The 72,089-nt window shown below is 26.6% G+C and overlaps 3 protein-coding genes across 6 annotated transcripts in view; 2 read left to right on the top strand and 1 right to left on the bottom strand.

Moving 5' to 3' along the window:
* Nucleotides 1–19,127: 19,127 nt before the first annotated feature.
* LOC132924069 (uncharacterized) lies at nucleotides 19,128–53,992 on the top strand. Of its 4 annotated transcripts, XM_060988150.1 has the most exons (6): nucleotides 19,128–19,588; nucleotides 33,413–33,983; nucleotides 48,614–49,793; nucleotides 49,945–50,172; nucleotides 50,234–50,413; nucleotides 50,671–53,992. In XM_060988150.1, exons 3-6 carry the CDS (start codon nucleotides 48,630–48,632, stop codon nucleotides 51,295–51,297), a joined length of 2,199 nt encoding a protein of 732 aa, XP_060844133.1. In that variant the 5' UTR covers nucleotides 19,128–19,588; nucleotides 33,413–33,983; nucleotides 48,614–48,629; the 3' UTR covers nucleotides 51,298–53,992. The 4 variants fall into 4 exon arrangements, with proteins under 4 accessions (XP_060844133.1, XP_060844132.1, XP_060844131.1 ...); XM_060988149.1 differs by lacking the exon at nucleotides 33,413–33,983; XM_060988148.1 differs by lacking the exons at nucleotides 19,128–19,588; nucleotides 33,413–33,983 and adding an exon at nucleotides 43,960–44,638.
* Nucleotides 53,993–63,987: 9,995 nt separating this feature from the next.
* On the bottom strand, nucleotides 63,988–64,578 carry LOC132925249 (jerky protein homolog-like). Its single transcript, XM_060989657.1, has one exon. The coding sequence runs from the start codon at nucleotides 64,576–64,578 to the stop codon at nucleotides 63,988–63,990; it is 591 nt and encodes a 196-aa protein (XP_060845640.1).
* A 6,780-nt stretch (nucleotides 64,579–71,358) lies between these two features.
* The window catches only part of LOC132924422 (CDK5 regulatory subunit-associated protein 2-like), a 2,327-nt gene continuing 1,596 nt past the window's right edge, over nucleotides 71,359–72,089 (top strand). The window contains exon 1 of the mRNA XM_060988731.1: nucleotides 71,359–71,817. Coding sequence (XP_060844714.1) covers nucleotides 71,359–71,817 — 459 coding nt within the window. The remainder of the gene's footprint in view (nucleotides 71,818–72,089) is intronic.

Genomic DNA, 72,089 nt, shown 5'->3' with positions numbered 1-72,089 from the left:
TTTTTAATCCTTAGAATATTGTATCTGATGAAGAAAAGCACTTGCCTATGACGTGTCAACTAAAATTGGGCAGTAATAAAAACATTACTCTAGGGTTACGAAAGTTTGCCCTTACGGCCTTACATTACATGAATACTCTTAATCTGCATATTTATACTTAAGAAGAATATTTTCAAAAATTCTTTTTCTACTATATTAGTACTATCAGAAAATGGTATACTACAATAAACGCATTCATTTTTTCAAAGAACGTAAATGTGAATGAGTTTTTTTTAAGCATTCATAACAATTAATAATAACTATTATATTTTGAAAAATTATTATAAATATATTATTAAATAACAAATGGAAATTACAAACTATTAACAAAACAATGAGTCAAAGCAGTACTTATATAGTTATATCACTAATTAATAAATATCAGCATTATTATAAATGTATTCATTAGTTTATATTTTTAAATTTTAATAATTTTGAGAAGTATAATAATTTATCTGGTTTATCAAATATGATTGACTCAGTAGTCAGTATGATCACTAGTAGGTAATAGATAATTATACATCAATATTTTCATTTGTTATTTTACTATTTATATTGTTACTACAATTGTTAACTAAATTATAAAAAAGATCAAATAATATTATTTACAATTGAGTGCAGAATGTATTATTATAATAACTAGGTAAATTTAAAAATAATAAACTATATAATTTTTAAGATTTTAAGTTTCAAAATAAAATAACTGTCTAGATTTTATAATAGCTATTTACCAGCATTATCTAAATTGTTTTTTACTAGAAACATATTAATGAACCTTTATTTATTTCTTCGGCTGTATACTAGTTGCGTCCCAAAGATATCTACGAAAAAATGTCTAATCTGAATTGCGCCCCAATTTTAGTTTCCTCAAGCTTCATTTTTTTTATGAACCATTAAAATATTTTAACATTTTTGGAAAAAATATTGTAAAAAAAAACTAATATTTCACGTTATAATTAACACGGGTTAAGATGGGTGTGAATTGGGAAGTTATTATTTTATGTTGAATGTAAACAAAAAAAAAAATAATGTTTTAATTCTACTTTTATAATTTATTTTGTGGTGTTATAATAATATAAGATACATTTAGAAGACAAACTGAAAGTATTCAGTGTAGCCAACCAGCCAAGCTCTTCAATGATTTTTCACTATTAATCTTTTATCACTTTTTTCTTGAAATGTATATTTTCAATTATATAATTATATTTTTGAAATCAGTAACTGATTGACACTAAGCGAAAAAATATCAGGAAGACAGAAGTAGACACGATCAGCGTTGTGAATGAACTCTAAAAAATACTTTAAAACCAACATACACATTACACATACATGTAAGTAAAAAACATTCGTGGTTATTGATAATGAAATAGAAAATAAATATACAACGACCACAGTAGGTACTAAATTCTTTGTTTAATTCTTAAATAAAAACATGCTTAAAAAACTTTAATAAATAATTAAAGGACAGTGTATTGACAAATATGCTATTCCGAAAAAAACCCAATAATAGTTATTAAAATTATAATATTATCGGTTTATTTTGATATTTTTATTGTTTTTTTCTAAATATTACTTGTACCTACACTATCGTATTATATAGGTCACAAATCTATATTTTATGTAGTTTTCATTTTATCGATTTACAAAACTAAACCACATATGTGTGTAAGTAAGTTTTCAGTAAATACAACAATAGAAATTAATATTAAAATTTAAAGAGATATTTATACACAAATGAGTGGCTTAAACGCTTAGTAAGAAATAACAGTAAAATTAAATTCTAGTCTAGCGCTGAAAGAATTATAAGTAAGGTAACTAACTGTGGCAACTGTCCGTTGCCTAACAACTGGCAATCACTAAGCAGTAAAAGTAAATGATAATGCATCATTGTAATGTGTAGATAATACAAGAAACTTTATCAATGTATAATGTAGGTGTGTTTTTTGATTAGTATTTTAATATATAAAAATTGAAACAGCCACAATTAATGATAATCGTAAACCTAACTAAAAAGTTGATGCTATGAATATAATTCGTGGGCCCTTGATTTTTAATATCTAATTAGGTAACTAATGTTTCCCTTTAGTTATTAGTTAATAGTTATTAATATAATAAATTAGTTTTTATATTTAATTAATATAAATACGAACTTCTGGAACAAATCTAGTTTAGCGCCCACGCGAATTTTTGAATTTTTTTTTAAAAACCTAGATTTATCTAGATAAAAATTGGCGGAAATCAATAGTTTTCAAGTTACAGCTGATTAAAATTTTCGGTTTACATTATAATACTTAAATACCCAGCATATAAAATATCGAGATATTTCAAGTGTTCATACCTTACGATTCTTGATGAGCAGGGTTGTTCGATTACCTCATACAAAAATTAATTTTTTTCCACTTTTTCTTATAACCTAGCACTTACGTGAATTTTTCATTTTTTTTTCGCTCTCGCTCGTACATTTAAAAATGAAAATATCCCTCGATTTGTATGCAACACCACCCCAAGTAAGCTTAGTCAACTTAGGTAAATCAACTTTTTAAGAATGATGGTCCAAAAACAAATTAGCGAAAATCATTTGTTTTTAAATTACTATCTCATGAAGTTCGCGATTATATGTATTTTACGCATTCGCACAATGCTTTATTTACCTATTATACACGGAGTATAATATTAAAAAATTAAAAAAAAAGAATAAATATCAATATACGATAATGTACTGATAACAGTGCCCTATTGAGTTATTTAACATATTTACAACATCAAAGTGTTATAATTCAAAAACTAAATTGGACTGCTCAATTCTGATTGCACTATCGTTCTCAGCGTAAAAAACTCCATTTATGTGGTAGAAAAAATTTAGAAAACTGCGTGGGCGCTAAACTAGATTTATACCGAAATTCTTTATTATAAATATAATATATTTATTTATTTTAATAATTTTTTCTAGATATACTCCGAATTATAATTATAAATGGCAAAAAACAAAATACTTTTCTGGATAATATGAAAATTAAAAATTAACAACTAGGAATATTAATACAATTTATAAGTTAATTTATGTTAACGTAGAGGTAAATGAGTTAAGTTAAAGTTAAGTCAATTACAACATCCAACTAAGTTATGTTAATAAGTTAAAATTACTAAGCTTTTACTTTATTAACTAGCTAATACTCAACCGTGATTGATAAAAAAAAAACTGTATATAAATCTTAAAATCAATTGACTGTAAGTTGCGTGAGGTATAAATATAATTATGGATTACCTACGATTTAACAGCTGTTTACACTTATGCTGACATACAGTCACGTGTCAAACTGTCAACTTGAATTTAGTACTTTACAGTACTCAAACGATACTGTATTGTCGTTGTTACAACTGATAATAATAAAATATGTTGCTTAGGACTTAGGTTATGTAAAACTGTGGATTACAATATTAGATTACGTTGCTGGTGCTGAAATGATTTGTTGGCTCAATAGCTCCGGTAAAATATGAGGTGGATAATAATTAAAAACATACTTTAATTATATCACGTCTGACGTCATAGTATACAATATATATAAAGCGGGATTACTCAAGTACCTACGACGAAAAAGTTTAGAAAACATTTTTGAAACACATTTATAGTAATTACTCATATTATGATTTTATCGCAGTTATCATAATATTTTACCGTAAACCTTGATAAATAACTACAAACAGTAGTTGATAATAACTCACTTTAGTAAATATTTACCATTTAAAATGTTATATGCATTATATAGTATATAATATATATATAGACACTATTGTATATTATATTATATGTATACTGCATATATTCTGACGCCTTTATGTTCACTGTTCAGTCAAATAATTTTGACGAGCAAACAGAGCAATGTCAACTTTTCACAATTGATTAAACTTACACTTGATAAACTAGGTTTTAGTAGAAGATAACACACACAATTAACTACTGATGAACTACGCGATTATGCCTACAATATAAACAATGTGAGTTGATTGCCCGTTCAGAATTAATATATCATATGCCGTCTGACGAGATTAAACTTAAACACCGCCTATTTGTACTTAAACGCTCAATTAAACAATTATCCATATCCCCTATGAAACGCGGTGTAATAAAATACAATTTTTTATGTTTTAATTTGTATTTTTAATTCCTAGTATTTTTTCAACACATGTATTTAATAGGTACGAAACAATGCTGGCAAGCTAAAATCGTTCACACCTATAATATGTTTATCTATTATATTGTGAACTATAATTATTCATATTGCATCACTGTACAACATAGATACCTATTATAATTTAATAATTATTCGTTTTTATTTAGTTAATACAATATATTATTTTTACACGTTATTATAAACATTTATAAATAGTACCTGCCCGTATAATTTAATGTTAAATATAACCTAGGTATGTTGTATTGCTAACAATAACTCTTACTTCTTAGTAACACGTATACAATATTATAATTTATAATAGTAACCATCGTGATTTTATGTTTTGAATCGTAGCATATAACAATTGAATACAATTCTATACAGTATAGAAATTTCAAAAAAAATATAATTTTTAATCTTGATTTAGATACTTACCGGATACAGTAGTGGCGCTTTCAAAATTAGTATAAAATGTAATTTGTATACCTAACAATAATTTTCAACTGTCCAATCTAAAATAGAATCTAAAATTTAAATAAATATTTTTTCAACTTTAAACTTGAAAAAATATTTGTTTGAAACGTATCTATCAGCATAATGATTTGAAATATTATATCATTCTATAAGAATGCAATATAAAAATAGGTCAATGAGCTTCTAAGTAAAAAAAATAATAAACAAATAAAAATGTGTGTTATTATTGAATTTAACACATATCAGTGGCATATTTATAGGGGGTGGCCGAGGGGGCAATGAAAAACACTATTCTTTAAAACAGTGTCTCCTCCCTCCTTTCCCCCCAAAAAAATCCAAATATATATTATAATAATTCGAAATTATTTTCGAGAGGGGTTGAACCCCAAAACCTCCTCTGTATACGTGCCTGCATATTTATATTGTATATATGACATATATTATAATACTAAATAGTTATTAGTTGGTAGCATAAAAAGTTGTCCTTGTATAATGTATAGAGTGAAACTTCCATATAACGAACTTCATTTTACGAAATTTTCTGTTTAACGAAATATTTTTAAGAACTATGACCTTCATTGTTAATGAATACGTAATTCTATTTAATGAATTCCTCCATATAACGTATTTTTTTTTTGTTGCTTATTCGACTTCGTTTTATGGAAGTTTCACTGTGTATTATACATTTTAGATTCTGAACAGAACGATGATTGTTTGATTTTATTAATTAATTATTTAATTTAGCCTGTTTTATGCTAAGTTGTTTTCTTTGTAAAACGGTGATGTTCGTCATCGCCTTATAGAACAGTAAAAATAATTCAATATTCCACATTGTTGAGAGTGGTTTCTGGTAGTGAATTTGATGTAGGTGATTCTTTTGTGCTTAAGATTTTTTTTTATAAAGTTTAACATACATTTTTATTATGTTGCTATAATTAAAACAAAAACATTAATTGCAGTAACTTGAAATATTTCATTAGAACTTAAATTATACCATTTTCTATACACAATGAAATTATCAAAATATTATGAATAATCAAAATTGACATTTTTTTTTTCTATAAATATTAATACAAATGTAATTCATATTTTTCATACGTTTTACTTAGAACAATTTAAAACATATCTAAAACACATAGGTAGTTGCCATTTTATATTTATAAACATTTGAAGATCAAATTTCTTTTGTTATCTCGAAGATTTGCAAATTATTTTTTAATTTAAACTTCATAAAACTCTAAATCGGCCTTGTAGAATTCTAAATCTGTCAAAAATACACAGTAAATTTTTTTATCATAAGAAGTTCTTATTTAAACGAAAAATTATGATTTTGGTTTTTATGTTATAATTTAATATAATATATTAATTGTAGGGGGAAACTTTTTGACATTCCATTTATTATTATTTTCTATATACGATAAATTTATCCAAAATCCACGATATGTATTATTGACTTAAAATGCAATAACAATAATGTATGATATATGTATTATTATAATAATTAAAAATACATATATTACATACGATGTATTTGGAAAAAATCAATTCATTATATTATACCGTACTTACTAATAGAAAAATAAATTATTAAACGTAAAGTTCCTTCTTTTTAAATTAATTATAAAATACCCTTAGATGCAGAGGCTGATACACCGTCGCCGCTTAGTTTTTGTATGGAATTATTTATTATTAATTTTAAATTTAACTATTAATATATGCATTACAATGACCTCCACAATGACTAGTAACCAAAACTTGTAACCTATAACTATACGGCAAAGTGACTACTTCACTGTTTTTAGTTTTAAATACCTTTTTTTGGTTTAACTGACATACGGGGCCTTGCAATTTAATTAATGAAAAGTTTCAAAACCTTATTATAAATGATTAAGCAATAGAGTGATATTACGAGTATAATTAATTAAAATTAATGTATAAAGCATACCTACTAGGTAGCAGTTACATAATAGTTGTATTTAAATAAATATGTAAATATTTAGACTTTTTTTATTACATTTAATATCTCATACGTGGATATGATACAAATTATTGAGTAATTCATTAATTGTAAATAGGTGCGAAACGAGAGATATCATAGATTCAATTTACATTTATTGTTAAAAACGTATATATTGGTTGATTAATAAGCAACAGTTAAGTGGGCGTGTTAAAAGTACTTAGCAAAAAGTATATCTTTTACTCAGACTTGACGTTGCATGCCTTTAGAACATATTATCCAAGTATACGATAACCAAATGTATTATTTGTTATCATTAGCCTTCTCAAGTAAATACTTTTAAACACGAATGCATTTTAAATAGAGAATTTAATAATATGTAACTAACATCTGGAAATAAATAAATCAAAAATGACTTATTTTGTTGGTTTTTATTAACTTACAAATAGTTTTTTAAAATCTAATTTCTTAATGATTACCCAAACTGTATACAGTCTATAGCTATTAGTTATATTGTAGATACCTATTAAGAAAAATACCTTAATAATAACTGAATGTGTACCCAATAAGTGTGTTTGTGTGTATCTATAAAGTAATTATTACTAGTTTATATAATATAAAAAATATAGGTAGGTATTTAATTGTAGTAAATTTTTTTAATTATGTGTAAATAATTTTAATTTCTTATCGAATATTAACTGTTTTTTATTAAGTGTTTGGCTTATATTTTAAGGATCTATGACATTTTAATAAATTTAAAGATTAAAAAAATTCCATATAGGTATATCACTGGATTCACATATTGCAGACAGACTATAATAATATAATATAATATGTATCGTGTATGTACTGTATACCTAATTAAGCATATTGTAAATTATATATATATTATATAATATATAAATTCCCATAATTATATTATAGTACCTATAGGTTGATACGTATAGGTAATAGTTGTATAATAGATAATTCTATAATGACGTATTGTTTCGAGAAAGCATTTAGACTGCATTTTATTGGTATGCGTCTGTTAATTTATGTTGTTGCATGCCTAGTGATAATATTGTTTCGATATTTTAAAACAATCTCTAGAAATACCTGTTATTAATTTATTCAATCATTATCGGTTTTTTAAGTGGTTCGTATCTTACGAAACTAGCAATTCGATGATCGGCAATGGGCAATTGATGGAATTAGCTATACATTATATAATATGTTATAATATTGGATGTCAGCAAAATTATTATTTTATATTTAGTTATTGGTAAATCGAGTTATCGAAGCAATAAAAGAACGAACACCACACGACCGATTGTTGTGTTTTTAGTTGTAGACATTTATGGTAGATTGGTAGAGCCATGTTAATGGACAGTGCATAGCCGTTCGGTGATAGGCTATACCCACTATTATTTGTAACCAACGTTGATGCAATATTCAGTATGAAGTTTCTTAAAAATCAATTTATGTATCATAATGAATTCAAATTTTAAGCTGTTTAACCGAGCCTAAACATTTTCCCTAATTTGTTTATTTTATCGATTATTAAGAAGAAATTATTATTTTTGATCCCCAAAGTACCTACTAAAATCAATTTTCTATAAAAACAAATATAAGTATGTATAAAGTTGAAAATTATTTTTTTTTTACTATGCAAAGTATCATTAGACACACACACACATTTAAAAATACCTTATTATGAAAAATCAATACAATCATCGCTCAACTTATTTGTATTTCATTTTAAAACTTTGAGTGTTAAATAAAATAGGTACCTTAAACATTATTAATTTTTATCTACCTACTACATTTTTTTTATTTTGATATGTTTTCTTTCACACATACACACATGCACAAAAATTACTAACTAAATTAATTTTTCTATCAGAAAAGATATATAAGTTAAAAAGCTTAAAAGTTTTAATTCTCCAAAAGGTGCTCCATACAAAAAAAAATACACATTGTAAAATCAATACTTCCACTGCTCCACTCAGAACCTAAAGTATAAATATTTTTTTAACTTGGACATTTCTTAATAATTTATGATATAGAATAATATAATAGGTACCTTTCTTCTATTTGATTTTGTTATTATTTTTTTGGTACATTATCAAGAGAAATCTCTGGTTAATCCTGAACGTCGTCTATACTATATAGTACTCACTACCTAAAAAATATTTTACTTTATTACTTCTCTGTGTTATACCTATTTTTAATACTTTAATCGGTGGTGATATTTCAGCATTTTAACGATATTCAACGACGTTTGCAGTTCATTCCATCTCAATTGCCCAACAAAACGCGTTATTAAGACCCGAAATTCAGTACACCAGACCTTGTAATACATAATATGATCGTTTGTTATGCCTACGTGCATAATTAATGTTTTGGAAAATAATCATTATCTATGGCTCGCAAATGATTCGTCGTTGACTCAATTTAAAAGATTTTATAATACGAGTAAATACTTCTAATAGAAATTTTAAAAGGGACTATTTTTTGCGGGACATTTCTATTGTATGTAAAGGTACATACAATAATAATAATTGAACAAAATCTACTTGTAAATGATACTATTACAAATTTTCTTTGGTCATAAATTTCGTTTCCAAATTGACCCAACGATTCAAAAATATGCTAGACATTACAGGAAAGTATTCAGTATAGTCCTTCATTTACCACTGGCAGTCATTGGATGGATTTGCAAATTTCCCTTAGGTACATTTTACTATTTAAAGAGCAACATTCAAAATATTCAACAAGTTCTGATTAAAAACTGATATAAAAATAAGTATCTATTTACTTTAAAAATATTCTCCATCATGATTAATGAACCAACCTGTCCATAACTGTAGCACGAGTTTTCTTTTCTAAAAACAAGTTAATACAAATTATTATTTAAGGATATAAATCAGTCCTAATCGACATGATAATATTGGTGATTGATTAATTAAATTATTATTCATATTAAGTACCTAAGTATTGAAACAATTTTAAATAAAATATTAAAGATGAGTTTCTTAATATAAATAACACTGCAGTGCACTTGTGCTTTCTAATATGTACCTAACAATGTATGGCTAGGTACTTGATAATTTAGTAATTAATTAATTATTTAATAACTATTAATTATATTTTATAATTTATTACATAAATAACTCAATTTATAATTTTATAACACAAAATTATGTATGTTAATTTTTTTTTTAAAGGTACCATTCAACATAATTTATTTTTACTTCTAAATCTTGGATGTTAAATAAAAATTGATTGTGAATTTACATTGTATATAATATAAATTGTTTTTAGTATCAATTAATGTACTTGCCTATTAATTGTATTCATTATGCACTATATATGCACACTATTAGTTTTATACGTATGCTACATACAGAATATTTAAATTGGCCTAAAATAAAAATAACATTCCGGTCCAATGAAGCTTAGTTATATCCGGGCCTTTCCCTTTTTTTAGTCATCAATCACTATACATAGTCAGCGCCGTGCTAACCAATTTGTCGTCAATAGAATAATTGTCTAATGACGCCATTCGATGAAAAATTAAATTTTAATAATTATCACATTCTTAACTTTTTTATTGTTAAACAAATCTAAATAATATTACGTCTACAACAAAATATCGTGTATTGTTCTATGTACTTAGTAAATATACAACAAATGATTAGATACTAGTTCTTCAGAAGTTTGAACTGAACACTAGTCTACTGATTAAATTATTCTAGGTCAAAATATAAGGATACAATAATATCTAAATTAAATAACGTATAAAAATCACAACTTATGTACATATTTTTTAATGTTAGTTATTATCCTCTATCAATGTTACATCAATTTTATTAAAATATTTAAGTTATTAATACTAATTATTATTTTTGAAAAAAATAATTTTGTTTGGATTATTTTACCTGATTACCGACAAAACTGTGACAAAGTGGATCACTTTGTATCTGCTAGATGTCTGGTTAAGTCTCGTGTTTTTTTTTACTTGAAAGTACAACGAAAAATCAGTTTTATGGTGTATAGTTCGTATATATTTATACTTAAAATCAGTATGAATAAAATAAATATGCGTTCACAATGAAAACATCATTAAACTATAACACCATAAGTGGGAAATCCTCGTGAGATTCGTATTTCTAGTTATCGCAGTGGTACGAAATTTAAAGTCAACAATAATAGTGTGTGTTCACTGTTCAGCCAACAGCTATCTTAATAGGATGATGTTAATCCCTTTATACGCAAAACTTTTTTTTTAATTTCAGTAAGCAATGCTTATGAGAAATCCTGTATTGAATTTTCAATTCTTAGGTATTAACATTTTTAATTACAAAATAGTTTCCATATTATCATAATTCATAGTATTGACGAATTTCATGAACATTTTTCAAACATTTATTAATATTGATAATATAATACTTTAGATATTATAATCGCTGGAAAAACAACCTAAGAGAAACCTATCACAATACATTTTCAATCTTTTACTGAACAGTATTGATCGTCAATATATATAGAAAAAATACTTGTCTACAATTTTAATCGTCTATGAATATCTCTCATAAATGAAATTAAATATTTTGAAAATTACATGTTTAGAAAAATCTATCTGTAAATATCAATGAATAATGATCAACTATTTTTACTGCTTAAAAATATGATGACTGATACAAAAATAGATATAAAATAACATACATACTATTATGTCCATACAATATATGATGTATAGGTATACCTACACGGCCACTCTGCACAATGCACACAATAGTTATAAATTGTATTCATGTAAAGCATATTCAACGTAAAATATTATACAGATGTCAGACATATTTTGACACCTCGTTGTACGATTTACAAAAATAAGTAGGTACTGTTACGTTACTACTATTACTATATAATAATGTTATATTGTGCCTCTTATATCTACATTTTAGAGTACCTACGATAGTTATTAAATCGTTTTAATATGCTACCATGTTTCATAGGTGGTATTAAAAAAAAACCATCACATTATTAATTCGTTTAATTGGCACAAACATATTAATCTACTTAAGTAGATACATAAATATACCAATGCTAGTATATGTGCTTTTATTGATGTTTAATATCGGATAATTTAGAATAGATAATCATTTTTATTTTTATTATTTTTTGAAAAATGATAATATGAAAAATAAATATCTTATTTCTAAACAATTGACTGCATTTTTATAATAATTAAAAAATATCGAAAAATGTAAATGAGCATAGTGATGTATTGATTTTATAACGATGGGTGTTTTTTTGTATTAAATTACTTAATGTAATGTATATACTTGGACCATAAAATCCAAATAATATAAAAGGACAATTATTTTTTATAGACATTTAAGTACAAATTCAAACGAAATTATTTGAATTATTTATTTTTCGGAATTTAAAACTTTTACTTAGTTTATATTATTCTAATTTTCACTACATGCAATGACATTTTTGATTTATTTTAAAATACTATCTTTTTATCTTTATACTATAAAACTACTTTTTTACTGATTTACGGTGTTTATAGAAATATGTTATTAAATTTTGAGTTATATAAGAGTTGATATAATATGGTGTAAATATATATTATTGTAATAACTATAAATACTAATAATATAATTCGCTATATTTTTGGAAAAAATTATATCAATCAACTGTATTATTAAAAGTAAAATAATTACATTGATAGATATATCAAAAAAACATATCATGAAATATACTTTATTTTACAGCCATAGTATCACATGTCTGTATTATTATTTGTTCACCATCATTGATCATTTGATCATTTTAGAATTGCATAAACAATGTTTTTAGCAAAAATAAATTCAACCTATCTATTGTTGCTAATTTCAATATTAATATTATATAAAATATCCTAGGACCTAGGCTGACAGATCATTTCCGCTCAGTATTGTTTTTTTCATTTACAATTATATATCATTGAAATCAAATTTAACACACTTGTTGTTATACCAGTTAGCAGTTGTTAGCAGTTGTGATACTTTTGAGATAAGTGTTTTTCAAAAAAAAATAATATTAATATTAATATAGAACAGTCCAGTAGATATTATCTCTTGAAATTATCATTTTCTATTTACAAGAATGCAATTTTCAAAACATTTTTACCAGTAATACGTGGTGAATAATTAACTAACTACATCATGTCCTTATTTGATATCCCATGCACCCAAAGCTTTTAATTAAATTAATTTTTTTACATAATAGTATAAATATTAATTTTAAAAACTGTTCACTGCACTTGATGTCTTGGTCTTAGACAATTATTAAATACTTCGGTAACATTTTTCATTCGGCCAAAAGACTGGACATTTTTATACAATATTTCACATTAGTATTGTTCTTACAAAAATTAAAAAATACCAAAAATACATTAAAATTTTTTTTTATTATAACCATTCAAAATTCAAATTTTAGTAAATTCGTTAATTATTTTATATAGCTAAATATATACAATTTTCAAATTAAATAGCTAAGCTTTTGTAATTTGGGTGATGCCGTTTTCCACCATACCAAATTTCAGTTTTTATATTTTGATATTATATTCTTCATAAGAGGACGTATTATAGTACCCGCATGTGTTGTCTCCGTCTTACACACGTACAACATAGCAAATTTTCGTTCACCAATTTCAATATTGTGCATTTGTGCTGTTAGTTTTGATATTAGTGTGAACTGACCTATTATAACATTTAAAGGTAAGATCCAGGGCTCTACGTAAGTCATATATTGATATTATTATTTTTAAGTAAACTATGATAATTTTAAAATGTACAGTTTCAAAAGGTCATAATTTATTTAAGAATAATAATATCAATAAAAGGCTTCCGTGGGGCCCTGGATAATCTTACCTTTAAATTTTATAATAAATCAGTTCACTCAAATATCAAAACTAACAGCGCAATATTGAAACTGGTGAACGAACATTTGCTACGTTGTACAATATGTCGGAGACAACACATGCGGGTACTACCTACATCCTATTATTATGAAAACATGTGAAGTTATTGATAATTTGGCAATGGTCTTTAAAATAAAAAATTAATTAGGTAATCAATTATTAATTAAATATATTTTTAAAAAAACATTAAATAAATACTCTTTTATTATGTACATAAATAAATAGGATATTGTAAAATCGAACCTATTCATACCATTATACGACAGGTAAGTCCATGTTTAATTATGAGTTAATATCAACTAATAATATTATTTGAAAAAAAATGATGGGCAAGTGAGTATCACTCTGCTGTATAGTAAAGATGGAGAATAGGTCAGTGTAATGGATGTGTTAAATTTGAATGCAATGACAGGTATCATTGTATACAAAAAATTATTCTGAACGGAGATGATTTGTCAGTCTAGGATATATTATATTATTACCTATATTTAAATTGTAATACATCGTTATTTTACGCGATTTCGTAAAAAATTAAATTTCATACGCTCATAAAATGTTTTCTATATTGACGCTTGAATTTTTTTTTACAGTTATATGAAGAAAAATTTATGGAGAACCTTGTATTGGGTTTTTTAAGCTTAGGTATAAATCATAACATTTTCGCGATTTTGACAATTTCATAAACATTTGAACTTTAAATGCTTCTAAACAAAAGTTGTGACTATCGATTTTTGATTTTTTTTTTATTACGATAAGTTTAACTTATTATAAACCTTGTATTAAATTTTAAAGATTTTTTGAATGGCAATTTTTTTTTATCGGCATTTCAAAAAAAAACTTAGAAAAACCGAAAATTTCGATTATCTATAAATAGCTTAAAAAGTCAAAATATTTCGAAATTTTAATTATAAATAGATAATGCTAATATAAAAATTTGTTGAAAATTTCAAATATTTATAATGATTCGTTTTTAAGTTACAGCAAAATAAAAAAAAATCGTTTTGTCTAAAACTGGTTATGCGTAAAAATTCCTGTTTTTTCGTTACTTTTTTAGGATTTTTCCTGACGCTTTTGAAAACTACTGGAAATTGTTTACTTTTGACCCGCCGAAGAACCAACTAGATTCATTTTCTTTTTCAAAGAGGTGGTAGAGTTAAAAATCAAAGCACTATTACTACTTCAAAACCTGATGACACACAAAAAAAAAATTTAAAAAACACACATCATTGTAAAATCAATACATTCATCATTCATCACTCATTTCAGAATCTAATATATTATAATAATTATCTACTATAATCTTTACAATAAATATGATTCTTTTGGACAAAAACCTAAACCACTATACTGCCAATGGAAAATAAATGATTATACAAATAATAATATAAATATATGATAAAATATCCTTAGAAATATAGGCTGATATACCTGTTTTTGCTGAGAATCGTTAATCGTATGCAATGATTTATCATTTAATTTAAATTTGATGCAACCATAATCCACTTACTAACGAGGTACAAAAGATGCATACAAAATATACAATACAGCAGAGCGAGTTTTAGATTCTGAGCGGAGTGATGAAAGTATTGATTTTACAATGATGTGTTTTTTTGTATTAGTACGTATATATATGATAGTAGTTGAAAAATTCTTCAATTTTAACCTTTAAATATAGTTTCTGATAGGAAATTGAATTGGATTGTTCAGTTATAAATTATTAAAGTGTATCAAAAATACAATTTTAAAATTTGTCAAAATCACGAAAACTTGCAGATTGTTTTGCAGTTGACATTTTATAAAATGTTAAATTTGTATAGCAAGACTTGAAAATAAAAATGTTCATAAATTATTATTCACACTGTAACCAAAAAATCTAAACACAATTTTTTTATAGACATTTTAAATTCAAATTTGGACGAAACTGCGAATTTAAAAAATGAATAATAATGTTCATTATTTTATTATAACTCAAAAATATTATTCATAAAACTTAAAATTTTTACGTTAAGTATGAATTTTACTAAACGCAAAATATGTAGATTAATTTTAAAATATTACTTATTCTTACCATGAAGCAATTTCACACTTTTTTAATAACAATTATTAACTATGATATAAATATATACTATTTTAATAATTAAATATTAATTATATAATAAATGATATGTTTTTGGTTAAAAATAAATCAGTTTACTGTAGTACTAACTACTAATAGTAAAATAAATAACTTTAATAAAAATATCAAAAAACATATTATCATTAAAGAGTTATGTCTGTTCAGAAATAGTTTTTCGTATACAATAATATTTATATCATCGAATTTAAATTTAACACATCCATTACAGTGACCCATTTTCCCACTTTTTTTTTTTTTTGTTTGTACCTTTTTGTTTAAGCCCTCTCTTCATAAGTGATCATTTAATTATTAAAGTGTCTTAGTAAAAAACTAAAGAACTCATTAATTTTATTATTTTGTCGAAGTCAATTAAATATAATATTCATGACCTGAAAATTAATTTGTATTAATTTTACCCATGTATTTGTTAATGTAAATGGAAACAATATAGCTAAACGAAACGACGATGATTATGCTTTTTAATTATTATAAAAATTGTACAGTTATATTTATTTTTTTCTTTAAATTTATTATTTTTGTAACATTCATATGTTTAAATAAGCTGTATAATTGTATAATGCAACGATACCGATTAACTAACTCATAGATAAATTGAAGATATGTATTTTATAAAATTATTTACTAAAAATTTAACTATTATATGATTAATAATTCAAAATTACATAAGTATGGTAGAGTTAATATTTGTGTTCACCTCGTATAGTATATAATTATTTGAAGTATTTAAACTTACATTTTTGCCTTATTTTATAAAGTTGATTGACAAAGTATAATAATATAACAAATTTTCTTGACCGAAGTACTGCAGTACTTAAATCTTATACTTTATCTCATGAGATAAACCAAAGATTTAAAATTCTTATTAAAATGTAAAAAGTGTGTTCCCTAAGTGTGTACTTATTTTAATTGTTAAATTATATACCTATATTGTACACGCATATTAATATAATTAAATATGAAATTTTTTTCTGGTCGGAGAGTGGAGACCCTCGATTGTGTTTCGAAGTCAGTTAAACGAATTGTTTCCCTTTTGTATTTTCTGATTAAATCCTATTGTAAATAAGTAGGTACCCTAAGAGCTAAATTTAAAATATAATGAAGAAGTATACAATAATAATGATAATAGATAGGAAGAATTAATTAGGCCAAAAATTGTACATAATAAAATTATACAATACATTTTTAATTATAAAATAATTTTCCAATTTTCTTAAATTTTATGAATTTCGTTAAAATGTGAACTACAAATAATAATAATAAAAAAAAATATTTTTTTTTATCTACGGTTATTTATTTTTAAATTAAAATTAAATTTTTTGATGAGAAATCGTCATTTTAAGCGTGAGTAGTAAATATCCAATTTCGTAAAAATTTAAACTTAAGACGTCCATGAAAAAAATAAAATAAAATTACTCTCAAATATGTTCGTTTTATCCGATGATAAAAACTTATAACTAAATTTGTGTTACATTTTCAAATCTTCTTAGGTATAAACTATAAATATTAAAAATATTATGAATTTAGTAAAAAAAAGTTGGGTGTTATTGATGAATTTTATAAACATTTCCACTTCCACTTAAACGCTTATAAAAAAATATCGTGTCTTTATATTTTCTATATTTTTTAATTGGTATATAAACAATATGTATTAAATTGTTATTAACATTTATAGAAAAATTAACATTAAAAATCGAGAATGCTTATATTCATCTATAGGCTATATAGCCCAAAAACCGTCAAAATATTTTAATATGTACTTATAGAAAATGTTAATAAAACTACTTGGTGAAAATTTCAAATAAGTATCTACGTTTATTTACTTTTGAATAACGCCGAAAAAATAAAATCGATTTTCGTAAGTCTAATTTTTCATTAACTAGTTTTTTCTAGTTATTTTGAAAAATATTTTCAATTTTTACCTCTTAAAAGTATTAAATACATTAAATTTTATATGAAAAACCAACCTCGATGTTGAAATTTAAAGCATTTTTTTACTATAAATTGTATATTTTTTTTTTGTTTTTTATTTAATTCTAAAAAATGATTTGAGTGTTGGATATAGATAACTATATATAATACAAATTGTAATATAGATTTTTACGTAGATAAAATATACCCCTGATCTGACTGATCATTATACGCAGATTTGATAATTGCATAATATGGAAGGGCAAAAATAAAGTGGGTATAAAATAAATATTCCCAATAATGGTACAAAAAATATAAAAAACAACAGCCTGACAAAGCAAATATATAATTATTATACTATGCTTCATAATGTTACTACTTATTAGTAACACGAGTTATTTTAAATATTTAAAACATTTTCCATATTTACATATATACAACCAATTATTTACAATTTTTTTCTTATATTTCTATATTATATAATAATTCATAGTATAATTATATTTTAGATTTCAGGCATAGTCTAAATGTAGGTATACACATAGGTTAACAAAACGGGCTTACATTTTTCGGGTAGAAACACTCAAAAGTTTGAGAAGAAATGCCCACTTTTTTGTGCACACCCAACTCATATACTAAACAGACCATGGTTCGAGAGATCCGTATATGAGAAAGAGTCGTCGGGCTCGTCGGACTGGTATGTATATTCACGTTGGTGGCATTACCTATACGCCCGTCGATTACATCTCCTAATGTATTGCCAATCTACACTATATTAAAATGCTATATATTATCATGTGCCGCGCCACACGCATAAAATTAGACAACCCCCCCCCCCTCCCGACAAGTTTCGAAATCCGTTCGTAAGAGCCGCCGCAAAAAATAAGCCCACCGTCACTAATTGTGTACAGGACGCGGGCGAAAAAACGTTGCAGGACTGTGTGATTTACGAGATCGGAGCCGCCGTGCACGCGTGCACGTGTACGTCCACAAACGTGTATACACGTTATAATATAATATATACATAATACATAACGCGGCGCGTGGTATCAAAAATATGCTAAGATCAATATTGCACGCACAAGTTGCTCCGCGCCCGAAGTTTGCCGAACGCGTGTAGCGGACCGCCGAGGTCTCGCGATTCCTGGAATTTGCCGATACGTTATACCGCGGCCGGCGGTTACTATCCGTACACTATACACACACACACACACACACACACACACATATATATACATACATTATATACATATATACGTATACCGTCGTCGTTATTACGCCCCGACCGGCGCGCACCACCGCGGAACGTCGCGAACCACCACCACCACCACCACCGCCGCCGCCGTCCCGCGGGCGTCGTGTCGCTCCGCGTCCGAAACGCCGACGGCCGACGACCCACACCCGCACCCGCCCGTCCGACTTTCAGGACCGATCCGATGGTCTTCTGCATTCCGGTGTAGTGGGCAGGAGGAAGAGGTGGAGGACGCGGAGGAAAGCCTCTACACGGTCCGTTCCCGCCGCTGACACTATCGTCTCACGTACCATGCCGGACGAACGCGAGTCCCGTCCCGTTCGTATAAAGCTATTATTATTGTCGCGGACGCTATCATCGCACGTGGTCGCGGCGGCGGCGGCGACGACGACGACGACGACGACGAAGGGATGATGTCTCGGCGACGACCGCGCCGCTAGACCTACCGACCACTAGCCCACCACTCCCCCTCGACCGACCGTCGTTCCCGTCGCCCGCCCACGGCTGACGTCTCCCCCCCCCACCATCCCTCCATTCCGTCGCGAATACCGCCGCCAGAGGTGGTTGATTTCTCGCCGGCGCGCGCGACCACGATGTGTTTCGAAAGAGCCAATGACGGTGAATCCGTCGAGTCCTATCCGTGCCACGGCGTCCGAATACCGTGCTTGTGCACACACCGCGAATGAAAACGGTAAGTGAAAACGATAAGTATACTGTTTACCTAATTCATCTGTGGGCGCAAATAGGAAATTAAATTGACGAGTAGGTACTATCATTTTTTTTTTCAATCAAAAACTGACGTTGTTGATCTCCTTCAACCCCCTCCTCCCCATCCCGCCACAACAATCAATTCAGAATAATAATAAAAACAACTCTAAATGATACTAGACATAATTAAAGTATAAAATTAATACATTCGTAGATTACGGGGATTTTATTTCCACTGTGGAGGGCTAAGATAACTATAATATAATTACCTATTTGCGCCTGTGCGCGGTACTATTGACAATAATAATTGTATGAGTTCGCCTGTGTATAATGTAATCGTTTTACTATATCTTCATAGGAAATGTAAAAATCCAAAAATTATCGACCAATATTAGTATAGGTGGATTGCTCAAATAATATTTAAGAATCTTTAAGTATATCCAGATCCATTGAAACTCTAAGCTCGATCTTTATTTTTCGTAAAACAGAATTTAAACATTCCTATCTTGGCTGAACTTAAGAATAATAAATAGTCTCATTTACAGTTTAACAAATTAATTAATTGTATGTGCCTTGTTTATTATTTACAACTGTTTAATTAGTTATTAATTGTAACAAATAACTTTTAAATATTTAGGTGTACATCATTATCAATTAGGTATACATTTAAATCAAAATTTTAATTTATCAATTTTTTGAAAACAGTCATTTTATTTTGAAATTATGCAAATTTAATAGGTAAATTCTGAAATCATCAAAGGACCTATTAGTCTGTTATTTGCAATAATTGCAGTTTTGGTGCCGGGACATCACAATATCACCGAGTTTTGAAGAAAATAAATACAAGAAATTGGAAAATACTAAATAATAATTTCAATAATTAGATTTTATCTTTTGAACATTTAAAAAATACTCTAATTAAGAACAGGTTTTTGTTTTATTTCTTTATTTCGTTATAATTCAAAAACCAACAACAATAGATACTTAAAATGTTCACGAAGTATTTATATTATTATGTTCTGTACATAGTATAGTATTCAAAATATACTTGATATTTATAAGTTATTTATGGACAATTATTGAATTTTTAAATTGTTTTAGTAATTTTAGATTCTGTATGGAGTGATGAATATTGTATATTGATTTTACAATGATGTGTGTTTTTTTATTTTTGTGTCTGTCATCACGTTTTTGAGTTGTAAAAGTGCTTTGATTTTTGACTCTACCACCTCTTTGAAAAGGAAAATTAATTTAGTTGGTTCTTCGGCGGATCAAAAGTACCTAAACAATTTCCAGTAGTTTTCAAAAGTGTCAGGAAAATACCCTGAAAAAGTAATGAAAAAACGGGAATTTTTAAGCATAATTAGTTTTCGACCAAATTGATTTTTTTATTTTTTTGCTGTAACTTAAAAACGAATTATTGTAAATACTTGACATTTTCACCAAATGTTTATACAGTAAAATCCCGTTACAACGAACTCCAGGAGACCGAATTTTTTTTCGTTATAACGGAAATTTTGTTGCAACGAAAATTCGAATAAGCTCTTTATAAGCCCTGCCTTTTGGGGGCAGGGGACTTCTATGACTTTCATTATAAGAGATTTTTCGTAGTATTGGTATTCGTTGTAATGGGAATTTACTGTATTAGCATTATCTATTTATGATTAAAATTTCAAAATATTTTGACTTTTAAGCTATTTATAGATAATCGAAATTTTCGGTTTTTCTAAGTTTTTTTTTGAAATACCGATAAATAAAAATTGACATTCCAAAAAATCTTTAAAATTTAATACAAGGTTTATAATAAGTTATACTTATCGTAGTAAAAAAAAAATCAAAAATCGATAGTCACAACATTTGTTTACAAGCATTTAAAGTTCAAATGTTTATGAAATTGTCAAAATCGCGAAAATTTGCAAAGAATTTTGAAGTTGAATATTTATAAGATTTTTTTGATTTATACCTAAGGTTAAAAAAACTAATACAAGGTTCTACATAACTTTTTCTCCAAATAACTCCAGAAATAAATTCAGCGTCAATATAGAAAAAAATGTATGAACGTATGAAATTAAATTTTTTACGAAATCACAATATATCCTAAAACGATTTAAAATATTTGTTGTTATTCAAAAAGTATAAGTCGTAGAAACTTGAAACTTTCACCAGTAGTTGATAAAAATAAATTACAATTTAAATATAGGTAATTATAATATATCCTAGACTAATAAACCATCTATGTTCAGAATCATTTTTCGTATACAATGATATCTTTCATTGCATTCAAATTTAACACATTCATTATAATAACCTACTCTCCACCTCTACTATACATACTCACTTGCCACTTGACCACTCTTTTTTTTTATTAATTACATTAAAATTGTTTTAAATTATCTAATTTAATATTATTTAAGTTTAAGCTTCATTGTGTAGTATTAGACGATAAGCTCTTCTCAATCACAAGCCTATCTATCCTAACTTAACCATGGTTCTTAAAATATTAAAATACATTGGCACAATAATTTCTTACTTGAATTTTAAGTTTAATTTAGTTTATGCTAGAACTAAAAATAAAAATAAATATAAATATATATAAATGTAATTATTTTTTATAGACATTATAAATTCAAATTTGGACAAAATTATATATTTAAGCGATGATTTCTTCAAAATCACGTACATTTACAAACTATACATACATTTTGTGATAAAAAAATTATAAAATCTTAGCTAAGATATGAAAATGTAATGTAATGTTCCTCATGAATATTTCATACTGAAACTAAAATATCTTAAAAATATACAAACACAATTACCTATATTTTATATAATTCATTTTCATTTTAAATTTGGACGAAATTACGTGTATTTTAATAATGAATAACGATGTTTATTATTTTCTTATGATTTAAAAAACTTTATTCATTAGTACTGTTATACGTATTATATATATATCATAAATTTTACTAAATGCAATGGCCTTTTTAGAATATGTAGATTAATTTTAAGATATTACCTTTTTATATCTTAAACCTATGTAAGTATAATACCTATCTACACTGTTTTACAGTTAAGTGGTGTTGACTTAAAAGTTAATAAAAATTATATTTATTATTATTATAAAAATTGATTTTTAATAAAATAATAAACGAAATTTTTTTGGAAAAAATTAAATTAATCTATCGTAATACCTTATACCACTAGTATAATAAATTAGCTATATCAAAAAACATATCATGAAATGTACGTCTAGTAATATTATAGCTGACGCCTGACAGATCGCCGTCTCTGCACCGCTCAGAATTGTTTTTTGTATACAATGATAGGAACATCATTGAATTCAAATTCAACACATTTATTAGAGTGATCCATTTGAAACCTATTATACAGCAGAGCGATATCCACTTGCCAACCTTTTTATAATGTTAACTAAATAATATGTATATATATATATATATATGTATATTATATTATTATTATGCATAAACAATTACAGTGCATACAAAATTAGATTTTATTTTTTAATAATATCGTTAGAATATACATTCAGTTAGTACTGCAGGTGAGTGGTAGGGTTTACATTTATTTTCGTGGCTATTTCCTCTAAAAATGATAGTGTTCTTCCACTGTTAAATTCCCACTTCCCCTTAAATTAAAATAACAACCATCAAGTAAGAAAATAATCTAATTTAAAAATCATAGAAATAAAATATAGTCAAACATTAATTTTATAATAATTTAGAACTATAATAACTACAAATTAAAATAAAATTATCGTTAATTTTGTAATCATTTGTGTATAATCAATATTATATGGAGTATTAAATAATAGTAATAATAATAATAATATTTATTTTAATAAATATTTTAACCAGAGGGTAAGAGTACAGTGAGTGTAAACTAAAAATATCGCTAAATTATCAATTAAGAATAAAAGTGAATACATATGGAGTATTATAATGAGTATATTATGGGGTATACATAAGACAAGTAAAAATATAAAATAAATACAAATAATATTTAAAAAATGTAAATATAATTTTAATATTTAGCAAAAGTAAACATGATTCTGGTTTAAAAAAAAATGTGTAGAGAAAAATTGAAAGTAGGTAATTTTGTATTTTTTGGAAGGAAATGAATAGTTGAAGAAAAAGTTGTCTAATGTTTAGCGGAAAATGGTACCATTTTTGTAAGTCAATGAACATTCTTACTTATTTCGGTACCAGTGGAATTTATATGTTATGAGTTCGACCTTAAAATCAACTACCTATACCTAAAAATCAGTAAAATTTGTATGTGTCTTACCCAGGTCTTTTCTAGTTGGTAGATGGTAATTATAAGGTATAACTAGACATAACTATGAATAAAGTTTATACATAAACTATGAAACTATTATATTAAGTTTAAGTATATTTGCAGTTTATGCGTTGCGTATACCTACGTATATATTACAATAATTAAGTATTCAGTTCACCGTTACCAGTTCGTTATTTTAAAAATTTTAGCAAATTGAAGCTTATCTCGATACAAAATAATGGCAATACCTAGATTTTAATTAAATTTTTATCATTTTTCATGGATACTAACTACTTGTTACATGTAATTATCTACTAAATAATGATATTATATGCAAACAATGTTTTATACAATTAAATTCATTGGAGGGATAATTATAACCAATTTATTGACAAAACAAAATAAGCACAAAAAATGAATAAAAAAAATAAGAAAAACAATTTTTAGATATAGGTACGCAATGTTACATTAATCTCATAAGAGTATCTGGTAAATTAAAATATAATAATAAATGGTAAATGGTAAAAACGTCCAAGAAAAAAAATATTTTATTATTTATTATTATTATAACTATATACCTAAGTTAATTTTCAATATCCTAATGAACAATTGGTTATTGAAAAAAAATATCAATTATAAACAAAAATTTTCCATCGCTTAACAGGACTTAATTCATCGTACATCCTTGACCCTTATTGTGATTTCTCATCCGTCAACAATGAAAATAGTTTCTGATTTCACAAAAAATATAATTTATATGGCATGAAACAGCCAACGATACCTACAGATAATTAAAGTAAAGAATATATTTTTCTATTCGCTTCAACAGAAAATTTTTTTTTTTTAATTACAAATTTTGTTTTTCGAGTATATTATTAAATTTAACTATATAATTATGATATTTTTTTTTAGTGTATTACTTTGTTTGAATTTTTATTTGGGGTCCTAAGATTTTATAGAGATGTTCTGATAAATTGTTTTATTTTCTTGCGTTTTTGTATTTGAGACAGTTTGTTAAAATATGTTTAATTGTAATTTGGGTTCTGCATGTGGCAGATGTAGGAGGGACATATTTTATCATTTAGAAGAAATCAAAAAATATTTTAGACAACAAAATTTATAGTATAGCTTTTCTGTATTTTTAAAATAAATGGTAGATACTAGGTAATAATAACTAATAACACAGTAAATTTATTACTTATCAATAGGTGTAAAACGATGAAAGGACTTCCGCAATATTCTGTTATTCTATAATATTATTGTGTAATTTGTAGAAACCTATACTATATAGACAAAATATATTTTTATTTAGTAAAGAATTCATTTTTTACATATTTTTAATAAATGTAAAGTTTATTTCTTCGAAACATTACGATCATTATATTATAATGGTACTCGACATATGATTATGATTTTTTTCTTAACATAATAATAGATATAAGTGTGTTAATGTATTGTTGTTTTACAAAATTATCATATCCTATAGCTCTGCTTTATTGTTATGATATCATTATTTATTCTAATAACTATAATGAAAATATAACATACCTATAGGTGCGTATATAGGAATATAGTTATAGAATAGATCCATGGTCATTGAAATTTGAAACACTCAATCATTTATGTGTAATTAAATTTCTAAAGACGGTAATCATTACTGCTGAGGTATTGATCATATTAGAACTTAGGAAATAAATAATATAATTACTAAAATAATTATGAAAACGTGTTTACTTAGTCTTCCGACCTATTATACACTCTCATTACGATATTTATATGGAACATAAAATTACGTTTAGGTATAAACTTTTTCCTTTCGTTAAACTGAAACTGATTTGTGTTTAATTGGATTATTCAATAATCATTATTGTACACGCTAGTCATAATAAATTACAATACATGTATTTAATTTACTGTTGAACTATGCATGCATAATTAATAGGAACAACGAGGATTTATTATATAATATAATATGCGTTTTGCATTCTAAATAACAAACATCCAATAATACGGTAAGATGTGAACATTTATATTTTGTAAAATTCAGATAAACAATAAACATACGAGTATACGTATTATTAAATGTCACACATTATAAAACACAAATAATATACTCTAAATAGAAGTATAAATTGAATGTGATATCCGTAGCTTAATATTGTGTAAAGCGCTGTAATACTATTATAACCAACTCTAACCGTATCACAAATTTAAAAAAAGTAGATAATACAAACAAAAGTACAAAACAATTAAGAATAATATAATATGTAGAGAATAAGTTAAAAAAATTACTTAACTACGTTTAGGATGCAAAAAAATAAATTTACAAAAAATGTGACAATTATTACATTGTTCTGGAGAATTTAATATTCATGATTAATGATTTTGTATTTTTGGAGGGGCTTTCACTTTGAATGGTCGGTGAAGGATATTATACGAATGAAATATTACCATGAGTAACGGAAAAGATACCTTTTAAATAAGATTTTAAATATTAATTTCCTAAACATACTTAGAAAAATTAGAAAATTTAAATCTTACAATAGAAAAGTTAGACTTAGTGTTTTTTAATTGCATTGTTAAGTGTTCATCATTTAAAAAATAATATTTAAATATGTAATAAACATAATTGGTACAGAAAATCAGAATCCTATTTCGGAGGTAAATTTTATAAATAGTTATAGAGTAAAGAATTCTTTTTTCGTTTTTAATTACTATTAAAATGTTAATTAAATACGTCATTAAAACGATCCCCTACCTTGCCGTTCAAATGTCATGGGTATATATATATATATATATATATATATATTTATGAAGCAACACATGAACCATAGACCTTCCACTATATAAACAGCTTTTATTGATCCGTTATTTTCTTTGAAAAAAGGCATTTTTGTTATTCATTGTGTGTTTATTCTTTGTAAAATAAAAATGACATTAACATAACCCATATATTAGTACGGTGGTACGTAATACACATTGGTCGCATGAGTACAATGCAATAATATAGTTTGGCGCTTTAATAATTAATTTACCAAATTGTATTATTGTTAATTAAAAATTGAAAAAAAATATAATAAATACTCGACATAGTGGTATATTATAAATATTTCTAAATGTATAATATTTGCAGTAGATAACAAATAAATAAATTAAAATATAAATATAATATAATATATACTCGTAAGTCGTAATCTCGTATATTTTACTAAATAAACAATAAATATTAATTTATTATATTATTATTTTTAGATTCTGAGCGGAGTGATAAATGTGTTGATTTTATAATAATGTATGGTTTTTTTTTGTTATCATCTTTTGGAATAGTAAAAATGCTTTAAGTTTCAAATAATTTTAGATGTTTAAAATTCTCAATAAATATTTATATTATCATTTTACACATGGTATAATTGAACTATTTATAGACATTTTCATTTATTTTTTAAAAAGATTTTTTTTCAAAAAATATCAATAAGTAATTATTTTCTAAATGGGTGAAAATTTAATACAAGGTTCCTTATAAGTTGTTCTTATATCTACCTACATAAATTTATTAGAAATAGGTACTAAAGCACAATTAAAAAAATAATAATAATAATAATTAATATTAATATTTATATTTTATCAATATAAAAAATATACATTTGTAGTTTAAATTTTTACAAAAATCGTCAAAATCGTGAAAATTACAGATTACAATTACCTATGTTGTAGTAGGAATGGTACATTCAAATTTAAATCTACTACTATTATAACCTTATTATTACCACCTATAAGTCTATTAGAATAAAAAAAAATAATGTTTGCAATCTAAAAATCATAAGTTGATGACATATCACCTAAAATAAGAAAGGAGATTTTTAATAATATTTATATATTTTGTGGTCTATAAAACACAATTTAGAAATACTCAATAGAGGAGAAGATGAACAATTACCATTTCCAAACTTTTTAAACATTGTATATATATATTTTCATGGTGGAATATAAGTATAAAACGTTACTGACTTTCAGTTATTATGACAGTCGACAGATCTATAATATATTCACCAGTGCATATAGATGAGTATACGACGGTAAACTACTATGATAAATGTTATATCCGTGGTATCCCATAATATCTATATTATTATTTGTTTACCATAATTGATAATTGTATATGCGACGTTTTAGCAAAAATAAATTCAATCTATCTAGTAATGCTAATAGCAATATTAATATTAGGCTGTCAGATGATCTCCACTCAGAATCCTTTTTGGTATATAATAATTTGTCATTGAATTCAAATATTTAACTCAACCATTACTTTGTCCACTAGATACCATATATTTCGGTAAACGGAAATAGGTCCCGACAACAATATATACGTAAGTTGCGGCCATGTTACTGTCATGTATACGTTAATACGTTAATTGAGTCCGACGGAAAATTCGTTATTATTTTTTACTATATTATTGTACTACAACCACAGAAATGAACAGCGAACATGTGTTAGTACACCGATAACACTTCTAACAAGTGCACGAATAAATTGGTGATTTTTTTTTTTTGAAATTAAAGTAACGAACTAATGAATGGTGAATTATACAATACAATGAAAAGTAATAAAGATAAAAACCAATATTTTTAACCGTACCTACCAATATTATAATTTATAACAGTAATATTAGCAGTCTTAAGTCTGATAAAATTGGAAAGAAAATATTGATTGTAAATAAGTAGCATACATTTTAAATTTTAATATAAAAATACCCGGGACGCAATTGCAATTTACATATACACAAGAAATATTCGGGACGAAATTTACATGTAAAAGGTTCACTGGAACGGAACTACAGTCACCCCTTTATTTACAACAGACCGGTAACCACTTATTTACGTTTTTTTATTAAAGACATTTAAGTAGGTATTAGGTACCTACACTAAAATCAAATGGGTATATCCATAGTTAAAAGTTTCACTTTAGATTAGGGATGGGTGATAAAAATAATGAATACCACAAGTTACAAGCACATTATAAACATATTTTTCGAGGTCAGAAAATGGCCACATTTCATAGGTATAGGTATACTAAAAAATCAATTGTAGTTAACTTAAATTTTTATGTTTGTATCATGAACACAGTAACATAACTTATTATTTTGTTTTGTCTTTGGATTATTAATAAAAAAAGAAAATGTTTAAGCCATTCACATGTAATATTATAAATGATAATGTACAAATTTAATATTCTTTAGGATGAAATGTTTATTAAATAAATTCTTTCGTCAAAGATCTTAGTTATCCAAATTAAAGTTAAACATAGCTTAAACTTATATTTTAAAAATCTTCGTATGTATTGCATTGAGTATAGCTGGAACCCCGTCACCATGCTCAAATCCCTCTATAAATAGATATGGTGTTGATTGAATTATTTAGTGTATCAATTACTACTTATTATATTTTATTTTAATACCCTACATCAGTTAATTTAATAAATATGTGTTATACGAACATGATATTTTTTACTATTAGGTCATTATAGTAATAATTATTTTTACCAATAACTTTAAAAAATTGAAATATAAGTCGATTTTATAATATCATAAACCAGATTAGGTTAAATAATTGTTTAACAGATAACAGATGACAATTTGCAAAAGTACTAATAGTGATGTAGAACTGAACTTATTCAAATATGATTTTAATAAATTGAATGTGCATATATATGCATATTGCATTTATGTGCTTGTGCTTATAGATTTTAATTTACTGCATCTATTTAATAATGCATTACTATTTAACATTTAACAGTAACTCTTAATAAATTGATTGGTGGGTATTGGTATATATTTAACCAGCCAATATTTATGGCTTTCTATACAATCCAATGTATTGAGCGTACTAGCGTAGTTACACATATAATTACAAGGATATTAAAGCAATGGAGTGGAAATTGGCTTGGATGGTCATTATTTTCCCTCTGGCTTAGAAATAACTGAAAAGATGCGACTTGCTTTAGACTTTTAGTAGGTTTTTCCACTTAATGACATTATTATTTACTATGAAGATCGTAAAATTATCCGTTAAAAGAAACATTTATTAAAAATATTTATGGCTCAATAATAGGCAACATAGTGTTACATGGAACTTATAAAACCTTTTTAAATACATAGTAAACTCTTCTAAATGTGAAATTAATTTAGATGTACATAAAAAGTACTTTTTATAGCCGGCTAATTGATCTAATATTATTTATATTAAATTTTATTGGACATTACTTAATTATGTCTAATATTGCAATGATATTTTACATTTACAATCTACTATAGTAGGTTTACTAAACTGTTCTATAGTTTTATTTATCACCATAGATAAACTTGTATTTTTATTTACAAAATATTATGTGCTCTCATTATAATAAAGTAATAAAATATTGTACAACCACACAGTATTATACCTTAAGTCAAGATTATTGGTTACCTATGTATAACTTAAACACAGTTGCGTGCAATGTTAAATTTTTGAAATAATTATTTTAATGGAAAAAATATTAAGTTGTGTAATACATACTTTTAAATAGAACCTAAAACCTTATACATTAAGTTATTTCTGTATTTTAAACAGTAGATATAGCCAATAGTATGATGAGCTTACATAAAATATTAACTAAATATTACAAATTGGAATTCATTATAATTGCATATTAAAATCTATTTATCATAAAAATTGACGACCTGGATTTATTTATTATTTTTATACAATATTTATTCCTCTGTCTTCGGGGGTATCTTCAATTATATTAAAAATGCTATTTTTAAGCCGTTTTATTTTCATAACATAGTTTTAATAGTAACTATTAAATTTTAACAATTATTTAATTTCAATCTGTAAAATAAAAGTCTAATAACCCAAAAAAGTTTTTAAAAAATTATTATTTAAATTAATTCACAATATACACGCATTTATAAGTATAAATTTATAATTGTAACGTTCACACATTAGGTATATTATGCCGCCGATCACCTAATTTATCTATAATCTATATGATAGATGGCATATAGATAGATATATTTTGTAAGTGTGAGGGACCCCCCATGGGATATTGGAACCAAGCAGTGGATCCAGAATTTATGTATAAATAATTATACATATAAAGATAAATAAATACGATATACAAATTATTAATAATAAATAATTATTATATACCTCCGATGTTTGCTATTAAACCAAAATTAAAAACAATTGAGATGATAGTGGAGGGCCACTTAATATTCGATGTCATAGTATTTTTTTAAATACTTTGACACCAATCATTAGGTACATTATTTAAAAACACATAGATTATTATGATATATAAAAATGAGGCATTTATATGGATTTGTTTTATACGTTAAAATTTAAGTTTAACAAAAAAATTATTTTATTTTAGAGAAGAAAGTTATAAGTATTTGATAATAAATCACATACATTTTTTTATTTTAAGTCAAATTTTTATCAACATTTTTATACAAATTTATGAAAATACGAGTACAATCTAACTTCTTACAGTGTTGTACGAGTATAATGACATGCTAATTATCAAATTCCCGTAGATGTATAAATATAGGTACTGCAAAAATACAAAACTAATAATTAATTTCTTAAATAATATTCTATTCTATTTATATTGTATAAAGATTAAATCCATTCCTAAAATATGAGTAAAACCTTTTATGTGATTATTTTTCCAAATACATTGTTACAACAGATAAATTAACAATTTTATGCTCAGCTAATTTATTTAGTTATTAGCAACCAGAAACGTATTAAGTATGATAAATTTTACGTAGGTATAACGATACACCATACACATAAAAAATATAAAAATTACCTACTTAAGAAAAAAAGTTTTATTATCTGTACAATTTTAATTAATTACCTATAACTAGGTACTGGTTAATATATTTTCATCCGTAATAGCCAACACAGTAAATCTTTTTTATTAATAATAAATTTAATCCTCGCAAGAAATTAGGTATTTGTGTAATTTTAAAAATGTTGAACGGATTAAATTACAATTTCTAAAAAAGTATATTATGCAGGCGTGTGTTTGTATGAAATAATTTATGGGTTCTATAACAGCCATAGAGTATAGGTATAAAATGTTAAGAATAGTTTGTATAATCTCCAACATGCAGTTATATATTATACTGTTATTATCTATATTATAATTATCACGAATTTCATACTATACCTATAATAATTATAAACTAAAATTATTTCTGTATCAAAAAAACGTAACTGGGTATGCTTATATATTTGCAAGACGGAGACTACACATGTAAAAATAGCGTCCTCTTAAGACCAAAAAAGGTGGGTAAATGCCAAGTGGGTACCGCTCTATATAGTAGGAGTCGAGTAGATCATTGTAAAAAATGTGTTAATTGAAGTCAAAATATTTTGAAAATTTATCATTTATAGAAAATGTTAATATATACATTTAGTGAAAATTTCAAGTAACCAAGGCAATTCATTTTTGAGTTACATCAAAATTGATTTATCAATTATTTCTTTTTTCTTTCTTTTTTTGTGATCTTTTATGATTACTTTGGAAAATACTTGAAATTTGTTACTTTTAATTCATCAAAGTATGATATCTAAGAAATTTAGGCATTTTTTCTACTCACAAAAAAAATACTCGTCACTCTAAGATTGCAAAATCGATGGTATTCATTGCTCAGAATATCATATTATATATAAATTATATCATTTTATTTATTTGAAATAAACTGTTTTTAAGTATTTTTAATTATAAGTACATTGTATGGATTATGATAGGATGGATCCAGAATCTGAATCATATTTCATATTGTGTAGCCGTGTAGGTAATTAGTTTATAATAATTAATAATAAATAGCTCGGTCCTAAGTATCTGGTAGGTAATAACATAATATCTGGTTCTGGTAATATTGTACACAGATATGATTTAATAATAAATTATTTTTTTTATTAATTATTAATAAACCATACTTATTGCGTTGTGGGATTATTTGAGGCTCGTGTCTATGTAATCCAAACTTTAGGCACTTAAGCAACAATCATACCGAAACATATTCGCGAGAATAACGACAACAGTTATAACGTTCAGATTACCTGTGCCTCCAGCCAAAATATAACACAATTATATCAAACACACCTGCGAATTATAATTACATTAAACCAAAATACACAAATGTGTCTTAATGTGCCAAACGTGGCTAAATTGCTTAAAAACGAATCGACGATAATTATTAATATTTTATAATATTATGTATAGTGTGTATAGTATTATACTGTAAAAATATTTACATGGGTGCAGGATATGTGGATATGTTACGTGATTATTTTACTAAGGCTTTCCTTGAATTTTTCTAATTTAAAACTACTCCATATTATAATACCAATAAATGTAAATACGAAATACAACAAATTCTAATTTGTGAATAACAGACATAGATGCATATAAAACTATTGAAACTGTATTTCTACAAGGAACTTGTGAATAATATAGGTGGCGTCCTACCTTAACGCGGCACTCAACGCGTAACCCTCGAGAAACGGGCGTGGCACGTGTCGGGTCTGGAGGAAATCAAGACTCGTTTCATCACTACACAACACTATATAATACGCAGTCGCGAACGGTGATACATCAAGATTCCCTATGAGAATTGCATTGCATTTCAAACATTATGCTACACACACGAGGACGCGAAAAACGAAGAAACAACGTGAAAACGACGTGATCGAAAATTTGTCGGCAGTGATGGGTGCGGAGAAAAACGGCCATGACTACTTGCAACTATTGCGTAAAACTACTGAAATCTACAGAAAATATTGCGTTTACCCGTTTGCCACGATTATAAGTACCGTAAACAATATGGTCAGCGGTTACTTCGGCCACACTTATTGCGTCGAACCGTGCAGACAAATTTTCACTAGATTTGGCGTAACTAACTATACTTAGATTTGATTGGACGCATCCGCAAACTCCGTAATGAAATTTTATAGATCCCGCAGGGTTCTTTGTAAATGCCATACGATAAATAGCCCATCTGAGGAGACCCCCGTTAACACGGTACACGGTGAGTAATTAACTGTGATATTTTTCATTGATCACATAGAAATATAAAATAACTAGATTTCCGACTGCCCATTATAATATATACCCATAGAAACGTTTAAATCGTGCGCCCATATGTCAACAAGACAATGTTTACCTAATCTAACCTCGATAGATAAAATGCCTATGTTAAACATATGTAAAATAATACTATTGTAAACATTACCTGTTGTCACGGTGCTAAGGTAGGTTTTAGAAAGTCATGTGTTAGAATAATGAGTTTTAGAATACATCTGTAAATATCATCCTTTAGATGATGTTTTTTAGAAATATATTTTTTTGTTTACTGCAAACTCGTATAATTTATTAATTTACAAAAAAAAAATTTAATAATAAAATAATAACATAATTATAATAATTTTTAATACTATTAAGATTAATAGCAATAGTTCTCATAAATTCATTTAAATCATAATTATAATTATCAACTATTCTTTTACAATTTTAAAACAAATTACTATTCTGTGTTTCGTTGTACTTTTTTCTTTTTATTAGTCTATTTAAAATAAACGATTCGATTATTACTTGAGTTTCGTGTTATTTTTTTATATTCTTGAAATAAATGAATGTATACCAGAGTGTGTTGATAATAAACGTTGTATATTGTTATGTCAACCATCTGTAGGATTGGAAGTCCTACTATGAAGTCATCACGTTTTAATTGGTTAACAGGGTTCGTAATTTTTTGCTTCGACTGTTGTAAATGTAAAAAAACCTCGCCGAATAAATTGCAAATGGAAAAACATTATCAATTGAATTAATCAATATCTGTTCAAAATTGGTTAGGTATTATTTACAAATTATAATAAATATGCAATTATACATGTATATTTTTCCCAAAAGTTTTATATTCTAAAACATAGGTTTTCTAAAACTTTGTATTCTAAAAAATTATTGTTTAAAATGTGCACCTAATTCATTTGCATATGGCTGCTGCCTGCTGACTTCAATAAGATTCAAATAGTCGTTTATCGAATTGTTTTGTATATTTGATGGATTTACCTACAGTAAATTTTGATCGAATCATTTTCGCGTCACCATCCGTGAGTGTGTATAATACGAGTATAATGTACAGTATTAACGTGATGACATTTTGGTGATATAAGTCTTAAACGAACTTTCATATCAACTCCAACCAAACGAATCCGTGGCAGCTCATAAAGAAAGATGCACCGAGCGACCGAAATCATCAGTCGCCGTTATTTATTCCTTGTAGGAATAGCAAGTTTACAACTCTATACGAAGCGTATTTAGAATGTAATATGTAATGTACTAATATACTTACATATTTATGTACAATGTTTTGTGTGTATAGGTTTGGTAAATCAAAGTAAAACCTTAGTAAATAGTCACGTACTCACGTGACTTATACATATTATTAAGTGTTACAGTGCATTATATTGTCTGCTTCGTTATGCGTTTACATTTTACACTATTTCGGTATATAGATCGCATATTCGCATATTCGTGTATATCTACTAAATATATAGATCTGAATTTTTTTTATTAAACAACTAAAGTTCATTCAAGAAGGTATTTAAAAATTGTAATTCACCTCAAAATATATAATATTATACCTACGTATCGAAAAAATATATCCACTCCTTTTACAGTCATACATAAACGCACAACACAGAAAGTTAACAATATTTTTTTCAATGACAGATTTAGCTTTTAATAATTTGATTTCTTAGGTAATAATAATAATAATAATAAAAAAACTTGAATAGTTATATAATAATAAAAATACTTTTAAGGAACAGAATTTTTAAAGTAATAATAGAGATATTTTTGTGGATCGATTTGTAACTGTATAATTGCTTGGACTTCAATATCATTATGTATATCGAATACAACACTGCGGCTTAATTAGTCAATGTTTAATAATATAATGATACTATTGATACTAATAACAATATTATTCATTAATTTTTAATATTATTATTTTTGTGTATAATCCTTGTTAACTAGCAGTGTTGTATACTCGTATTTGGTTATATTATGAGCAGAATAAATCATAAACGTCAATTTTATAAAATTAATTTAATTAATAAAAATAAAAGTTCATCAGCGTATTATCTTTTTCGTTGTTACGCACTAGCACTCAAAAATACCTATATTATTTTAAGATCGATCCCATGTCATAGATTTTTTCATAGCGGTGTTTTCATAAATTACTAATGAAAGTATTGATAATTCATTGTTATCAATGCTTTAAAAAGTAGTTGTAATAATATTTGCCATTTTATCTCATTATCCTATATAGCAGGTAATAATTAAATAATACGATATGCGTTAACCATTTAACCATAATACTGTAGTCAACTAGTAAGTACCTACTACTATTTAATTATTTATTATTATCTGACATAATGTATGTTATGTACCTACATTTTTTATGTTACGAATTCGTGATGACAATAATTGAAATGTATGTATATGGTTAATTTACAATATTATAATAACGATCAATTTTTGTATTAATAACTGGTTCAAACAGGCTGAAATTTTTCGTAATGATTTTTTCTAACTAGTCCATTTTTTTATTTTGGCAATATTGCATAAAACAATGAAAACATAAATAGTTGAACATAAAATAAAGGTAAAAAGTATTTTCAAAGTTTAAACAATAGCTACAAATAACCGTATAACATAAATAAACAAGGAGGTAGTTGTTTGCAATATTACATAATATAGGTAAGTAATATGAAATAATTAACGTATTACAAATTTGCATACAAATCGAACAAAGGATAATATAATATAAATTATGGTTTAATAATTATTTTCATGTTCGCCTATTATAGTTAGGTACCTGTTAATGACCGTCGACGATATAATGAACAATAATGACAGCTATTAGTAAAATTGTATAGAAATTGTCAGTTTTTAATTCTCGGTTGTTAAATTATGTATTGAAGGTGTAAAACACTAAAACGTATTATCTCATAATATCAAATTTAACTAGATTTTGTAGAAAAAGAAAAAATACCAGCCCCCGAGTGTGTGGACTTGTGTTACTTAATACTCAGCTCACCTCAGAACAGGTCAATAAAATAGGTACTGTTATTATAAAAAATGTATTTAAAAAAATTATATCATCACCTTCGATATATAAAACAATTATATATAGTTGACTGCCAATTACAATCCCATATAGGAACGTTGGTCCTGCGGCCATATGCTAACAGGACAATATGCTTACAAAATACCTCTATGGTAAAGATGCTTATACTGATAACTGATAAGAATATAAATTTAAATAGGTATATAATATACGTAACGTGATGTCCAACCTATTTTTCTTACTTTAGTTAACAATTATCTTCAAGCAGGCCACCAAGTATAAAAAATACTAATAAACACAATAACCTATATACAAAAATTATATTGGACTTATGTTTATTGACGATTAAGTTAACACATTGGGTATATTTTAATAAAAGTATACAATTTATATTTATAGTAATTTAGCATTATCAGTATGCTTGATTTTCTGACATTCAAGATTATTTATTATTATTTGATATTTTATTGATAGTGAATATTATGATGAGTGATGACTTATATCTTATGAAGTACTGACAGTACTGAATTATGAATTTATGAATAATATTGTTTAAAAATGTTAAGAGAACGTGTTGTCCAGTTTTATTGTCTCCATCTTAAAAGTGCATATAGGAAACAGCCAGGACCGGATTTACTTAAAAGGCGCCCCTAGGCTAATAAAAAACAAACGCCCCTACTTCTTGGAACATAATTTATTCAATAAGAGTTGAGAGTTCCCATCCTTATTAATTTACCAATTTTATGGTTATACAAAAATGTATAATGATTAAATTAAAATTTTTCAGTCAACAATACAAATGAATAACAATTGATATTTTCGACTAACCAGTCGAGTTTTTGTACTGTAAACGACACTATAGTTCCAAAGAAATAATTGGTTTAACCGCCAATACTTTTTTCACTGTATTTACTTTTCTCTCGCATAATGACTCGCAAAAATTTAAATATGACATTATTGTTTCTTTAGTTATATTTTTAAATTTTATATTTATTTCATATTCTATACGATTTCCACAAAAAATTGGAAATCAATATCTCTATATTAGTATATTGTATTCCTCACATAAATGTTTTAATTCATTTTTCCTACTACTATTTTTGATTTGTGGTGGACTTTGATATAAATTGACAATTTACGCTGTGGTATTTTTGTTTCTTTAACTACATTTTCTACACATATTTTCAAATTTTTGTAATTAACCTTAATCAATAATAAACTAATTGTATTGAATTCTTGAATTTTAGATCCTGAGCGAAACGATGAACGCATTATTTTACATTAATGTCTTTTTTGAGTATGAGTTAAGTCCGTAACCGAAAATTCAAATATTAGTAAATGGTGTATAAAACAATGATGGAATAATTTCTAAGTTTGGTTAATGCGAGAACTTTTCGGTGGGTGAGGGGTGAACCCTCAAAAACCCCCTTAGATACAACCTTGGTATGAGTACATGATAAGTAGTCGACAAGATGGTTTTAGATACCAAATTGGATCTAGTTTGTATTTTTAAGAGATCAAAATTGTCGATTAAAAACTATTCGTAGCATAGAAATTCTTGAAAATTTAATACATAACTCCTCATAAGTGAGTTACAGCTATGTAAAATATAATAACTTTAAAATGTTCATAACTCACTTTAAAATAATAATATCATTAAAAGCATATGTCATTGTCTAGATAACATTCTTAACTTTAAATTTGATAATACCTAGGTAAATTTACTCTAATATTAAAGTTAACACCACAAAATATATTCTACTGAACGAAATTTGTTATGATGTACGTTAGTAAGACAGAGACAACAAATGGGGATTGTGGGTATGGCGTCCTCTTAAATTTGAAAATTGATTGTTGCATCAATATCAAAATATTTATACGATTTTTTAAAAAATATGTAATAAACGGCTTATATAAAATGTATTACATACTATCATAAAACATATTTGTATCTAGTTAGATTTTAAATACATACACTATTTTTTATAATTATGGATCGCATAATATTCTTGGCTCTGGGCTAGTTATTATTACACACACACACACACACACACACACACACACACACACACATATAATATGTATGATATCACATGTATAGGTACATGATGAGCTTTGATTATTTTATATTATTATTGACATGTCAATATCGACGAATATTATTTATCTTTAAACATTTTTTGTTATTTGTTGTACTTCAAAAACGTGTAATTAAACATTTTTAACATTTTACCAAATGTTTTATATTATCCATTTTCTAGACATATATGGTATAATTTTCAAAATAATTTGATTTTTTTTTAAACTATTTATAGACATGAAAAATTTTTGATTTTTTTGTTTTTTAGTTTTTTTCCAAAACTGTCGATAAAAAGTTATTTTATGGATGGATAAAAATTCTTGAAAGTTTAATAAAAGATCCTACTTAAGTTATTTTTATATCTATATAAAAATTAGTTTTAAAATTCTATCTATTAGTATTATGAATCTATTTATACTATATATACATATATGATTTTGCTGCAGTAACTTAAAATTTAATAACAATAATATCATACAGTATAAGTATATTTTATTATTAAACTAATTAAATAGGTACTTATAATATAATAAATGCATTTTTTTCGGAAACAATTAAATTAAATTAATATATCATAATACTAAAAGTTAAATAAAAATTACTTTAATAACTATATCAAAAAACATAGTAGGATATGGTCTCCGCTCAGAATCATTTTTCGTACCTATACAATGACATATCATATATCATTGAATTTAAATTTAACACACCCATAATAGTAACCTATTCGCCCCTAATGTATAGTAGAGCTGAACTTAATTGCCCACCTTTTTTTAGTTTTTTTGATGCGCACTGCCAAGCACAAAATATACTTTGGCCAAATCAATATTTTATGATCGCAATTCTAGAGTATAATGAAGGTACGATACGTCAGTAAAAATTCAAATTTTATAAGTAATCAAATTTTCTAATTATTTAGTTATAATTTAGAATAAGTAATAACACTAATAACATACGGTAGTTACTAGTTAAACATAATAAGTTAATTCTTAATACACACTTGATATTAATAATTGGCCAATTGGGCGACTGGAGTTGGACGTAGTTCTAAAACAGTTTAATTATAATATTCATTGTATAAATATGTGTATATAGATTAACGTGCCTGCAATATAGTTACTACTTAATAGCTAGAATTGTATACTTAAATATATTATGCAAAGTATACTGACATATTGTATTACTATTTACTAGTATATTGTATAGGTACTTACGATTTGATATACAATTCTTTTAGTCTGAAAGTAATATGTATATACTTATTGACTTACTTGTGGTCTGTGGTGAATAGTAAACTGAACGCAATCATAATGATAGTATTAAAATTAAATTTAAAATTATACTCTTCTTCGCTATCATAAGTCCAGTTTGCGTTGTGTGTTCCTCATGATTTCCCTAAATGACACGTGCCCTCCGCCGCTGAGTTCGACCTACCGACCTAACCGGACGAATAGATGAACGTACGTATCGTACGGCCAGTATTTTGTTAGTGCCTAATACACGTGTGTATTGTATTATTATTTATTAACACAAACGTGTAGGTAATATTTATTTATATACAAATATATATATATCATTCACGTGTATATAATATACATAAACATATATGTAGTGGTATAATATAGTAGTAAGTTGATGTACCCCCTCTTCATACCACTCGTGGAACGGTATAGTATACATAGAAACTACGACGCGGAGCAACGACCCGAGAAGAAAAAGGATCGACACGATCTATAACATACAATAATAATAATAATAATCTATATACAAACGAGGTAAAAAATATATATATTTGTCCGTTGAGAACTGCACGACGATCCTGTAGTCGAATCGTATAATTTATAATATAAGATGTAAGGTATACAACTGCAACCAATTCCCGTATGACGATACTCGCCTGGTTTATATTATATTCTTCGAAGTCAATTTTCGAGCTTGAATAATATTATGTGACACATTTCTTATGAATTTGAATAAACGGTATAACATAAATTATACGCACAATGTACTCTTTTAAGACCACATTTAGTTGGGTATACGTAAGTACATTGTACATTGTATATACATTGTTATTGGTGTCATATTATTATCATTGTTCATCTCGGAGGCCTCGTAGGTATTTGAGTCCGATACTCAGATTTATATCAGTTGTCTTTTAATAATTTCTATGCGAAACGCATAATTTGAAACGAAAATAATTTAACATTTAAAAATAATTTGTTAACACTCTCCATGAAGCTTAAAATATACGTATCAAGTTGACTTTTTGATTTAAAATAATATGTATAGTTTTTAAATATTACTTTTTTTTTACTTGTTACCTATGTTTTTATTTTCAAAATAATTTCATATAGTATCGTACTTTAAAAGCAAGAAACAAGTTTAGCTTGGGTGGGTGATGTAATCATCAAAGTATTTATAATTCATTTTTTTCTTAGCTGGTTATTATTATTCTTTTTATATTTTTAAAGCCTATATAGTATAGGTATATATAAACATACATACAGAGTGTATAACAGAAATATCTGACGAATATAAATTAACCAACTACCTTTGTAATAATTTATGTTTGTATCAATATGCAATTTTTTTTAAAATAATCAATTAGTAATTATCATATAATTATAATAGACATCTAAATCAAAACTATAAATTTAAAAATTGATAGTAATAAAAGACATAGTCTTTTCAGATTACATCTGTCAGTTCTTTCTATTACACTCATTGCTACATTTAATATATTATATAGATTACAATAGATAATTTTTATGTGATTTTGACAATCAGGCAACATCAAAATTACTATAAACTTTTATGGATAAAAAATTATGTATTATTATCATAAAATTTGATAACCTTCCGTGTGTTTTTTAGTTATTTGACGTCCATACCTCAACCCAAGTCATTTCATTTTCATTTTCCATTTCGAATTATATGATTGCGAATACATATTTATTTTACAAATAATTAATATAAATAAAAAATTTTATATTTTATAGCTATAAATATTAATGAAATCTTTAAGAACTAAAATAAATAATTAATTTACAGAAATTCATTGTAAGTGTAACCCCCTCTTAAACTCGACCAGGAGAAAATTACATAATCATGCAAATCAAAACAATTTTAAAAGAATATTTTAATTCCATTAGGTTTTGAATGTTTTTTTTAACGTTTTTAAATAAACTGCTATCGAAAAAAACTGAATTTTTTAAACTGGTTGAGTTTTATTCACCAGAGATGATGAACATGTTGCATAAGACGAATTATACAAATGTAAAGAAAACATTTTCCAGCAATAATTTAAATATAAAGATTACATTTGATGCCCTTTTACTTAGCTACAAAAATATTTATTCAAGTATAAAAATGTTTAAATCGTGTACATTATTAGATGTATTTATTTCCGACCACTGACAATCTTCATAACAAATATGCTCTAATCTAAAAAGATTTAAAAAATGTAGGCAACTGCGTGACACGATGTCAGGAGTGTATTATACTTTTTTATGGTTAAAATGTATTAAAGTATATTTTATTAAAATACATTAAAAAAGTATGAGTGATCGAATGGTCATTGATGGTTACTACATAAGCCGTTTAATTTTTTGACTCCAATGCTATTTATCTAAAAGCATTAACATAACATATATATAGTCACCAATAAAACTTAAATATGAAATGTATTAATTCTAAATTATTCAAATTCGTTTTCGTAATTCCATGTGTTTGTTTCTAACCATAGTTGATTTTATCGACACAATAAGGTACTCAAGGTTATTCTCGTTCATCAGAAATATAGGATCTTATTGAAAAAAAAATGGAAATAGTTGTTAGTTTAGAAATTTCTAACAATTGAACTTGCTAGACCTAGAAATATCCCTGCGACCTTAATTTATGCGGCTCATAGTAAATAATAGACAGTAGTTTCATGTTACATTAGTACCTACTACCTTTAGACGTAGGTACATTAGGTAAATAAAAAATATACTAATTTTCTATTATAACATGGACACCTAGTTTTAGTAGTAGTTAGTAGTAATATTGTTGTCAGTGCCGGATTCTGCAGATATTAGCCATTAGGCAAGATTCACTTTAAAGCCTACAGGCCACTGTATAATATTGTTCAGTATATTATTTATGACCGACATAATATCTAGATAAATATAATTTAATTTAATTTTAGGGTATATTTTTATATTGGTTTATTATATTATAATTTATTTGATTTCGTTTTAATTAGTTTGTATTATAATATACATATTATTTCTTGTTTATAAAAAAATATGTATAATAATTTATATATACATCTACACGTAACAGTCAACGTCCAATGCCAACAAAGGGAGATAATAATATTATTGTTATTTATCACCCAATTATTAGGTACTTAATATCCAATACATTTTTATGTTTACAATTTTGTACCAATTTGTCTTGTGTGCATTTCCATTGTATCGTCTTCCTTCAACTCGCCGTGGCCATGCTCTTATTATTTGTTGTACAATATTGTAATATTATCATGCCACAATACGCGTAATTCTGTCGAAGCCGTCGCCGCCGTTGTTGCGATGACGTAGTCCGTATGGCACGCGGGTCGCGGGTGGAGGTACAGTATTATTATTATTCACGGTTTCTGTGCGGCCGTGTACGTCAGTGCGTGCGTACATGCGCCCTATGTGTGCGTGTGCGTACGTACGTGCGTGCGTTTGCGTGTGTGCGTTGGCCCCGGCGACAATTATTATTATTATTATTCGTACCGCCGCCGCCGCCGCCACTACAGCCGCCGAGATTATCAGCCGTCGTCGTGGTGTGCGTGCGTGAGAGCGTGTGCCCGTTGTGTGTAGTTCGTGAACGGGTGTTGTAAAGCGGCGAAGGGGGAAATAATCGAAAGAAAAAATAAACTGACAACAGCGACGACGACGGCGGCGACGAACCAGTATTTGTTACTACACACGATAATCGTCATTTCGTCCGCCGTCGACTTTTTTATTATTTTCTAGTACGTTTATTATTATTACTATTATATTATTCGTCGTCCGGCGGCCCTTGAAGTACAATATATCGCTGCCGAGCGATTAGATTATTATTATTATTCATTTTTATCTTTTATTATTACTATTATTACTATTCGCTTTTTCCGTCGCGATAAATACCGTAAGGCCGTCGCCGTCGTCCGTAGTGTGACGTCCAACGCGCGCCAGTGTGCTCTGTTACGCCGTCGGCGGCCGTCGTCGTCGTGGTCGTCGTCGTCGTCGTCGTAGTCTTCTTCTTCCTCCTCCTCATCATCCTCAACAACACACGCAGCAGCGCCCTTTGGACGTTTCGGTCGTCGCTCGCCGTTTTTTGCGTCACTCGTTTGCCGATCGCGCAAGCCCGCTCACCCGTGTTGCCGCCACCGTTTGAAAATGTCCCGGGAAAACGTTTGACTTTCCGCTATTAAAGGAGAATCCGTTTCGCCAGCGTTCAGGTAACATTCCTATTTTATATTCGTCGTTGACTGTACACGTTTGTTTAGCGACAGTAACTGTTTTTATTTTTTATTTTAATTCTGCCAATCGTTTGAATTATGACTGTCAATTTGCCACAGAATTCGTATTCCGTTTTTTTTTTATCGGTGATCAGTCGATAACATGCATGCCATGCATAACATTTTCTTTTCAAATGTCATGATTATATATATATTAAGTACAGGAACCATCTAAACAATTAAATAATATGATTATTTCAATGATTTTACATTTAAACATTTGACACTGAAGTAATTTACTTTTACTTTTTAATTGTTTAACAGATTCTATATTATTGGATATTTTTTGTTGGAAACTATAAGCTTTTATCAAACATAATATCTTTATCCGATGCATTTCAGTTTTAATAATTTTTAAAATTAATAGTTAACATTTACAAGTCACTCAGTTTTAAAGAAGGTGCAAAAACTTAAAGCAATTGAAATAACAGTTGAAGGAAGCATAAGATAAAACTTGTATGGAAATGTTAATTTTTAATATGAATCACTATACTTTAAGCGGTTAAAGCTTATACATACTTCATTAAAACATTTTAAATAATTTATTAGTTTTAAATGCTCAGTTACCTGTATTATATTATACTTATCATTTAATTCTATTATAATACCTATTATAATGTTCATATTAATAGAAACAATTTTAATTGTACAATTAAAAGTATCCGTAGATAAAAATTAAGAAGATGTCAGTGTACTGTTGGTTTTCTCTCTGGCTTAAGCGCAATATAAGTGTAACACATTCAAACAAAATTAATTTTTTTTATGTTTCAAGTAATCTTAGTATTATAGCCAATTACAAAAATCGAGAAAGAAACTATAGAAAATATTATTGACGGTATAACATTTCAATTTGTCTTAGTATTGTCTTAAAACAAATAATTATAAAATATAAAATCTGTATGACAAATCTTCAAAAATCAATTTTGTAATATATGATTTTACTTTAACATTATTTGAAATATGAAGAATGATTTTGCCTCGGATTTTGTATAAATGTGTTTTGTATATATTTTGCATGGGTTTAAAAAAGATAACAAATATTAATCTGAAATCTTCTTAAACTAGTAACATCTTACTTAAGGAAAATAAAATATTTGAGCTGCAAATGGCAGACTGTGTCATTAATATTGGCAATATCTTTTTGAAGATTTTCATCATTAAAAAAATTATAATAATAAACATAAAATAATTATATTGTAATTAATTTTAAATTTTATTCTAACTAAAAAACAATTTAATAAATCTGATTGTAAAATATCCATAAACGGTCATACCTATGTTTTTTTTTTCAAAAGTTTTGTGTTGATCTCATTAGATGAATTTTCATAAAGTCCATTTATAAATCTATCAAAAACAGTAGGTAAAAAACATGCTAAATATCAATATATATTTTTACATATTTTCTGCATGCTCTTCTCATTCATTTTTACTAAGTACAAGTTTAAAATTGTGTAAATTCCATGACAAAAATCTAGTTTTACTAAAACATTCAATGTTTGACAGTTTAGTTTATGGATCTCATGTAGTTTTCAACTTGAAACAATGGTTAAATCATAATTTGGTAAAGTAATAATGATCCAAAAATATTCTTTTAAAAATGGAATTGGTATAAACAATTTAATTTAAGATAAATTTTAATGATACCTAAGCATTTCTTAATTTTTATGTTTTTCCAAATATATATAATATATATTATTATAACAGTATTTATAACCTTACTGTTAATTTATAGTTTATTCATTATTTATTGCCCTTTATTTGTAGGATTTATAAAGTATAGAATTATCATATTGATAGGATTTAAGTTGTTCCTATGCTTCATCTGAAGCTGAATCACTGCTGATGGTGGTGTTTGCTTGTTAAGACGAGAAAAAGGTTATATTCTGACAACATCCTGAAGTGGTACTATGTGACGTTTGTGCTATATGACACTGATCACTGGTGACTTGTACTGTAGATGTAAGTTTTGCTTACTAGAACTGTTCTTTGTCTAATAAAATGAGAATGAACTAGGAATAAAGTCTATACTTTATTGCAACTATTTGTAATGCAAAGATATCTAGTATCTTCTGATGCTCTCTATATTTTAATATCTTTTGTTTAAAATTTTTTTAAAGCTTGGATGGTGGCTGAGTGAGTTTTATGATTGTGCCTTCTATCAGCTCTTCAAGTGGCGTTATTGCACATATATCTTTTAAATATTCAACAATGTTTCAGTCCAAGTTAAAAGGTGAAACGTCTCTTAGTGACTAAACAAGTACAGTTGTAGAACATGGTGACAAGGATAAACTCTTCTGAAATAAAATTATTGTTAACATGATAACCAGTAGCTTGGCAGTTAAAACTGTTTGTAATATAATATGATTATGAACATTTACTTAAAGTATTTATTAATTTGAAAACTATTTTAAGGTTTTATAGTCTAGTGTGAAAAATTACAGAACCCTCAAATCATTTTTAGTGAGTATCTGAATATTTTAGTAGTTATTCAGAAATATTTCATTAATATAAGTTGTATAAATTGTCCTTATTCTTTATATTGTGCTCCAACTATCTAATTAATATGTTTGTTAATGCTTGGTATATAAGTAAGTTCTATTAAAATTATACAAAATAGACAGTGTTGCTAACACTGCTTGGGATCAATATTTTTTATAAATTTTTTTAATTTAATTAATATTATTTGTAGGGATTTGAGACTTTTGTTTCTATACCCTATATACAATTAAATTTTCAAAATATTTAGATTCATTCTGTTCTTGTGCAGTACTTTTGAGTCAACTTATAAGTTAATAAGAGCTAGTAATATTATACTTTTTAATTTATAGGTAATAAATGCTATTTGTTTTTAGAAATGATTAGTCCTACTTATTGCAGAGATTATTAATGAGGAATAAATTATTAATAATATAGTCAGTATATTATAAAATATCCTTAAAAATAAAATCTGACAGACCATTTCTGATAAGAATTGTTTTTTGTATTTAATGATTTATATTATTCATTGACAAAGTAGGTAAACTCGAAACTACTTAACAGTAATTTAGCATTTATAAAATTAAATTTTCATTATCTCACTTATATATTTATTTATTGAAGTGTTAAAATACAAATATTTTAATTAAAATTTAATGCAAATATTTAAAACAAATCCAAATTGTATTTTATGAATACTAAATATAACAATGAAAATGTTGATAAGCATAACAGAAATTCTTTTTCTTACTAAAATTCATTAACTATCTCTACAAATGTAGATTTGAATTTTATATTTAAATTCAATATTTAGGTATTTCAAGTTGTTTTTGATATAAAATTGAACAGTTGACTTACCACTTATCAGCACTATTTTAATATAATAATTAATGAATCAATGTCAATGAGTATTTTCAATCGCACTACTCTTTATATTGCTAAAAGTAGTGGTCTGCTCTTTTATCAAGGGCGAATCTAGTATATATTTACAGTCGAGTCACTTTATAAGAAAAATTATATAATTTAGATTTAGCCCCCCACAAAAAAAACAATATGATAAAAATTTATGTTTTTAATATTATTTTTTTCTAACAGAGGTGGGATTTGCCTGCAGTGTCCCCCCCCCTACATCTGCTTTTGTCTTTTATTTAATAACAGCATTTTAGTTAGTCTTTAAATAACCTTATGATTTGTTCACAAAGTACCTAATAATTGTTAAAAAGTTTTAGCCGTTTTAGTCAATCATGGTACACATTTGAAAATTTGTTTTTACAAATAAAATTATCGGTTAAAAACAAAAAGTTATATTAAGAAATTATTATTTTTATATAAATGAATGATTAAAATTATTATTCAACTAATGGTTTCAAAAAATTGTTAGTGTTTATTTTTTTAAATATTTAGAAATTATTTTTAAACAATTTTTTTTTTTGTTTGCAGGTATTTAACTATAGCGATGGAATTTTTAATAACAAATGAATCTGATGAAGTGTCTATATTATCACAAACTGATGAACCCACCAACACCTTACCTCATAATGATGAAATTAAGGATATAATTGTTGCAAACATTAATAAAGATAATAAAGAAATATCTACTGAATCAAAAACTTTATCTGACTGTCTAGTAGATGCCTCAAAATCATTATCAGATTCAGAATGTAGAGTTCAAAATATGTTATTTGATATGAAATCTGAAGAATTGAGTACAAGTTCTGATGAAAAAACCAGCATAGATTGCAATATAAAACCTTACAATAGTGATATAAAAAATGTATGTATGTTTATGCCCTCATCAAATTCAACTTATATCTCCTCTAATGAAACTCAAGTTCTTTCAAGTACAAATGAATCAATTTATTCAGATATAAATAATATTTTTACTACTAATAAAAAACGAGGATTTTCAATTGAAGAAATCAGTAAAGATGAAACTTCTCAAAATAGCCAAAGCATGTCAACATATTCAAATGATTATACCTGCTTTTTAAGCGAGCAAACAGATGCTACAAGCAATTTAACACCTTTCAAACGAAGTAATAGCTATTATTTTGATTCTCCTGTAAAAAAGTTATGTATTAATAAACTACCTATTGATGATAAAACAAATGAAGCGCTTGATAGCATTAACCTGTATTCAAATAAAAATGAAAATAAAATATTCAGTGGATTTACTAGCATTCAGAATGACTTAGAAGTGGATTGTATACAAGATCGTTATGATGGAAGTGACTCTGGATTTGGATCAGAATTAGCAGAAGATAAGAACACTGGCAGCTTAGATGTAGCAGTTTCGACATCAAATATATCATACAAAACTGATTTTACATTAAACCAAGAATCTAGTTTTGAAGATTTACAAAGAACTTCAAATGAATTTTTGTCAGCAATGGAAGTGTTGAAGCCAAAATTCTCTGACTCTATTCTAGATACAGCACCATTAGACATTAGAAATAATTATGGAAATGTTAAAGGCATTTTAAAACGCAATAAACCTGTCAATTATGGTGTTCTAACATCTGATGTTACAACGGTGAAGAAACGAAAAAATATAAATTTTGCAAATGTAACAGTCTTTTATTTTCCTCGAGTTCAAGGATTTACATGCGTTCCATCTCAGGTAGTAATTTTAAATTGTATTTATAATTGTCAAGTTGTAATGTTTTAATAAATATAATTTTTTTAAGCTATTAAATTCTTATTAAGTTTTAAATTTGTTTAGTATTTATAATATTTATAAAATATGTATCAAACAAATTAATTTATTTTAGGGTGGTTCTACTCTTGGCATGACAAGAGTTCATAGCGCTTCACGAGTTTTTTCTTTACCTGAATATATAGCAGAACAGAGAAGAATACGTCGAAACTTAATTCAAATAAGTCAATCCGAGGTTTCTGGTACAAATAGTGATGACAGTGATAGCGATGTAGGAGCAGCAGATGTTTATTCTGAATCTGACGCTGATGTAGACTCAGATAGCAATGGAAGTTTTTTACAAGTAAGTTAATTTTATTATGTATAATTCACTAAAATAATAATTTTTTATTTTATAAATATAGCCTGTACCTACACGACAAAGACGTGCTCTATTGAAGGCAGCTGGTGTTGAAAAAATTGATTCATCTGAAAAGGATGACTGTAAGAGCATAAGACTATCCAGGGAATTTTGCGGGTGTTTATGCCGTGGTTTTTGTGACCCAGATACATGCGCATGTTTTCAAGCAGGCATAACATGTCAAGTAAGTACATAAAAATATATCTTTCTAAAAATAGTATTATTGTTATCACTAAATCAATCAAAAATTGAAATATTGTATTAAGAAATTCAGCCACACATTTTCTACCTGTATTTTAGGTTTGGTCAGAGTATTTTAAATAGTGATGGACTGATCATTAAAGCACGGGAGAAATAAATTGGCTATTTTGATATGTTATATTTTAATTTAAATACTAAAAATTAATTCTTAGGTAATTTGTTTAATATTTTGTGTCTTAGGTTGACAGAATGAATTTCCCATGTGGATGCACAGTAGATGGCTGTGGAAATTCTGTTGGTCGTATAGAATTCAATCCAACAAGAGTTCGAAAACATTTCATTCACACCATAATGAGACTTGAAATCAAAAAGAGAGAAGCACAAGAAGAAGAGCACTGTAATAAGTTAGCTATGACATCACCACTTATATCCAATTTTTCCTATCATGATTCCAGACACATACAACCGTATTATCAACCACAGCACTACGAACACAATTTAAATGATTATAATTATCAATCATTTTTGCCTGTTTATGATAGTAATAACCACATTGCCCCAGAAAGTAGTACACAGAACGATTATCAGCTTAATAATTCGCATAATTTATATGAACCATACCAGCCATTCTCATCTGCGTTTGTGCCTTTGTCACCAGATAGACCTAGAGGATTGTCTATTATAGACAATAAACCTGAAACGTTCACAGATTTATTGCAACCATACAGTTTACCGAGTATTGAAAGTACTGATTCGCTTGGTATTCCAAATATTCCAAGTACATTAGTTTCGGATAGTTTCAATTTAGAAACTGAAAATTTAGGGGAAATCATTAAAAATACAATGGTTGAAAGTGTCAATTCTTAAAATTCCATTTACTGACAACTTGTTAATAAACAAATGTTTTTTTTAGTTGAATTTTTTTATTTGTTACTTTAATTAATAATTTTTAACTTGGTTATCTTAATAATAGTTATAGCTATACTCTGTCTAGTATAAAAATAACCTCAGGTGGCAATCGATTTTCTTATGGCTCTGGAAGACCTCATTCCTCAATTAAATCGATTTTTGTTTTCAATGATCTGCTGTAAATTGGCAAAAAGGTTGAAATAAAATGATTACACCCATTTCCGCTGTTGTGCTCAAAAGCCAGCCATTGGAAATTACTGTTATATGAGACAGAATTAAGTTTGCCAATAAATCTAATAGATTTTATGATATATTTTATCAAATAACTTGTGGTTGGTGATTTTAGTAAACTTTAAATACAATTTGCGTATAACCAGACATAAGCATTTTTCATTAAATGGTTAAATATTCAAAAACTTGTTAAGTTTTGATGGAATTTTTAAAATGTTTTTTTTATAGAATTGTCTGCAATTCATTTTTGATATTATGGTTTGTATAAATACATAAAAATAGAAATTAGCATATTTTGTTTTACTCAAATTTTATATCTAATTATATTATCAATAAAGAAAAAAATAATAATTTTAGTACTTAAAACGACTTAACTAAATATTTCTGGAATATATTATGAGATCTCTTATTGATACCTGTATTATTTATATTGTGTTCCATGATTAGGAAATATTTTCATTTGAAATTAATTTATATAATCTTACATCATTTGAAGTCCGAAATAATTAAAAATTGATTATTATGATTTTTAGGTTTTCTATTGTATTATTATTTTTGTCTTTTAATCTATTTATTTATTATTAATTAAGAGGTGTAAGGGAAAAGGCACAAAAAGCTAAATAGAGTTGTTCTTTATATTGGAGTATCTATATTCTTGAATATCTATAATTATCTATTTTATAGCTACTTATGTATTTAAAGCAATTGCATTATTTTTATTAAATCTACGAAATGTAATAGTATTATTTTTATTTAGTTGAATTAATAACTATTTAAAGCAATTTTAAAATGCTAAAATAGTAAAAATTATCTTAATGTTACCCAAAACCAAATTCATTATTGGTTCAATTTAATAGTATTTTATTTTAGCCTTTTTTTTTTCTAATTTTGTTTTATTGTAATTTATGTAAATACATTTGTTTCTTTGGTTAATTTTTACCAATGTTCTGTTAACTGTATTTCTGTTTTAATGAATTGCTTTTAGTTTTTTACAATTTATTGTATCAAAGGATTATTAAACTAATTTAAAGGTGTGCTAAATCGAAATTTATTGGCTTTCCTGTGTCACATTGTGGAAACTTATTATATATATAATATACTAATTATATAGTACAATGTGAATAAGTCACATATACATTTTTATATTAATATAAAACAGGCGATGGATCCTTTGTGCAATGTGTTAAGATTTGACTATATAATGGTGTCTAAGAATACACAAGTGTTTCCTAGTAAAAATTTTCAGTTTGCATAGGATTATTATGTCTAACTGTTTTATTGTAATTATAATAATGATTATTAATAATTTTATTATTTTAAATATTTGTATAGTAATTATTATTTTGACTTTGAGATTATTTTCTTTAACAGTTTTTTTTTTTAACATTGTTTTAATTAATACATAATCTTGATATCATAAAATTGACATGATAATGTGACCCATGGTAAAAGTTAATTTACTAAAATCACCCTTGTTAAGTGTTAAGCATTTTATTAATGTACATTACAAAAAGTCCTAATTACACTAAATTATTTGAAACCAAAATAATTTTCATTTTGTAATATTTACACCTAAAGCACCTTTAAATAAGAGAATCAAATTAATATTAATGTTAAGTCAAGCTTTTTATAGTTTAGTAAATCGTTTTAGTAGGTTGTCAATTATTGCGATTAGTGTATCAGTGCTGTAATAATGTAAGTGTGTTTGCTAATAAAATTAATTTAAATTATCAATATTCATATACTGTAATAATTATTATTAAGTGTTTTTTGTTTTTTTAATCCTTAAGTGATTTAATATTTTTGTCTAATCCAACATAATATATGGGATTTACAATGATGCTTTTGTATTGAGTACTATTAGAGTTGTAAGTGTATTGTAGACATTGGACGTGTTTTCGAGATGATCTAACCAGGTATAAATATATGTATATATATATATATATATGCACAAGTGCATATTATAGTATAATAAAATATATAATGTTCATATAGTTCATTTATATTTACAAATCGCATTACAAAATAAATACTATTATTATTGAATAAAATCCTACTTAATTTCGAAAGCACGGCATTGTATTCAATATTGCAAAACGTCCTAAGTTCAATACTTTTGAATTTAATTTCAGTGTCATTAAAAAATAAAGATCAGCAGATAAACTAAATACTTATTCATTTTAATAGCAATAAGTAGATTTTAAATTAAGATTGCGCACATTCTCAATACTTATTTGTCATACAAATGACAGAAAAATAACCTTGCTAGATTGTGACCGACCACTACCCTTGAATTCTTAAACGGTTTCACAAATATATGAATATTATGTTATTGTCAAACATGTTGTAATGACTTCTATCTAATATTTTCTATATTGTTTTTGTTTTAAAATGTATAATTAAAAACTATTGTAATACCATATTTTTATTTATTGTCTATTTTCCTTAATAATATTTTGTCATTTTATCTTCCTGTAAATACTATTGTTTTTTTTTCTATTAGAAATCCATTTTATGGGATGGCATAAATGTACTCAAAATTAATGATAAGTTAAACCTATTCTGTCAAAATATTTATGATAAAATATTATTTACATTTTAATATAATCAGATTGAAAAGCACAATGATATTAGTGGATAAGCAGCTTATATATACATGTTCGGAATACTCAATACATGTATTAATCAATTTAAATGCTTATATAGTATACTTGAATGATCTCACATGTTAAGTGTTAATTATATTATTTGTTTATTTTTATGAAATCATGAAAATCGATAACAAACTAAATTATTTTTAATTCAACTGTTACTGTTCACATTTTGAATACATACATTATTATCAATGGTATAGTGGAGGGTATACGGCGTATACCCAAAACGCTAAAATTCTTAAATGCGTATAGGAAAGAAAATAAAACAAATTCGCGGGTATACGGTCGTATCCTTTTTTGGATGATAACCACAATTTATTAATAATATACATATAATTTGAACATTCTGATTTTTTTTTTATTCTTGTAACTCCGAGAGAATTGGTGTATCAGAATAATTAATTATGATTAATTATAAAATTATAAGAAATAGGAAAATTTAAAATTGTCCAAACATCATAACTTCTCAAATTTCTCATGGTTTATTTATTTATCATCAGAAGTCATTAATAGACTATAAACATTGAATACTACGTAAACATATTAAATTAGGTAGTAGATACTAGGCAATAGATACTGATAAGTGATAATACATGCTTGTCATTTATTTTATTTTATTTAATAAAACAAATATTAAAATTAAATTAATATTATGAGTTATGACGACGGCAATATGGTATATATAAGACATTCAGAAAATGAAATACAAAAATTGGGCCGTAGATTTTTATTAAATACATCTGGTACTAGTACAAGGAATGAGAAACTTTATTTATAATAACACAATGAATGAAGAAATACAGGAATTAAATATACTAATGTGAATGGGGATTTAGTTTAATGAACATAATATGTTCAGATCTAAGATCTAAATTGACAATAACAAATATAACAAATTTTATGTTTATCAATATAAATTGGCCACCTCTTAGTATATGGAACCCAACCAAATATGTTGGAAGCTGGCTGTTGCAGCATAGATCGGCCAAAAACGTTCAAGAAAATTGGAGCCAATAAAAAAAAAATTGAAACATTTTATAAATTATAAATAATAAATAAATACATTTGCTATAATGGAATTATATATTATTATGTATTTAAATATATTTATAATAATAGATAAATTTAAGTTAATTAGTATACGAGGGGTGTGGGGGCAGAGCCCCCATGTATTAGATATTTCTCAATTTAGGTGTATACCCAAAAAAATATTTACGACTTCACCACTGATTATTATATGTATAGAATTCTTACCACATCTGCAAGAAAATTAAAATCTTCATGGAAATCCCTGGTACTGTATTTTAAACAATGAGTTAAAGATTAATATATTATTCATATTATTATTTTTTATATTATATAATATGTAAACCTAGTTGTGTATTTTATGTGAACATTATTTTGAATAATTGGTATACATAAAAATACAAATAATTAAATTTTTTATTTATAAACAATATAATTAAATGTTTATTATCTAGTAAAAAAAATGTAGCTAACTCCTATTCTAGTTTGATTATATTCTAGTTCCTTTTGTTGAGATTTCTATGTATATATTTAATATTTATATTGTACATATAAAAAAATCATGCAATAATAGGTCTTTAAAAAAATAGATTTTACTTTTAAACATTGGCTACAAATATTATACATATTAAAATAGTATTACTCCTAAATAGTTTAGTCAAATAATTCACAAACAAAAAGCTCTCTTAAAAGAATAAATGAATAACTTATTCTAAAAAATAATTAAACAAAAATTCTTCTTAATTTCAGTTTATTAGTTCAACAAAAAATTTTATCAAAATTAAGTTAATAATATAAAAACATGCATTATTTATAAAAAAAAAATTAATTTGATAAAAATATTTTAAAAAAAAATGCCCCGAAAATAGAATATCAAAAATTTTTAGCAAGGCCGGGTATAGTTGCGATTAGTTGATAACGTCAAAACTGCTACCCGTGTTGTTGTTTTAAACGAACACACAATGGAGCAATGATAGTGAAGGATGTGCACAACAAGTTGCACACAAGTAAGTCATAAGCAAATTTTAGTCTTTGTACACTGTCGAAACAGGTCTGCCGTACGGCTGGACTGACGTCAACTACCGCGGGCGTCCTCGCATTTAACAGACATCGGTTCGGTCGTATATATATGTAGCAAGTCTGTCTCAGTCATGACAAGGTAGAGTACAAGCCGTCCATCAGCTCAAAAACGCGCTCTAGGTGTGGCGTATGGTCGTCAATGGCCAACTTGCTATGGACCACACTCCGCATAGAGTGCACTGCTGTTATCGAATACATTGCAGTTGCAGCGGCTCATGGCTACTATAATATTCATAGATTTTTACAAGTTGTTACACTATGCAACACCGGTATTATACAAAAAGGAATTGGCTAAAACAATTTTCGAATCAGTAATAATTCAATCACATAAAGTCAATACACATATATAGTGTCAAAAGGAAAAATCGGTTAAACAAACTGTAAGAAATAAAAAATACAAAAAATGATTTGCAATTATTTCGTGGTATTTTAAATCGATAGGATAAAGTGGGAGGAGGATACTATATGTACATTGCGCACGAGACGCGTAATTTTTAAATTTTTATATAATTACTAATTATGTAATACATACTAATAACGCTTTGGACATGATTTATAATTTATAGTCCATAAAGAGAAGTTGATTTGTTGGCATTAGATTGATGGGGAATTGCAATCAACATCCAGAAAAGTTGAGGGACGCGTAAATTGTCATTTGAGAAAAATGGAAGTTTTTTTTAATAGAAAAATATAAAACATAGACTAGGATATTTATGTTTTAGAATTCATTTTTTAACTATAAAAAGAGGAAAAAATTTGACCATGTAATGTCATTTTATTTGTGTTGTAACTTTTATTGTTTATACAAAAAATATATAATTTTTGTTTTAAAATTAATTATCTCTTATGTTTTTCGGTAATAGTGACATCTTAAAAATAAAAACGAAATTTTGATAGCCCCGTAATTTTAACAAATTTATACAGATAAATATGAAAAAATGTTACTTAAAAGAAATTATTTAAGCGATGATTTATATACATATTATAAAATTACACGTTTAAAATGTTTACATTATTTTAATTTACAAGCCTAAACTTATTTTGGTGAATTCTAGTTTTTTTCCATGGATTTGTTTATCAAAATTAATTTCTTCATCCTGATATATAGGTACATGAAGTGAAACAATTCATTTTTAGTATGGATCATTGGATCATGGTGGATTTTAAATACGTTTTCAATCTTCTTATAACTCCACAGATGTATATTGTGCACATTTAACACATAGACATAATATTATGTCTATCGTCTACACACATAAAACTGTGGAGTTGTTTTAACCACCAAATAAGTCAATTCCGTGCACATTCGAGCGTTAGATTTCGCCTAAGGATGAAGGAGTGTTAATTTGACTACGCCATGTAGTTAATAGTAACCACTTGGTTTAATTCATCTATGTTAGTTAGTTAATACAACGCCAGTTTCAGTTCTAATTTACTTCATAAAAAGTATCGGTATAACTACATCAATAATGTTATCTCAACTATTATAAGGAGTTAAAATTAATATTACTTTTATCCATCTATTGCAAAAAATTTTAAGAACAGTCAGAGATTCGAAACTTCGATTGGGGAAATTTCTAAGTTTTCCTATCCTAGCGCCTAACCTACTGAGCCACTACCTATCTTAATATTAGTAGTGGAAACACTGTTATCTAAATAAAGTCATATCTACAATTTACCTGTGTAATTATAAGATATTATAAAAAAAATTGTTGTAGGTAATTAACTAATGAACATACGCAGATATTTGATCACATTTTGGGGGGCTTAACATGTTTGTCTGATCCATGTAAACATATATTTTTAAACTCATCAACCTTGCGGTGTGGCTTGATTACATTTTGAGAAGGATTAAGCCCCCAATATTCACCTATGCTAATGAAGCAAAATAAAACGAATACGAATTGCCTCTCAATATATAATAGGTACCTTAAATTGTATCGTTAAAAAATAAATACAGATAAAAAATTTAATTTAATTTAATGTTACAAATTAAGTTAAATAACAAATAACAAGCTTAATATAATATAACAGGTATCTTTCATTGCATACTTTTTTATGCGATTAGATTCAAATAAAACAAACATTGAGAACAACTTAAATTAGTGCAATATCAATTATCATATCAACTAGGCTAGTCACAACAACGTGCATCGATGTTTATTTTAAGAGTAAAAATAATTCAGAATAACTCATTAACTTGTAGTCATTTTAATCCTCAAAACATGTTAAATTAAATAACCTGGATTCTCAAAATAACAATTTTTACGAGTTATTTCAATACCTTCAAATAGTTGAAATATTATATTTAGATTAACGCTCTATTGCAGTTGATTTAACCTACAAATGCAGTTTACTTCAATTATAATGCTTGACAACATAGTATGTAGTTAAAACAACTGTCCCATTTCTATGTGTGTATGTTTAACATACCTACTTCGAATTTACAAACATGCCAACTTTTATTTAATCTTAAATTAATGTTGTAATTTTAAAGTTTAGTTTTGATTGAATAGTGATCGTTTTAATGTGAAATACTGAAATGAAAATCTCATTTGAACAGAAAAAAAAATAGATCGCATGATATATTACATTTAATGAATACCTATATTATGTATTTATATAATGAATAAGTGCATACCTAATAGTCCATCGACAATGTTAGCTGAACGTCTGAAAATATAAATTTATCTAACATTAATTTCTTGTTCAAATTATAATTAATCAAGATTTATTAGATCTTAAATTCTTAATATAATCGTTTCTTAATCAGTACCTATTTGAAATTTATTGAACTTCATATATTTTTTTTTAACATACTGTTAATTACCTAAATATAAAATTTTTTAAATTCTAGCTTTATTCAACCATGAAATATAGATTAAACGACATACATTTAATGTTTGTTTTATTTTTAAATGAATAGGTATACCTAATATTATAGTTCAATCAAAATTATGATTATAATTTTATTATTCTATATAATGAATAATGATGTTATATTGTTATAGGTACTATAGGTTATACTTATAGGTTTAACTAGAAATAAATGACAATACATAGTTTTATAATAATATATTTATTATATTACAAATTTACAAGTGGGATAGCGAATAATAATCATTATTATTTATTATTATTATTATTATTTTTTTGAAATATTGAATTATTATTTGGTATACAATTAATTAGAACAAACAAAGTAAATGATAAAAAAAACATGTTCACAAATCTTGTGATAATAACGGATAAAATATTTAAATTTAAGATAAACAAAATAAATGTATACCTGCATAATATCATGTATACATAAAAAAAAAATTGAAAGTAGATTCCTACTGTGGTCGACTATGGACGACGAGAGAAACCACATCTTTTATGTCCAACGACGTCGAGCCTCTTGTCCATAATAAAATAAATTATTTTGTCATGCTCTTGTCTAGAAAATCCACTTCTTGCACGAGCCGTTCGCGCCAGCATTATTTTATCGTGTTATCAGTAAATCAATATTTGATATTTATTGACTAAAATTTTAATGTTTTTTTACTTTATTATTTTAAAAAGTGGAATCACGGTCATATTGTGCTTTTTAACTAAGGTAAAAGTTCTTTAATACTAAGGTATGATAAATGTGAGCTTCCATATTCAAAATATAAATACGAACTGATGGAATGAAACAGATCCAGTGTTAACTAAATCAAACCGCAAACAGATTAGAGGTTCGCGAACCTCAGCGAACGGATTATTTAAAATGAAAAGAATACACGCTAAAATTAATTGTAAAACTAGTATTACATTTCTGGTAATAAACAAATTTGGGAATGCGTTTACCTACAATACTTTCAACTGCATTAGTACGGGATGTTGCATTAAGAAAAAAAGATATTTCAGTTATATTGTCAACAAATATACGACATTTTGTTACTATTACATCCACGTTGCGATACTAAATTTAATTTATGCGCAAAACATTGAGTAAATAATGTATTAGATGCAATTTGTTTATTCGAGCTTGTAAACCATTTAAATTCCCAGCCATCACACTTGGTGATGTAAATATTACTTTTTTTATGGTAATATTGGGGAATTTATTTTTCAATAGCTAAATAGTAAATACCCAATTGAATAAAAAAGCAATATTAATTATTATTCATTATTAAAATAATAAAATACCTAAATGATAATTTAGGCTACGCTGAACTCTAAACTTCTATTATTTTTTTTCAAGAAAATTCAATTTATTTCTATGTAAATATTATTTATCCTTGTATAAAGCATTGAAATATTTTCTATACAAATAGGCAGCCTAAAATTGTGTGTAGTAGCACACACTATGTGCATTAGCCAATATGAAATGTGCAGTAGCAAATTTAAAAGTTTACAATACCTACTTTTATAAGTTTAATTTGATTAATTCTGATTATTGAAAATTAGTATGTATTCATTCAAAATTCTTAACACTAACACTATTATTTAACTGTTATTGTTTAATAATACAATAAGTAAATTAACCCAAGTATTTAGTTATAATTTTATAATTTCTAGTCAATTATCAAGGTTTATGGAGGATTTTCAATGGTTGTATATATAATACAACTAACTATGCAACAAAGTCATATGTGATATGTGGCATGCATACTATTAGTTCTATCTAGCTTCATTTTTTTTAAATATTTTGGTGTATGAAATTAAGTGTGCAGTAGCAAAATACCCTAATTTTAGGCCCTTCAATGAAATTGCCAATAAAGGTATTTATTACATATTAAAAATGGTTATCAAAAGTACAAAGCTAAATAATATACTATATATATATTAAATAAGGAAATAGAAAGTTAAAAATAATAAAATAATTTTTTTGATATATTTAATTTAAAAAAAAGCAACAAATGAAGTCAGTCTTGAGTTTTGTTGGATCACAAAATTTTATAACAATTTAATATACACATGACATCAAAAAACAATATTAAAAAAAGAAATAGTAACTTTCAGTATAAAATTAATATACAAATTATTAACAGAATAAAAATATAAGTAATAAGTAATAACATAATATTATTGAAACAAATAAATATTAAAACAAAATACAAAAAAAGGAACTTTCAATCAACATTATAAAATATTAAATTGTACAAATTATCAACTAAATAAAGACATTAATTTAAGTACTCGAGTTTTGAGATCATCAGATGTTAAAAATTCTATTTCAACTTCAGATTCTGACACACATTCAGATGTTTCATCATCAGCATATGGAATTACAAAACTTTCATCATCAGAATTTTCTTCATCTTCAACCATTTCATAACCATTTTCATTTATGTTCAATGGCATTGGCATATCATTTAATTCTAGTGATGAATTCAATGTAGATGAAGCACAAATCAATTTTAATGTTTTAGGTTTCGGATTATTGTTGATCAACTTCCAATTATGGCTGATATAGGTTATTTTATCAGACTTATTACATGTTAGTTTGTTTCTTTTTTTGTGTGTTTATTCTCATAAGTATTGAATGAGCGTTCTGTGGCAGCTGATGTAGTTAGAGCTAATAAAATACTTGTAGCTAATGATGAAAGAATAGAAAAGGAACATAAACCATTCCACCACCATACTACAGGTTTCATTGAATTTGCTGATTCCCATAAATAATTTTTTAACTAAAACCCTGATGATTTTGTTTTATAATTAGCCAACTCGGACATTATGATATTAGTATTTAAACCTCTGGCTTTTGAAATATTATAGATAAATTAATTAGCATCAATATATTCTTCAGGAGAAAGTGAAATTCCTTGGTCACAAGGATTGAGTACTGTTACTGCCAAATGTTTTATTATATTTACTTTTCTTTTATGAAAAATAACACACATTTTTGAGGAGTCAGCTATTGACAAATGTGATGAATCAGTGGTTTTGTTTAAGCAAGTTTAAATTTCTATAATAAATTTGTAAACCGTATGGATATTGCATGCATCTGACTCTAATAAAGTTATACATTTAACCATAGGTTTTAATAAATTAATACAGTTTTTAGCATTAACCCAAAAACCACTATCATCCAACAAAAGCTTTTTAATAGTAGTTGACAATGTTTCTTCATGGACAGCTAAAATCTGTAAACCAAATTTAGTCGAATTTTAACTTTCAAGATAATAAAAAAAAACTAGCCCATTTTGTTAAAGATGGTAATCTTAGATACAGATTTTGGATCTCCTGCTATTAAACTAACTGATTATACATTTTGATCATTAGTTATCAAGTCTGAAATGGAAATCATTAAAATATTTTAAGCACGGATATAGTATCTATATCCGTGGTAACAAGTTGATGCAAAAGTGGTTTTCTAATTTACAGTGTCGTCAGTGCCGATAAAACATGCATTGTTTAATATGATCAACTAAATATTCAGATATATACGAAATTATTTCATTTTATATGATTTTTTATGTACCTGTAAATTTCTTCTGCAAAGATTTATAATAATTTTGTACTACTAATGTGCATCTACTAAAATGTAATTCAACTAATTCTCTAAAATTGCCTTTATTTATGGAATTTGAGCTTTCATCATGCTAGCGAAATGCCAACTCTTGCTTTGCCAAAAATAATACTAAATCAATTATGAGTACCATACATAACCTATTTAATCTCACATTTTCATTAAAACATAATTTAAATAATTTGCCATGCTCACTTAGTATATCTATAGGTAGCACTAGTAGTATTTTTTTCTATTTTTTTTAGATTTAAATAATTGTGTACACGATCTTTGAAAACTTCGTGTCTCAGAATACTTCTAGAGAGATTTTTAAAATCAGCGTATCCTAATGTAATCCAAACAGAATTTGACTGACTCAATAAAATGCATGGCCAACAGAATAACCTCTGTAAATAAAAATTGCCACACACCTAAGGATGTTTAGTAGGTATATACATTTGAAATTTGAATTGAAGAACCTACAAAATACTTTTGAGCCATTTTTGTTTGCAGACAAGTATGTCAGAGGAGGAGTTGGTTTACTTTGCCTAAGTAAATCGTTTTTGTCAAATGTATTCCAATGCCTGTAAGGATGTTCTAAAAGCAATACAATAAATAGCGTTCTTGGCGCCAGTGTAGGGGGTTCGTCACAATCACCATCCGAATCCTCGTTCAGTTTCTTCACCATTATTTTCCAAAACAGCGGTAATAATCTGGTCGTCATTGAGCTCCTCACTAGTTTCACAGTCTTTGTCACAATCGGCAATCCACTCCTCAACTTCACCGGCAGGGACATTCATTTGTACGCTTTGTAGGTCTTTAATGATTTCTTGTGTTTCGTTGTTTTTCTCATCTACGATCTGGTCACTTTCAGTCATAACTTCCGGCCAAAGCTTACGCCAAGATTTTTGCAAAGTGTAAGGTTTAAGTTCCTCCCATGAATCAGCAATTGTATAGATATCATCTTTGATGTTAAAGGATTTCATTGATTCAAATATGTTAAAACCTTCTTTGGACTTACCGCCTCTTTAACCATTCTATAACTCCCTGATCCATTGGTTGGATAAGTGATGTGACATTTGGTGGTAAGAAGATAGCTTTTATGTCCCTTTTCACTAATTCCTCCTCAGATGGATGTGATGGTGCGTTATCCAACAGAAATACAGCACGAGCAGGGACCTATTTTTGATTCAAGTCCGTTTCAACAGATGGAACAAACTCGTCGATAAACCAAGATTTGAAAAGATAGCAATCCATCCAAGCAGATTTTTGATTGCGATAATAAACTGGCAAGGAAGATAAATTTATGTTTTTGAATGCCCTAGGCTTTTTAGATTTACCAATAACGAACAGGGGAAGCTTGTGTGTCCCATCAGCGTTGCTGCAAGGTGCAATGATTAGCCTATCTTGTATAAGTTTCGTTCCTGCCACGGTATCATTTGATGAAGCGAGTGTTTTATTTGGAAGCATTTTATAGTTTAAGCCTGTCTCGTCAATGTTATAGACTTGGCAAGGTAACAGTTCATATTGTTCGACAATTTCTCGAAACTTCATAGCAAACTTCTTGGCCGCCTCAGCATCAGCGGATAGTTTTTCTCCAGTAATTGAAACAAACCGGACGCCATGACGGGTTTTCCAGCGATCAATCCAGCCTTCACTAGCGGTGAACTCACTTCCGGCTTCTAGTTTTTTGTGCAAAGCTATTGCCTTTTCTTTTATTATGGGCCCAGATATCGGGGTACCTTTCCTTCTTTCTTGGCAAAACCACATCCACAATGCATTGTCAAGCAGTTCATGTTTAGGCTTTTTCAATGTTTTGCGGACAAGCGATAAGGAATATTAAACTAGCAATTAATTTTATATAATATCTATTATAAAGTGGAAAATCCAAATTGTATTTTTAAATTACGTAGTATTCATATCGATAATACTATGGTCAGATCAACGGAGCGGCGGACGAGAGGGGTTCTACTGTAATTATAATTCATAATATAAATAATAAATATATAAATATATATAATTGTTATTGATAATAACTTATTTTGTGACAACATGCAATAAAGTAGGGATTAACTCTTAGATCATAAACAATATGATCTAAATATTAGTTAAGTAGTACATGCTGAATGCCAAAACTCTATTTGTTTCCAAAGAATGATTATCAGTTAGCCGCTAAGACGCTGTGAGTAACATCCTGTGACGTAATAGCGTAACCAATCTCTTCATACTTAAATGTTTCCTTGTAGACTTTTCCAGTAACAGGTTGATTAATTTGTTCGATCATATTTATCCTTAGGAAATGACTCATTCTGTGGTAACTGGTAGTTCAGATTAAGTAGGTTGCATTGGACCTTTCTTAATGAGAAATTCGATTATTTCTTGTGGAAGATTAGGCAGTATACAGAAAGTACTAGGTTCATTTGAGAGTACATCCAAATTATCAGTGTTATAAATGGTTTAATAGTCTATATATTCAGCACTCAATGTTTTTTCACAATTAAAAAAAATATATATATATTAAAACTAATTTTATAAAGCCTTCCAAGTCCAACGATAACGTTTGGAATCATGTATTTCAAAGATGTATAAAACAACCCGCGATTTCTCAATAATGACATAATACACATAAATAAATAAAAAAAATGTCTACTCTTTATAATGGGAATACGGTTGTTTCTTATCTGTATGTTAAAGTGATATTAAATTTTTGTTTTCTTTTTGCTTATCAATTAACCACGACGCAAGAAAGCAAAACTATGAATATTGTTAAAGTTATTAAAGCTAAGTTATTTAACTAAATCACTAAATATATATATATATATCGTGTTAAAAATTACTCCATATTTCTAGTTAAAGTATTATTATAAATTTAATTTTTTTAGCTTTTATGTTTACTCTACACTCTCACGAGGTTACCTCGTCACGGAGTTGAGCAAGGTGAGGTGAAGCAAAACGCTCACACTCACGCCAAAGCAACGCGAGGCAACCACACTTTCATTGTATTCAGTTGCTCGTACTCAGTGGTGTAGTGGAAGGTACACCGAGTGCACACACCTCCTAATTTTATAATAATGCGTGTATGATTTACCGCTAAATTAAAAACAGTTTTTACTATTTTTTCTTTATCAATTACACTTCTTTCCTTTAACTTAAATTTTTGTTGTTGAGTTGAAGTTTTTTCTCGTAATAGTTTTCGAGAATTGTATTCCTCTCTTTACTCAATACGCCAAGGTCTGTTGTAGCTTTTAATGATTCTTCTCACCGCTGTCTTTTGTTGTACAATTTGTTAGTTGGTTTACTTCGCAATTCCGCAGTCTTAGTACTTAATAAATCTTTGTACCTGAAGTCAAAATCAAGAATAAGTATAGTATTCAGTAATACTACTTCCACCACATATCATTGTTAAAATTGTTATTCACTTACTCTTACAAACTAAATTTTACTTAAAACCCCCATTTAGCCAATGTATCATAAGCATCAATTACTGTTATTATGATTCTTGTTCATGCTGTGTAGTATTTTCAACACCAAAAGTAGAATCATCAAATTAATTAACACATACATTATTTTAATGTGTATTAAATATTTTGGAAAATATTTGGAGCTAATAATTCTTTATTTATTTAATTCATGTAAATTCTTTCGTTTGCGTTGAATTTTGTTGAGTAATAAAGTTGACTAATAACGGTGCTGCTGACGTTGGTAATAGAAGTGCATATCTAAAATATAGAAAACCCTTTTAGCATTAGGCCATAATTTCATTTTATTGATATTTCCTACTAAACCACACATTTGTGTATACAAATGGTTATCTCTAATCATAATATTAATTTTTATTTTTGTATTTACTGAAAACTAGCATACAAAAATGTGTGGTACTTTTTTACTTTTTTTTTATTAATATTGTTAATTGTTGATGTGTAAAATAAAGAATGGATTTATTATTACAGAATCGTATGCATTTTGATACCTAATGAGCCCATTCTGAAACGTATAAAACATTTGAAGAAAAAAAATCCAGGATTTAAAGAGGCTAATAATTTACCTACACCAAAGTGTAGATTGGTTGACAATGGTTATAAAATTGAAATAATATTCAGTATGTAGTAACAAAGTTATTCACCTACACAAAAATGTAGTGAAGTGCTGAAAAGGCATTTTAGATAATATCAACAATGAAATTATTAGTAATTACTAATTACTTAATCAAAAAATTAAATCAATAATCTGTATTTTATATATTTAAGTTGTTGAAGTTGGCGGCTTTTGAAAATTAGATGTAACAGAGATTCTATTGTTCACGGGTCTCTTGTTATTCGTACTTTTCCTATAATACCTACCTACTAGGGATTCATCCAACTTGTTGAGTGGTGTAGCTATTGATTCACCGTCACCAGTAGTTCGAAAATTTAGATTCAATTTTGCCTTTTTGGATTTTGGATTTGCTTTCATATCGTGTCATGTCTGAATTATAATTAAATGTCTTGTTCATTATACTAACTTTTTTTTTTTTAATTGTCGAATAAATTATAAATGAACTAATTAAAAATATTTAAAAATTGAAATACTTACTCGACTTCAAACTTACCATTCTTTGATTGGTCCCGGTATACAATTTAATAATGTTGTAAGTTCCTGCCATAGATTTGTCTCTTTCTCATTGGTTAATGAGGTGCTAAATTTAGCTTTGGCGAGATGAGGATGCGACTCCTTAAAATCTAAAATGGTTGTTTTTGGTCGCCAGTTACAGAGCCAGATTTAAAAAATATGAAGAAATATAAGAACTAACCTTCGTTTGCGGGCAGTATTGTCAATAATATATTATTTTTATTTGCAAAATCTTGAACCTTTTGCTTGAGCAACATATCTTCGTCTGCCTGATCTTCAACTTCCTCGTTAAGTGCTTTAACAATACTTTCAAAATTATTTATTATAGATTCACAGTTTTTAAATCGGCAAAATTATCGAGTATCACATACCTACCCCAATAACAGTACTCTTAAATAAACCCAGTTTTTTTTTTAATTTCTATAAGTTTAGTATTCTTTGATGGCCGTGAAAAGTGTACATACACTGCTTCCAATATATTAAATGCTGCCTGAGCACTCTGTCCACATACATAAACAAAAAATATTTATTTTTTTTGATTGGTTGATCTTAAATAGTTCATTACTCTTTTAAGAATTGAAAATGATCTCTCATCCGAACAATTTGTCAATGCAGCTGAAATATATATTCTTAAAACTGTAAATTAGGGAACAACTCATCAAAATTATTATTCTTTATAAATAAATGCATATGTAGCACTGAGTGATTTTCAATATTCATAAACTAGTCAAATTCTATTTCTTTTGATAAAAGGATTACAAAATGGTTGCATTCGTCTGTTAAAATTGAGTCATTTTCAATATTCGAAACAAACCTAAATAAAAAATAAGAAATGTATAACAATATATTTTGATTAATAATATAACTATTCATTATAAATTTGTAAGAAATGTAAAGTATGAAAATGATTCTAACTTTTTGGCTACACCATTGGAAGTGTCTCTGATATCTTAAGTGTAGCCAGGATTTTGTAAGAGGGAGGGGGGGGGGTTAAGTGTAAATTAAACAATTTTAGTTAGGTTTGTTTCCCAATTGAACTATTCAAGAACAAAGTTCAGTTATGAACTTGTGATTATAAAATATTATAATAATAATACCTCAATTAGAAAATTAATTATTTTTTATTTATACATAGAATTAATTAATCAAAACTATAATATTTATTATTTATTTACAATAAAGTATTTTTATCATTTTTATTTTTTAATAACGCCTTCCGGCTGTAATATTATTTCTTTATAAATATTTAAAAGTGCCAAACCGTTTAATCTATTTTCGCAAGTCGTGTTTCGTAAATAGTCATTAATCGTTTCAACGTAGAAAAAGACCTTTCACTACTGGCAGTAGTAACTGGAACGGTAGCTAAGACTTGAAGCAATTTAAAAGCTGATGGGAAAATTGTTTCATTACATTCTTGAAGAGCGTCAAGTGCATTTTTTGGAAAAACTCGTGTCTGTACAAATTTTTGTTGCCAAGTTCTTATTTATCCGACTGCAGCTAATTTATTGCAGTTCAAATCATCTTGGTAGGTACATTTCAATTAGTTGTTTTATATTATCTTCTTCAAATTCGTCATTTGAGGAAGGTAGAAGACAGGTAAAATTTTTAAGCATAGTTTTATAATATAAAAATCGCTCATTTAGTTCATTTATAAAACTATCAATAAATAGAATAAATAGAGAAATCCTAAAGTAATCTTCAGGAAAATTTTCTTGTACATTACAACAATTTTTTTGAACATTTGTTCTACGGAGCAAAGAAATTTCAATATTTAATATATCACATTTCGTTTTAACTTTATCAAATATACTTTTAAATTCACTTTCTGCGTTATTCTTATATTTTCAATAATACATTTAACACTATCCGCATTCGCGATAGCATCAATCAGATCTATATTTTAAGTTTGGAGATGTTTATTTAGTGGCAAGCTTATACCAAATATTTTTGCTAACACAAATGTTGCTATAAATTCTGGCTGTTTAATAGAGCATAATAATTGATATGCTCCTGATGAAGAATCATTATCAAACCAAGAACATACTTTTGTTAGGCCGTCAATAATAGCATCAAATAAATCAAGAAAAACAATTATAGAATTATGACGGTCCACCCATCTAGTAGGACAAAGTAATTATAAACGTTTAGCATTTGAAGAAAGACATATAGAAGATATCGATTTTGTTAAGATATTATTTCTTTTGGGATGAAATTTTCTGAATAGTTCCTGTGCTGTTCTTAATGGACTGAACATTACAAGCCTCTAAAATCGCCAAATTTAAACTATGGGAACTACAATGAATATAATGAGCAAGAGGGTAATTTTTGGTTACATGAGCTTGGACACCATTAAAGTTCCCCTCATAGCGGCAGCACTATCATATCCCTGACCACGTAGATACTTCAACTTAAGCCCTAATTCTTTTAAGTTAAACAAAAGATTAGTTGCTAATCCTTTTCCAGTAACATCATGAACAGGAACGAATTTTAAAAAATCTTCTCTCATCTCTTTTTTGAACATGTTTAAATATCAAACACATAACGAGAACTATTCAATTCCAGAAATATCTGTTGTTTCATCAGCCAATACCATGAAACATTTTGCACTATTAATCTTAGAAACGAGTTGTTCGATGATCATACTAGAACATGTATTAATTATTTCATTTTGAGTTTTTGGATTTAGGTATGTCGCATATGTGGAGCTGTCTCTAAATAATTGGATAAATTTTTATCATCAACTTCAAGTGAAAAAATAAAAATTTGACTTGAATTATTTGTATATTATGTATATAATTAATTGTAATTTTTATATACAACGTAGTGAATTGTATTAGATATTAAAAACAAAAAAAAGCACATTTTTAATCACGCCAGTTATGTTAACATAAACAGACAGTCTTAAGCCTGTAAAAATTATTTTTATAATTAAAAATTTACTTTTTTGGTAACTAAACCTATTATAACCAGGGACTCAGTTTACCTTATACCTTTTCAAATTCGGGACTCAGTTTACCACAAATCGGTAATTCGGACTCAATTTACCAAATAGTCTAGTTATAATGGAAAAAAATGTCCAACCCAATAAACCACAATAATTTACAAATTATTGATGAAATACTGAAATTAATTTTCCAGGAAACTGGGGGTGTTAATTTTAAATCTGGGGTTTCTTCGATTTGGTGTTGAAAAATTGTCTTAATCTAAATCTCCAATTCTTCTTGAATTCATATATTTTTTTTTATACTACTAAAATCAAGAGACCTGAAATATTAATAATTTTGTATTTTATATAACTTAGTTACGGGTTGAAATTCTTGATTATACCTTTTACTTGTACTTGATAGAGATTTATTGGAACACTCCACAATATTTATGTATATGTATAAATTACATTTCTCTTTGAAATTTTAATATCGTAAAAAAAATAATAACATATTAAAACATTATCACCAGAGTTAATAACACACAATTCTGAGATGAATTAGGTATTCGATATGTTTGCGATTGAGTTAGGAAAAATGGTCAGTGTCGTGTGACAACATCCATTTAATATGTTTAATGACCATTAAGCCTATAACAACTTGTATCAACATTTAAATGTACATATTAAATATAATAATGAACTAAATATACCTATTATGTATCTTTACTTATTTCTTTTTTTGTACATATTTAATGTTTTGAATATTAATTGCTTAGCATCAATTTCGTAACTAAGAAAAATATGAAGTACATAGTTACTATACATATTAATAATAATATATATTTTAATTCCGAAGTTCAATATACTCTCAACACTCATATTTTTTAACTAAGAAGATTTTTTAACAAATTGTTAATTGTTATGTAAGTATATTAACTATTTTGATATATTATTATTGTTTCATAATTAATTTGTGTATTTTATTCATCTTTAATATTACACTATAGTGAATTATTATGGATCATTCACAAAATTCAAATTGTGATCAACACTTTTACTCAACTGAACGGGATAATGCGGATATTTTACTACTGGAAGCTTGTTTAAACCAAACAGAAGGGCAGAAAAATATATTGGAAGCAAATGTGGTCAAGCATGAACGAGTAAAAGCAGAGATCTGTGATTTACAATTGAAGTTGGATAATCTCCAACGAACAATGGAAGATAAAAAGATATTTCACCAACAGTCTTATAATGACATTAATCAAGAATTAGAAGCGACATCTTCAAAGTACAGCCAAACATTGAGTTCGATAGAAGAGTTGGAACAAAATAATCATGAGTTGGAATGCAGTGTACAATCTCAATCATCTCTGGAATCGCAGATTATTGAAAAAATAAATAAGCTAGAAATTTCAAAAAAACGAACTATAGAATGCAATAATAGTATTTGGGAAAAAGTTAATAATGAAAAAGTAATTTTCACTACATTATAAGGGTTTGGGTAGTAGGTATCTGCGATAAGGTACGTATACAGAAAGGCGGGTTATGGTGGTTTAAACCAATAATTTTTTTGTGTACGTGCCTGTGTGATAACTTTATTATTTATACTTATAGCTGTTCTCGTACACTTCGTCGCCTGTACAAAATGCACTCGTGTTAAGTTTGGTTGCCTATAATGCTAACAATGCTAACATTTAGCGTAAGGATAAAAACTATTTTTGGTTTTCTGATTTGGTGTATAGAT

Source organism: Rhopalosiphum padi, chromosome 3, assembly GCF_020882245.1.
Source record: "Rhopalosiphum padi isolate XX-2018 chromosome 3, ASM2088224v1, whole genome shotgun sequence".
Lineage (NCBI taxonomy): Eukaryota > Metazoa > Arthropoda > Insecta > Hemiptera > Aphididae > Rhopalosiphum > Rhopalosiphum padi.
Note: the sequence above shows the minus strand (reverse complement) of the source record. Positions and strands in the feature narration are given on the sequence as shown.

Coding starts and splice junctions, on each gene's coding strand:
- LOC132924069 (XM_060988149.1), top strand. CDS start 48,630: ATGGAATTTTTAATAACAAATGAATCTGATGAAGTGTCTATATTATCA. Junction 49,794..49,944: donor TTACATGCGTTCCATCTCAG/GTAGTAATTTTA, acceptor AATTTATTTTAG/GGTGGTTCTACTCTTGGCAT. Junction 50,173..50,233: donor GCAATGGAAGTTTTTTACAA/GTAAGTTAATTT, acceptor TTATAAATATAG/CCTGTACCTACACGACAAAG.
- LOC132925249 (XM_060989657.1), bottom strand. CDS start 64,578: ATGTGGTTTTGCCAAGAAAGAAGGAAAGGTACCCCGATATCTGGGCCC.